A 72,089-nucleotide genomic window follows, 5' to 3' on the forward strand; every position below is an offset into this window, starting at 1 on the left:
CTTATGAGGCTTAAGTTGTCTTGAAGTGTAAGTAACTACCTTTACATCATGCATTAATACACATCCCAAACCATTTAGGGAAGCGTCACTATAAATGGTAAATTCCTTACAAGATTCTGGTTGCACTAGTAATGGAGCCTTCATAAGGATCTTTTCTAAATCTTTAAAATTATTTTGACATCTATCCGTCCACACGAAAAGCACATCTTTCTTTAACAGCTTGGTCAAAGGGGAGGAAATAATCTAAAAGTCCTTTACGAACCTTCGATAATATCTTGCCAATCCCAAGAAACTCCGCACTTCAAAAACATTTCCTGAAACTTCCAAATCTATTATAGCTTTTATTTTACAAGGGATCTACCCGAATCCTTTATGCCAAAACCACGTGTCCAAGGAAGGCCACTTCTGTTAGGCAAAACTCACACTTAGAAAGCTTAGCATAAAGCTTCTTTTCGCACAGTGTTTGAAGAATCACACGAAGATGAGCCTTATGGTCCTCTGTTGTCTTTGAATACACTAAAATGTCATCAATGAAAGAACCATGAACTGATCGAGATATAGTTGAAAAACTCTATTCATAAGATCCATAAACGATACAGGTGCGTTCGTTAACCTAAATGGCATTACAACAAATTCAAAATGGTCATACCGAGTTCTAAATGCCATTTTTGGAATATCTTTTTCTTGTATATTTAATTGATGATAACTCGAGCATAAATCGATTTTAGAAAATACTGCAGCTCCATTGAGTTGATCAAATAAATCATCGATTCTTGGGAGATAATACTTATTCTTTATGGTCACCTTGTTGAGCTATCGATAATAAATATATAGGCGCATCGAACCATCATTCTTCTTTACAAATAATACTGGAGCGCCCCACGGTGACACATTGGGTCTTATAAATCCTTTGTTCAAAAGCTCTTGTAACTGAACTTTTAACTCTTTTAGTTCCTCCGGAGCCACACTGTAAGGATTCATTGAAATAGGTTTTGTTCCCGTCATAACTTCAATTTGAAATTCAACCTCCCTATCTAAAGGTAATCCTGGTAATTCTTTTGGGAATTCTCGAATAGTGGGAATGCCCTCCAATCTTTTACCCTTAACTCAAGCATCGATTACGTTTTCAATAAAAGCTGGACATCCTTGCAGCAATATTTTCTTTGCTGACATAACATATATTAAAGTTGCTAATGGATTGAATCTTTCACTAATCACCCTCACTTCAGATCCCTAGGACTTATCAAAATTACTCGCTTCAATCGACATTGGCATGATAACGATATAACCAGTCCATTCCCAAAATAATCTCAAACTCGTCAAAGGGTAATTCCATCAGATTAGTAGGGAATTCAATTCCTTGAATCCTTATGGGACACCCTTGACACAACTGATTTACCCGAGTATTATGCCCTAATGGATTAGACACTACCACATCATTGCTTATAGCTACTAATGGAATTTTCAATTCTTTCACCAATTTACTACAGATATATGAACAGGTTAATCATGGGTCAATCAAAACCAAAATAGTTTTATTACATAACTGAAAAAGCACCTGCAATGACCTCCGGATCTTCGCGATCTTCACTAGTCTTGAGGTTGTATACCTGAGTAGTTGATCGTATTTTAGGTTGGCTGGTCGAATTAGATTGATACATTCCTCTGCCTCGTCCTCTGCCTCTCTGAGGTATAGTAGCAGATCTCTTAGATTATGCATCTTCTCCAATTATCAATGGGAAATCCCGAATAAAATGTCTAGTGTCTCCACACCTAAAACATGCTCTAGAGGCCATTCGACAAATGGCACTATGATGTTTGCCACAATACTGACATTGATTTGCTTTTCCTGCTCCTGATTCTATTGATTGAGTCTGCCTAGATCTTCTAAGATTGGATCCTCTACCTGAGGATGCAGCTGACTTAGATCTTGATTGAGTCAAAAACTCGAACCTCGATTTTTCTTTGATTGTAATGCACTTTACAAGGCACCAGCTCTCTTATTCCACTGAGTCTTTTGCTCCCCCAAATCTTTCATTTTGAGCTCGCTCTAAAGCTTTAGCTCTATTCACCACCTCTTGAAACGTGGAAAGATTCAACTCTATCAATAATATTTCAATCTAGGGTGTAAACCTTCCACAAACCAGTCACAAGAATCATTTTCTGTCGGAACCAACTCCGATGCAAGTTGAATTATCTTATTGAATTCACACTCATACTCGTACACAATATGATTCTCTTGTTTCAAGCTCATTAACTCTTGTTTCATCTGATGAATAAATTGATCCCCAATATACTTATTCTTGAACTCTACCAGGAAAATGACCATGTCAACTGGTCTCTCATAGCTCTCATCAATACATTAGTCTGCCATATCAAAGCTTGTCCTCATAGCAACGAGACAAATCCATCTAACTTCTCAACTTCAAAATAGTGGAGACCCTCCAACATGATCTTTACATCATTCAGCTAAATATCCGTAGCCACAGGATCTTCCTCAGCTTCACCTTTGAACTCCGATCCTCCTAACCCTTTCAACTCTTTGGCTACATTCATTTTAGGAGTAAAGGAAGCAGAAGATTGGAAACACGTCAGGATAGCATCCAGCGTTCTGAAAAACACTCCCTGATCATGCACAGGCACCCCTTGAGAAACCTGTTCTTCACCTTGCCTCACTGAGGTAGGCAAATTACTACTTCTTTCATGACTTTCTCCCGCTTCACTTCGAGATCCCTCAAAATCCGACATATATTAAGAAGGAATTATTATTCTATCAATAAGGACAACATACTAATTACCCTATCAGATAAAAAAAATTACCTTCTAGTTAGCATGTACACTGTTTAAAACAAAAATTAATGCATTTCGAACATAAAATCAATTAAACCATAGCTCTGATACCAATAAATATAACACCCCAACCCGTATCTGATCCAAATATGAATCCCAAGTGCCACACTGACTTTTTAAATCATTGACCTTTAACAAGTAGTTGAAATTTTAAATTTTCAATTAAATAGTAAAATATTTTAATGCAAGATATAAAGTACAAACTTTTAAATTATACTGGAAATACATAATTCATCATTTACATAAATATAATATATGTACATTTACAAAAACTTATCAGAGCATTTCCATTTAAACCCAATGATACATGCCAGCAAAATGTATAAAAACCTATTATTTCAAATAGTTCTGATATGATCTTCTCGGCTTATGATGTCCTCTACTAATCTTCATTATTCCTATCTCTTTGAGCCTACGTGTGAAACATTCACACGCTAAGTCGTTGACTTATTGAGGCAATAAGGAGTATATAATAAAACATTTTAAAAATGTTTTTCATTGATCCATATAAAGTTTTTCATACTTGAATTAAAATATGGTTTCTAATAACTTGCAACAAATCACTCATAATTCAACTTACACCGTTTTATTCTTTTAGCCTAATATATAACACTGAGAATTCAAGATATCTGAGTACACTAAGGTTGTGCACAAATGTTCTCACAACAACTCATATAAGTTACACAGAAGTGCCACGTAGAATTTGTCCCCAAGGACCATGTAGAAATTTGTCTCAAAGGATCACATAGAAATTTATCCCGAATGACCGCATAGAACCCTCGACTCTTGGCATGCTAACTATACCCCTAATTCTTACCTATACAATGTGGGTTTTAACTTATAATTATTTAAAGTTTCACCATTTAAAGTGTATCTTATTTTCATATAGAACATTCTCATAGATCACTTGCACATAAGACATTTCATTGTCACATGTCACATGTTCACATTCAAATACATTTACAATAGAACTTCCTTAAAAATATACTTGAATGAAATGTCATAAAATATTGCATAAAAGAAATGAAAATAATTTTCAATCGAAAACTTTGAAGTTGGCTTGTCGCAAGCTGTCCTCAAATCCAATAAAAACAATTTAATTGCACTCATATTTGCCTCAAGTAAGTTTAAAAAGAATACCCCTTTCTTTTCGATTCAATCTCGCCACGTCGATTCCTTTACTAAACACATCAATATTTACTAAACAAACTAACTCTCTTTAACATTTAGACATAGTAGTATCGGTACTCCTTCTACAGTACCAATACTTCCCTTCTATGGTATCGATACCCCCTTCGGTATCGATACCATTTTGACATACTGGAATTTCAACTTGAAAATAGTATTGATACCTTACTCTTGGTATCGATACTTCCCTTTCAGTATTAGTACCTGCTCAATCAGTACCAATACTGATCCTTGAATTCCAAATGATTTAGCCTTGAAGTATCGGTACTATTCTTCCAGTACTGATACCCATGCCCAAAATTTACCATTTTTATTTTGAAATTTAACCAAAACTTAACTAATCTCCTACTTTTACCTCCTTTATACCTTTAAAACTCAATTCCATTCATCAAAACCAACTTGTCTCCATTTACTACTCCTAAACATACAAAATCTCACTAAAACCCTTACATCTCAAAATCATACCATAATTTCAAACAAGTTTTTAATCATTTTTAATCCTCCTAACTCTTTAATTAGATCATTGACAAATCAATTTTATCAATAAGACTCCAAAAACTACACCATATCAATAATTCATTTCAAAACCCATATTATTAATTCCCTAATAATTCCTTAGTAATTTAGTTTTTCTTCCTTTTCAAGCTTCCTTAATCTTCTTTACCTCTTAAAGCTTTAATACAAACCCATAAACTAAGAAAAACATCAACTTGAAATAACTCACATTTAAACCATGAAGTCACGAGCCAAAAGAAGAGGAAGAAGAGAAATAGCTAAGTATCTAGAGACTTCTTTTCTCCCTTATCCATACTTGAAATATCTTAATATAAAATGAATTTAAAATCTATATATTGACAAAGACCATCTTGCCTTTCCTCTCTTCCTTCTTTGCTAAGATGTCATAACACAAAAAATTCCAAATTAGTCCTTGAACTTAACACTTATTCCACTTAAACTACTAAATTTTTAATTTTTTACATTGATCACTGACCTGATGTTTGGGGTATTACAGTTCTTCACTAAAATTATTTTCTAGTATCTTAAACATCCAATGATTTGTTTTTAGATACTAATATTTTCTTTTATTGGTTGTATAACATTTTACTCGTATATAAATTTATGATTATCTATTAATTTTATTTCTACAGAAGTTTTTTCTACATATAAAATTACCATATTATTATCTATAGAAAATGGTAAGTGCTAGTAATTAAAATTATTTCCTAATAGTATGTCTCTATACATTTCAAGAAAGCATAATATTTTAGGAATTACAAATCTTACCTTGTTTATGTAGATTGATATATTTCTAGCTTTATATTGAATAATGGTTTCATTACCATATATTTCTACAACTCTAATAGGATTTTTCATTGGTTTCCATTGTTCTACAGGAATCGTATTTTTTGGGCAATCACTAGTTGTAGCTCTTGTATCTAATAAGACGTGTAAAAAATATGTGTTATATTCTCTAAACTAAAATGTTATCTCAATTTATGTATAATATTTTTCTAGATTGAAATCTTTAAAAATTAATTATTTCTTTTCTGAGTTTCATTTGTTGTATTATAGTTGACGTATGCATTTCTTTCATTCCAGTGCTTCTAGAATTTTTACTTGGTTCAGTTAGGAAAATAGGAATATGAATTGTTTTCATTCCTAATGGTGTATTATTATTTTCTTCATCAACATCATCATTTATTTGACTAGAAGATGGTAAAACTATGTTTTGATTATTAGCTACTACTGTATTTTTAAAATATAATTTATCTCCTGAAGCAACATACTCTATTGTGTTTAGAAGTTTAGAAGTACTCAAGTTTTCTAATATTCAATCTCCTAGTAAAGATAAATCTCTTAAATGTAATAATTTAGGCTCGATTTCATAAATAAATTTATTTGGTTCAAAGAGTACAATAATTTTGTCATTGACCTCTTTTATTTCTACTTCAACAATATTAATATATTTATTTATAGAAGTCCAATTAATTGCTAGATATTCTACTAAATATTTAATATTAGAATTCTTAGTTTAAATTCTTAAACATAAACATTCTTCAATTAATGGATCAGTTATGAAAATAAAATAATTTGGTTTAACTTTAAATCCAATAGCTCCCGTATACAAATTAGATTGAATACTTCTAATAAGTGCTTTTACTGGATCTTCAAATCTTTAGTCTAAAAGGATTGCCAAAATTAGTACATCCTGTCCTCTCCTAAATAGAGTTCTTATTGTTATCATAATCACTCCTGAATGGATGTACTTAACTTGTGGGTACTTATGCCTAATCCTTTTAATTTTGTCTATAGTAAAAAGTGAATTTTTTGCTAATCCTCCTTTTGAGTCTTTAGCTACGATATTTCCACTGATTTTTTCAATGTATCTTTGAGTCCATATTTTTAATTTAGATATTTTATATACATTTTTCTTTAGTAATATGATTTTTATTTATTTTTCTATCATAGCATCAGAGAGATTTTTTTCTTCTTCAATAATACTACCTAATTTTATTATTTGTTGTTCATTATTAGGCATTTCTTCTAATTGGTTATTAGAACTACTACCTAAGATAAATATGAACTCATCTTTACCACTATAAGTTTCTGCTTCTGATATTAATTCATATAATATTTTATTAGGATTTATTTCCTCTTCTGAACAAATTTCTAATTCTTATTCTTCAAGGCTTTTAATCATCTTTTTAGCATTCTTGTCTTTGTTAGAATAAGTTATTGCTACATGACCTTCTTCATCATATATAAAACATTTACAATTTAATTTTTTATTCTTGGAGTTTTAGAAGTTTTTCTTCTAATAAATTTCCTTCTTCAATTATTATTTGGATACCAATATTGTTTCCAAGGTTTCCATCTAACCAACTTGTATTTTTATTTTTCTTTTTAGTTCTTTTATTTGAACATATTTGTTTACATCCAAATTCTCATTCATTTTATAGATTTTTTGTACAATGTATATTACTTAATTTATTTTTCACTTGTTTAGTGACTTTAGTTTATAGACAATATCCGGTAATTCTTTACCAAAATTAACTCTATTTCCTATAGAATTTATTCCTCTAATTTCAACACCTGATAATATACTATATGTTCAAGATAAGATTCGTATTTGTTTATACAAAGTTCATCACATGGTGATGGTAATTTATAAAAAAAAAATTATTTTATTTTTTTATTTTTTTAGTTTTTGATATTCATGAAGAATATTTTAGAAAATTTTTTAAAATATCTTATATCACATAATTTTATTTTTGATAAAATACAACTAGCTTGACCGTCTTGATCTTACTTGTTTGTATATCCACAAAATACAACTTTTAGAATTTTTTGTTAATTCTTTTAAAACATCTTTAGGCGTTTGAATTTGATTAATTAATCATGTTCCATACCTATTATTGATTCTTACCATCTACGAAGAAATTGTAAAACATTCACCTTAAAAGGTTCCTACAAAATAATTTAAAAAATTTGCTTTTGTCTAATTATTGTTGTTTACAACAATTGTCATAGATTGTGCCCAATAATCTATAGTTTCTCATAGTCTGATATAGGAATACTAGTTAAGTCTAAATATACTCATCCTTATGCAACATTTCTTTTATTAATATTTTCCATAGTATAAGGGACTGCTTGTGAAGTTTCTCATGTTTGTTCAATTTTAACTTCATTAGTGTAGATGTTTTCTACTTGTTCATCAATTATTCTAGTAGTATTATAGTCTTGTTCTTTATTTTGATTTAAAGACCTTAAATAATCATCTTCAAAAAGATCTGGATATATATATTTTTCCTTTTGGATCTTGATCTAGTTGATCAATTTTCATAAGATATTGTATATTAGTATTTTCTTCTGTTGAAGAGCATTTCTCTTCATCAGATGAATCTAAACCATTTTTAACTTCTATTTTTTCTGAATTGTTTTCAAAACTACTATTACTTTCTATGGTATCATAATTTAACATAAAATAATAAGCAAACAAAGTAAATAATTCTTTATATTCTTCATAAAGTTTTTCATTAATTTTAAATATTCAACATTTTCATTTTTATCTTTGGTTGTAAAAAATTTTAATTTTTAGTATTCCGTAAGTTCTTTATAAGATTGAAAATCATATTTTTGTTGAGGTATGAAACTCTTTGTTTTTTTTTTACTTTTATTCTTTTTAGATGAACTTTCAGATAAAGTTTATTCTTCATCTGATAAAACTAGTATGGTGTTTCCATTTCCATAATATAAAAGACCAAAGTCTATATCATCTTCTTGTTTAGAAGATATTATTACTTAATCTAACTTATTATTAATATTAGACAATAATTTTTAGATTTACTGTTTAGATTTATTTCAGTTACCTCACTTATATTACTAATTTTTTGTTATATTTTATTAACTTTATTACACATCTTATTAAAATATATAGACATCATATCTATTAAACTATTAAAACCTTTACTAATATATGTAATATTATTTTTATTCTTAGAGTCTATATGCATAGTATGATTGAAATTTTATCTTTAAACAAACAATTTATTTATTCCATGATTTTATTTTTGGTACCTAAAACCTCCGGTTATATGTGAAAATCAATCTCTTTACGACAACAAGGCCTAAACTTCACTCTCAAAACTAAGGCGGAAGTAAAACAAAATAATAGATATATGGGGTTTAAGATAAAATATTGCAATGGACAGAATGCAAGATAAAATATAGAACTTACAATAATACTTGTATATTATTATTCAAGAAGATCGAAAACTCTGGAACCTTTGATACCCGTTACAAGGGGAATACGAGTGCGGACATTAACATTTTGACTGAAATATGATAGTAATTTGATATTATGTGATCAGATTCTATCATATCTTAGTCAGCAGATTAACATACATTTCAGAATGCTGTCAATTTTTAACAAAAAATGATGAGTTTTGAACATAATGAATAATCAGGTGACCATTTTGTAACTTTAAATAGTCAATGGACTCAAAAAAGCAACTCTATATAGTCCAAAAAGCAACTCTATATAGTAAAAAAAGCATTTTGTAACTTTTAATAGTCGATGAACTTTTTATAAAACAATATCCTATAGTCAAGAGACCATTTATGTGATTTAACCAAGATTTAATTATAATTATAGTTTTGTTCATCAAAAGCAAATTATGATTATATTATTTACTTTTTAAATGAATGTGTATTTTATTATTATTTTCATTATGATCCATGATTTCATTATGTCTTTTATTTTTGTGTGCTCATATTAATTTGACTAAATATTTTATAACTTAATATGTCAATATAAAATAGAAATAGTTTTTTCAAGTTATGAATGTAACACTCACAGACCGATGCGGGTCACCCGATCCTATCCGAGGTGTAACATTAGGGCTACCAGAGTGACCCACAAAAAATCCCAGAAAAATTAAAATTTCTGATAAAACGCGTAAAATCATAAAATAATTTATAATTAAAATACAAGTTCAGAAAATCATTCATATATATATTAAAAGTAAAATTTAACAATATCCAATAATAAAATAGGTTTCAGAATCGGATATAAAAATAGAATACAACCCACAAGCCCCCTAATCACATACACTGTACTCCACAAGTTACGCAGGTAGAACTTCTTTACTGATGTCGATAGCTGTATTGGTTCGATTCTTTTAACCTGAAATGGTGAGTAAAAAAGTGAGCTCTGGGAAGCTCATACATACAGAACTACCAAGTGATTCTGAAGGACATACGTATAATAGGCAAGCATAAAAATTTCTTTATCAATTCAGACGTCTACAAGTTTTTGGGATGAGTTGTGGTTCCACTGATATTTCTTCGAGTAAAAGACATGAAGATTTCAGCTCTGAGGAAACATTCAGAGGACCAAGTTCAAAAGATCAGAATAGGATTTCCAACAAAACAGAGTAATGTGTATAGATCCTTTAAAAATGTTAGTAGTTTAAAACATATTGTAAAACCACAGTAATACCCTCCAACTGAACACCTTTATACAGTTTCCCCAAAACTGCATCCATAAGGACTTACCCTAAGCACGCAGTAAAGGAGCCAACCTAAGGGAGTACCTTGGGACCTATGGGCCTACCCAAGTGTCTCCTTAGGTCCGTAAGGAATTAGCAGCTCGATCGGTATGAACATATATAAGGAATTACTAGTTTGACCGAGCTGAACATGTATACTCAGCCTACCCATATAATCTACAGTAGAAATCATATCTAGCAGTACCCTATAATATCAAAATCATGATCCAGTATTATATTGTAAAAATAATCATATAGTTATCTAAATCACATGAATGCCCTCCACCCATACACCATATGCAATCCCATGATTTACCCAAGAGAATGCCTTGGGGCTTGAGAGCCTACCCAAGAATGTTTATCAGGGTCTCCGAGCCTACCCAAGGGTCACCTTAGGTCCGTAAGGAATTACCAGTTCGATTGGTATGAACCTATATAAGGAATTATCAGTTTGATCGAGTTGAACCTCTATATCTAGCCTACCCAGATAATGTCCCAATAAAAATAGTGCAAATAGTAACCAGTAGATCCCATGATTCATAAATCAAGAACAATTATATTTTCTAGTGAAAACAGGTAATCGGAGAACACATATCATGTATACATAGTTCATTTAAAAGTAAATCAAAACATCAGTAAATCCGTAACTTTAGAAAATCACGCTTTAAAATAGGTAAAACATTTACATGTCACATAAGGATCACACTAGAGGATCCATTTATTCTTCATAGGTACCTGGTAATCAGGAAGGTATTCATAATCTTTTACATCAGAGTTACTTAAGATTTCAAGTATGATAGGAGTGATTCCATTATTCAAACAAATAGGGGTATTTCAAACATTTTGATTCTTAAAGAATTCTTAGTAATTTAACTCAATAGGGGTAGAGCGATGATTTATGGTATTTAAGATTATATATTGAATTATCATTATTTTAAGTCCAATTGAATTACAGATCCCAACACTGCGATACTTGTCAATTATTTAGACTGTGATACTTCACTATTATTCACTTCTTAATACTAACTACACTAGCTGAACTGATCAATATCAAGATCATCATTGATCAGTTCTTGAGGAAACGAATAGGTATTCCCTTGGTATTTATTTCATTTCTATATTGTAATAGTCTCCAAAATGTTCGACGACTTGGGTTGTGCTCCATAAATGTTAGGGGTAGTACATCATTTAGGTTAATCAGTGTTCATATAATCTATCCAAAAATAGTCACTTAATCTAAATCATAAAGGTATTTAGGTCATCTCGGTATTCGAGGTTATTTCAATCATTTTAGGGTCTCGACACATTAGTTATTTCAAAACCTGAGGATAATCCATCATTTAAATAATCCAATGATGTGTCACACTTCTAGTAATCCACTCTTCAAATAATCATTCAAAAATAAGGAGGCAATCGTATTAAGAATTCCAAATCTAGAAGTTTATTTTTGGTGTTTTTCAAATAGATCAGGAATTTAATCAGTGATTCCAAGGTTCAAGTGGATCAAAATATGAGTTCTCATGTTGTCTTCATTATCATAGCCATCCATAGTACTTTTTACACTTTAAGGGTATTATCGTCATTCCATTCAATTCTGTCAGTGACAATACTTCCGATAAATTAGGCTTCAAGTGTTTATTCAAGAATCAAAATTTATAGGTCTTGTGCCTTTTCTGAGGTTTAAAATTGATTATAAGATATTTTCCAAATAAATTAGGAATTAACTGGCGTGTCATTAATTTTATCGGATCAAAATACAAATTCTCAGGTTAATTCCACTATCAGGGTCAATACATACCATTTTTACAACTTAAGGGTATTTTTGTAATTTTTATGCATGTATATTTGACATTTAACCTTTAACGAAAATAATCAAAGTATAAGGATCTTGAATTCAGTTGATTTACTGATGAATCATTGAACTTGGATATATTTATTATATATCTTCTAATTCCTCACTTGAGTCTTTCGAGTCTTATACTGTTTACTACCTTCTTATCGTAATCATACCGAGTTTACCTTAATCAACGGTATCCATAAGATCAATCGAACTCTTTCATACATTTACCAACTAACAATGTGTATCATACAACATACGAAAGGTAGTAGAGTATTACCTTAAATTTTGTGATCGACCGATCAAACATTAAAACTTTATATGATCGCTCTGGAACCTGAATCCAATGTCTAATAATATCTTGGATATATTTCAATAGAAATTACATCAGAAACAGAGCTTAATTGTGAAAAATAGATCGAATCGAGAGATTAATCAGTGAAAATAGCTTATCAAGTTTGAATTTGGCGAAACGGGCCTATAAAACAGACTCAAGACGTCAAAAAAATCAGGATAGGTGTTCCTAGAAAAAGTTAACGACCGATCAATGGCAGCGAATGGTCGGTCAACGACGGTTAACGTTCGGTCAACGACGGTTAACGTTCGGTCAACACCCAGTCCACAGTCAAGGCTCGGTCAACGGCTCGGCTTGGCTTGACAACTCAGCTCGGCTCAACGACTCGGCTCGACCAGGTCATACCGGTCCAACCGATTCAGCAGACCCCCTGGATACAGACTACGCCCACGCACAGGGAGCGGCACATACAGCGGCTCTGATCGTCGGACGACAATGAAAATTTCCAGATTGCTAGAACTTCGGCGTGGGAGTCTCGTGCAAGTGTTATTTTTTGACGAAATACAGCGGAGTGTGGAAATTTTAAAACGTCCAATGGAGCAGGCGATTAGGCGAACGACCGATCGGATCGACGGGAATCGATGAAAATTCGAGCGTCGGGGGTGGATTTTCGGTGATGCTTCGAACGTTAATTCGCGTCGATTAACAAAGAATCACACTTCGATAGTGCTTGGGTCTTGGTCACTGGTCGACGACGAGTCGAATGGGAGTGGCGGCAAGCTGAGCGGTGGTCGGACGGTGGAGAAATTAACGGTGAAATGGTTGGTGGTTAGGATTTTAGGGGTTAAGGATTGGGGATTTTGGATATATATAACCCGATCAAAACTATTAAAATATATATTTAATAAATTAAAACATAAACAGTGCCTAGTCTAATGACTAGAGCATGGCTCCCTATGCTTGTTGGTCTCTGGTTCAAATCGTGCCAACTACTCATTCTTTTCTTTCTTTTTCTCTGCAGGTAGAGAATGGGAAAATCTCAGGTTGGATCTCTGAACTTTCAGGGAAATTAGAAAATTGGTCTAAAATTTTGGAATATAAAAACAAATTTGAATTGAATGAAAATTGGGGTGTGACAATGAAAGTCCATTTTGGCCACTTGGTATAAATGTAATGTGATTTTCTTGACAATTTAAAACATATGGAAGTTGCCTAGAAGGCAGATGGTAGGCCTCCTACATGGGTTTCTTGCTTTGCAACTTGATAAAATAATTAAAGCAAACATAATATTATATTTTGAAAAGGGCGAATAAAATCATGATTAAATGCAAGCCAATTTAATACGTAATTTAATGTTACCATCACCTTTCAACACCCAATTATGGGGACAGTAATTCTCGGAATTGACCTTACACCGTCAAGACTGACCGGTGACCATCTAAAAGTTGGGCCTAAACTTTTTTGGAATTTTGAATTTATGGCATTAACCCAATAATTTTTGTATTATGTTAATAAATAATTTTAAAAATTTATATGACGTGTACTGTGTATAAGTTTATCTAAATAAAAAATAAAGTAACATCTAAGTTAACAACTAAATGGATGAAATACCTAATTTATACGATATTACTACTTGAGGATTTCCAGTAAGGGTTTTAAAGTGTAAAATAAAACTAAAATATGAAGAAATTATGATATCTCAAATTTTAAATCCATCAAATACACTTCGAAGATATTTGGTTTTGGCCCAACTTCTATTATTATTGTTGTTGTTATCATCATCTTACAAAAGCTCCTCTCTATTCATGTATTCCGTTGATCAATGGCCCAAAAAGGCTTAAAATTAATGGCGAGAAAAGGCCCACGACCAAAACCAATTAGAAAGAATATTAAATTGATATGTAAATTAGGTTGAATTAGGATAGAAGAGCTTGGCAAGAGAAGCTCATTCCAAGTATCTTGAAGTCCAAGCAAACACCAATGCGTGCAATCAGCATACGTTACAGGGTTGGCCAGCTACTCCGTCGTCAACGGATTCCATTGCTTCTTGTAGATCGATGTGTGTGCGTCTTTGCGGTAAATCGAGAGCAGAGTGATGTTGAGAAACGTGATGGGAACTCGGATTTACTAAACTCTTCCCCGATCACCTCCATTATGCTTTTCCTTCTATCGGTACCCCAATAGTTGGGATCTTGGATCAATGTTGTTTGATTATAACAGTTCCCACCCGGCTCACCTCCCCAGTCGCCCCTGTCAATATGTGCAATGGGAACTTGTATCAATTTCCACCCAAAATGTATAAATATTAAATAATGATTTTAATCCATATACTTACTTCGAGTGAGTAGGAGACATGCTGGTTAAAAAAACCCTGGTGTTGGTGCGGTTCATGTTTCTGGTCACCCATTTCAACATCCTCTTCATTTCCATACGATACGCATCCTTAGTCGACAGCTGCATTAGTTGTTTCTCGTCTTCCTCGAACGACTTTCCTGTCCAAATAAAAACACGTACCCTCATGGCACATGCATGTTTAAAATTGAAGACAGAAATGGATGGATGGATGGGATGCATACAAAATCTTCATGTCCTGGCCACTCACCCACCACAGATAAGTATTGAAAACCAAAATATCCACACCCTTCCAATGCTTTCCATGCTTATTTATCGAGCCTTTCCTCACTACCCTATCCAAAATTCTGTGAACCACAGCATTGTCCGAGTTGGATTCCAGAAGAAATGGAGCCCAGTAGAACTCGATGGTGGCATTGTAATCCTACACAGTTAACCATGCAATCAAATATGTATAAAAATCAATAAGCATTTAAATATAAGAAAATTTGAGGATGGTAAAATACCGTTGCTTGGAAGTCGGTGAGGGCATCATTATTGCAGGTTTGCATAAACTTTTTAAGAGGGGGGATGAGGCTATGAAAAAGGCAGATCATGGATACATATTGGCCACGGTTTAACGAGTCACCCACAAACATCATTCTCTTCCCTCTTTGACTCTCCAGCATCAATGTGGCATTGAATCTGTCCAATCTCAAAATTCAAATTATATTCTTGAGATATAAAATTTCTTTCCATTTGAATTAAACATCATGTTTACTTTATTTATATACGTTGTACTGTACATAAGAAGATGATGACAATAAAAACAATTACAAATTTCTTATCATGATTAAATATGTAGAAAAATTGTACATTTCTAATTGAGTTAAAACTAAGTTTAGAAATTTGGGAGCGAAAAGGCAACTAAAGCGGTATCAATATGAAACAATACATGAAAAGGATATGAGATTTAACGTGGTTCGGTTTTGTCTACTTTCATGGACGAGATAAGAAACAATTCACTATAAATGTATATAACACGAAGATTATAAATACATAATATCACATGTATTTCAAAATTTTGTATATCGCAAAACACTCTTCCAACATCCCTACAAAATTATTTCTGTAACATAATCTCCAAAAATTACAGTGATCCTAAAAATGATTACATATCTCCAAAATAATTCTCTCTCACTTAACACTAAATGTTAAAACATAATATTTATTTCTAGACTCAAATACTTGGTCACCAAAAATTCTTTTTCATAAGAATTTTTGCCTAAGATAAATATTTACTTTATTAAATAAACTTAACTACCAAATAATCTTTAACCACTATAATTATAATAAAATTCAATTTAATTATCAGTTATGATTTAAGTTAAAATATATAAGAAGTTTTAATCACAAAATTCTAATAATGTATATGTATATATAAATAAATCTATGATCAAATATATGGTTACATAAATTCAAGACATAATTAGAATGAAACTATGAAGAATTAAATTATTTAATTTTGAAATTGATTAGGACTTGAGAAGTAATTAAACCAAAATAAAACATTACAAATTTCTATGCTCAACGGTCTCATTAGGTGAGATATTAAGAGACATCATCATACCAAACAAAAGGGCTTCAATGATAACCAGGAAGAAGAAGACAAAAACCGGCGTAAGATTTCGACATTGTTCATCGGTCGGTAAAAGACTGACAATGAGGGAAGAAAGCACAACATGAAACAGAAATATCACCAAAATAAAAAATCTGGAAGTGATACCTAGGAAAATGGCAGCCATGAAGTTGCCACCGCCATCTCTGATAACCAGTGTCCGGTCTCCCATGTTCTTGACACGTCTGCGGCTGTATGTACGGACACTCCGATTCATGATAGTGAGGGAACTTGTAATGCTCTCTTTTCTTCACTAACCCCAAAACTGAGTTAAGAGACAAAGGGTAGAATAGAAAGAAAAGAGAGAGAGGTCGACTGTGTGGAGTAGAAAGTGAAACTCACCTGGTGTGGAGGAGGTAACTCGGGTGGGCTGAAGCGGACGAAGTACTCTCCATGGATGATAGCTACGAGAAGAATGAAAGCTAAGAGAGTGTAGAGATATGTAGAGAGACGAGATTTTCGAACACCACCTGAGGAATTAGAAGAAGAACGTGGTGCTGCCTTCATTTTTATTTCTTATAAAAAAAATTACATCAAAACACAAACTGTTTTCTGCCATTGTGGATTGGATTTGTTATTAGGTTTATAGGAAGATTGAGGCTTTTGGATTCCTCAGCAATCTATGTTATTGGATACTATGCAGAGCCAGAAATAGTTAATTTGATTAATGCTATACCATTCACAAAAGGGTAAAATGGTTGTATTGCTCCCTTTATTTCTCTGAAATTTAAGATTTAATCTCTATATTTTGATTTCGTATAATTTAATCGCAAACATAGTGTCATGTTATATCATTATTTTGATGTTTATGATTCAAAACTTAAAATGATATTTATTTATATTTTTTTTATTTTAACTAAACTAGATATAAAATTAAAATCAGAATGATCGTTAAACCGATAAAGTTACGATTTCTGATTAATCCAATTCAACCTTTCAGTTTGATGATTTACATACAATAATAAATAGTATTAAAACTAATAAAAATAAAAAGATTCATCGAAAAGAATTTCATAACATATTCAATCAGTCGAATCACCGATTTTTCACATGTTCAGGAGACTAACGATTTTCAGTTCAACTAATCGTCACATTCAATCGGCACTTTCCCTTTCATATTTAAATAATTAAAAAAAATCATCCAAAGAAAAAGTTGTACATACTTTGCATGATCATGTAACGCTATGCCACCCAAAATGCAAACAAGAAACATACAAAGGCATTAGTTGAGTGTGTGTTTTTTAAATTTTGGGTAAATTATATCTAAACTTTTAGTTTTAGCCCCTTTTAGTACTTAAACTTTCAATTTTTTTCAAAATCATACCTAATATTTAGTTTTTTTGTTTCATTTTAGTACTTCAACATTAAAACTTAACGACACTACATTTTTATGGGTAAATTACATCATTCATCACTCAACTATCTTCTCACTCCTATATTGGTATTAAAGTTTAAAAATTTTCAATTTAACCACTCTTCTTTCAAAGTACTCCTAATCACTCTAATTTATTTTATTAATAATTTTTATGACATGACATTTTTATTATTATTATTTTATTAATATATTTAAAAATAAAAAAATTAAATTCGAAAGTTAGAGTGACTAAATTAGGAGTAATTTGAAATTTAAGTAATTAAATTAAAAAAATTAAACTTTACTGATCAAAATAGGAGTGAGAAGATAGTTGAGTGATGAATGATGCAATTTACTTATAAAAAAGGTACCACGTTCAAATCATCACCCGTTAAAAACTTGAGATACTAAAATGAAACAAAAACAAACATTATGCATGATTTTGAAAACAATTAAAAGTTTAGATACTAAAATAAATTGATAGTTTAGATACTAAATACGTAATTTACCCTAAAATATTTGCAAAAGTCCTTCAGCGTTGATTGCATTCTATAAATATTTGGTCAAACGCTATCATTAGTCCTTATACTACATAAATGTTATGAATTAAATCTATCTACTCTAATTTAATCAATTTTTATCCTTGTATTCAAGGGCAAACCTTGGAAATTTTTTAGAAGAGGCCAGGAGTAAATTATAAATGTTTGAAATGCCAAAATATAGGTTTTTATTACTTTATCTTATAAATTCTAAGGGGAGTAAACTGAAACTCCGTCAATTTTGAGGGTCAAAATATAATTTCACCATTTAGGCCATGACCACCGCCAACTCCCTTAACCTATCCCTGCTTTGTAAATGTTGTAATTTCAGTCCTAACCTAAAAATAGCAGGCCAATATGGTTAAATTACATGAACTTAAAGAGTGATCAAATCGGAGAACGAAAATTAAATCTACAACTTACGCATAATAGTATAAGTCATTAGATTTCATTGCTACTGAAATTTCAAAATTCAAAAAGCACATGGACAAAAAATGATCAAATTAAAGTATAAGAATTAAGAACAAAATCCACAACTTAAGCATAGTAAATGGACTAATAGAAGAATTTGACCTACTGTTTAGGTAGCAACATGTTGAACATTTGTAATTCCATGAAATATTTGAAGTTTAACATCGTATAATCTAGCTATTTAGTTGTCTAACAAAGTCAATAAGAGAAAATGAAGTTTCTACTATTGGTTAGGTGTTCTTGGGTAACTACTCATTGTACACAAAAAATTTTCAACTTCGATGAAAAAAAATTAAGTGAAATCAGAAAGATGAAGTGGAAGAAAGACAATGTGTTATATGGGAGTTCAGATCACCGGAAATGGGAGAAAGGCAATGTGTTATATGGGAGATCAGATCACCGGAAAACCAATCCCAACACAATCTTTCGCAGCTCTGCACTTGGCGAAGGTTCATGACTGAGATATTGCAAAACCGGTTCGGACTAACATGGAACAAAATTGCAACTGCTCAAAAATTGACTTGAGAATAGGAGCCTCCTTGACTGGCCAAAGGTCCTCTAAACTGCCGCACCAGAGAAGATACATACATCTGCAAGAATGATAAAGTATATCATATGATTGTAAGACTAGTATGTTTTGGCTCATTTTATTACTAACTAACAAGAAGGTACCTGTGTTCTATGTGGTACGCTGATCCAAAAATCCAAGTTCGGAATTGCCTAAAGAAAGCAGAGCAAGGACATAACAAAAGTTAGGAGAATGGTCGGTCGACTGAGGAAAGCAAAACTTACTTGAATATTTAATTTGGAATTTACCTGGGGCAAGTTTATCCAAAAGTTTAAAAGAATTCAACCAGAAGACTTAAATATTTATATTTTGTGATAAACCTTTTTAATTTAGGATTTTTAGTTTGATTATTCTATTATTATTTTATTTAAGAATTAGTTATTTTATTAGAACTCTAATTAGGATTTTTAGTTTGATTATTTTAGGAATGGGTTATTTTATTTGCTTAAAAGCCTCGGGGTTATAAATACAACTTAGGTTCAATAGTTGAAACTCGGATTGGAATTTATTTTCCTTGGTTATTTATTGAAGTTCTATTTTTCTTTCATCTTCATATTTCTTTCTAAAAGATGTTGAATGGACCAACATTGTTATGCATCACATTCCCTCATGGAGAAACACCATTTAAGCTCACGATGTAACGTCCCGAAACCCAGGTTAGTAGTTCGGGTCAACCCGAGACCCATATTAGAGACCAAAAGTTTTATTAAAATGGCTTAGACCAATTTTAATGGGAATTGGACTGAGTTAGGCACAAAAGAATTAGGAAAATGATGATTTTCTTGTGGGCTTGAAAGTTGTAATCACCAATTTTATCCCAAAATCTGACCCGACCCGGTTCAAGCCCAATACCCAAATCCGACCCGAATCGGCCCACTACCAACACCATGTTGCTGCCATACCTTGTTGCTCTGCTCCAATCCACGTCCACCAACTGCTACACCAACCATACCCCATGCCATACTTCTTTGCCAACAACACCACTCCCTGCAACAGACATTATCTGGCACCACCAAATGCATCAAGGAAATCAACAATCAAGTTTATTTAGGTGAAACATTTGTTATGAAAAAGGGAGGAGAGGGGGAGCAAAGGAAGAACCACCGAAAAGAAAAGGAAAAAAATATTAGAGGGGGTTTTGGTTTGAAAAAACAGGGAGGTTTGATGGGAACATAAGAGAAATATTGGAGAGGAGGGAATTCACAACCATTGTACATCAACTACTTTCATCAATAAAAATATTTCTTTTTTAAGAATACTTCCCTTATATTTTTCTTCTTTTTCCTTCTTTTCTTTCGCATGATTAAAAGGAAATCTCTAGCAAGCTTTCAATGAGTAACCTGTAAAAAATATATATCAGTGAGGGAAAAAACAAAATACACAAAATGAAGGAGAGAAAGAGTGTTACCATTTGGTCGACAAGAGAAGACAGCAATTGGGGCCTCATTTCCAAGATCTGAACGGTAAAGTTGCTAAAGAGATGATGGAGAACAACATATATGAAAATCGGAACGATCCAATGACATACGACGACGATATGAGCCCGGGAAAGCCGAACGGTTTTGGCTTGATTCGTTGAGTTTAGGGTCGATTCTCGAGAAACTGACCCCATATCAGAGATGGGGAGGCTGAGACGGACATCCCAGTGTAATATTGTGGCCATGAGCCACCGACGAAGGTGACGACACGACGGCGCGATGACAACAGTCGTTTCGATGTCAAAATAATTTCCTTCTTCTCGGATAATAAATAAAGGAAAATTCGTAGCGTAGAGAAGTAGGGTCGAATCCACAAGGACTTGGAAAACTCTTAATTTATGTTTGATTGGTCTATGTCAGGCGTGAAAGATAGTAAAAGGGGCGTTTTGGTAGAATGAGATTTAAGTAGTAATAAAAATGATTAAATAAATAAAAGCAATTAAAGTAAAAAAATAAGAAAATAAAGGTTGTGAATAAATACGGTAAAAATAGCCTCAAGCCTTGCTTTGACTCAATTTCGTTTAGATCATCGAATAAGATTTTCTCTTCGGGATTCACGTCGGTTACTTTGTCTACGAGGGCTATCCTCGTGACTGTATCTTGTATACCGAATACCCAAGGCAATATTTGATTCCGGCTTCGGTAATTGATTCTAACGACATCAATTGTCGTATATCAATTACCGTTTAAGTTCGTAGTGTCTGACTCGGATTGTTGCTTCTATAACCGTCAATTCTGATCTCAAATCCCTCTTGGCGAAACTATCTCGCCAAGTGTGTTCCCAGGAAGTCAAATTGTTTCTATAAGCCGAATCTTCCTCCCACACATTTAATCGCAACAACCTCTTGACCAAAGTCAATCTTTGATTTTGAAAACTGTTTTGATTTTGAAAAAGAATAAGCACAGAGATTGAGAGAGATTTCTGAAGATATTAGGGACCTGTTTCAATTCTCCCGTTGGAATTGAGTCATCGCGACAGCTCTCGGCTTATGCAAAGTTTAGCTAAGCATGAAAAAAGTCATACTTAGCATATAAAAAACAAGTTTGAAAATAAAGAAAAATAAAACAACTTGAAAAGGAAAAAGAGAAAACTTTTATAAAAACTAGAGAGAAAAGAAGAATGTATTCCGAATGATGAGTTTAGGCTTACCCCAAGTGGGTATTTATAGCCTCTCAAAGCCTAAAGGATAAGCAAAGAAAATAAACAAATAATACAAAAGATAATTGTTTTTAAATTTAAATTCAAACTTAAACTAGTCTCCTAATGCAACTCTACTCGTCAATCTTCCAGAAGGCGTGTGGATGAAGTCTTCTAGAAACCGCCGCTGACTGGGCCTTTTAGAAACTGCCACGTCAGACCGCGTCGTGCCCAGAGTCGTGCCCATGTCTCCAGCCGTGACCAAATATTAAAAAAATACAGAATTCACCCATTTTATCACTAATTCTGGAAAGTAAGGACCTGCACGAAAATAGGCATAACACAACCAAATCAACAGTAATAACTCCACAAAATCGAAGAAATAACGAGCAAAGATTAACTATTCTGAACACTCATCAAATTACCCCTCACTTATCTCATGCTTGTCCTCAAGTATGATTAACCAAATCAGTCAAACACTTCATTAAACGTTCTTTGTCAAGTTTCACATTCAAGGAAGCAATGTAGAGACCACAATAACTATTCAAGTTAAGAAATCAATCAATTGAACATCATCAATTGGAACAAATCAAGTGCAATTGTAATATCCATTCATTCATTAATCTCAATGCTCATAACTCAACAATTTACCGAGATTCACTCAAATCACTCGATGTGTTTGGGGTAAAGAAACTCTCAATGTCAGAATTGACATGGTATTATCATAAGCCTGCAAGTAAATTAAATCTCCACTACTAATAAGAACAAAATGCATAAATCAAAGGTCTTTTATTTGTTGTAACGGGGCTTAGGTAAAGGTGGAGAAAAGGCTAAAAATATGGCTGAAAATTCAAGGCAAGGAATTAACAAATAATAATCTCAACTCCATTAAAACATTAAGCAAAACAAGATAAAACGACGACATATCAAACAACAAATTTCTTGTCGAAATGCATTTTTTTCTTTTTCACATTTTTTTTGTTTTGTTTTCCATTTTCTTCTTTCATGTCTTTTTTTTCTCTCTTTTTCTTTCGAACAACTTTTTTTTTCGAACTGCTGTTTTTTTTTCTTCTTTCTTTCATTCAACATTTTTTTCGATGGAGAATAATTATTCACTTGCCCTGAAAAAGGTATAAAAGAGGGATAAAATAAAAAGGCTTGGGTTTATGAATATGGTGAAAATAAAGAAACGAGAATATGCTCAAAAGTGGTTAGCTAAGGGGAAAATGCATAGGTAGGCTTTTTAGTGGGGAAACGGAATGGTTAATCCTAAGGTGCCCAAATCATCTTTAAGCATTATGTTCATGTGTAATTTCGACAGTATTTAACATGCAGGTTCTAGAATACCAATGCCAAATTCGACACACTCAATCAAACAAAATGAGAGCGAAAATGATATGCTCGTAAAGGCTCAAATCTCACCAAATTGTTTCATGCATTGAGGTAATCACATTGCAACCAACGAAGTCATGAAATATCACAAAAACACCAACTTATCACAATTCATGCTATCCGCTATCAAGAACATCCTAACTTAAATAAACATATGTTCTCGAACAAGTATAGCATTCCAAAAAATTTCAACAAGACAAATAAATTCAGTGAAGTTTCCGCAAATTCAACCAAAACATACTTGAATCGAAACATAAAGATAAGAAAAAGGAAATTCAATCCTACACTTTACTCTACTCCCCCTCACTTAAAGCGTTTTGCCTCAAAACGAAAAAATTAAAGTGCAAGAGAAGGAACAGAGTACTCCCCGGATTTAATGTCGACCACGGCCACGTCCTCGACCGCGATGAGAGGCGCTAGGACGTAGGTAGGAGAGGATCTCTGTGATGTTCGTCTCGATGGAATGGAGGCGGTCGTGGACTTCATCTATTTGGGTTTTGCTAACGTGCGCCACCTTCCCCCAAGGGATTTGCTAACGTGCGCCGTTTAATAAAACGGTACGCACGGGCTGGGTTTTTTTTCCTGCTTTGTGTGACTATTCACTGCTCTGTTGGTTCCGAAATTGGCATAGTTCGAATGAAATTTCTGCAATTCTTCGTCGTTTAAGTTTGAAAAAAAAAATATTTGGTTCCTGCAAAATAAAAATAGAAATTAAATTAAACATGTTTGATCGAATAAAAATGAAACAAAAAGTGAAGATAAAAATAAAAAAAATGTAACGAAATTGAAAACAATGGGTTGCCTCCCATGAAGCTCTTTTGTTTAACTTCGTTAGCTCAACGACCTGATTTAGACTACAGGTTCTGTGACAGACACTTCCACTTCATTCGTTTTTTCCAACTAAGAAGTTCTTTATGAGAAATTTGAAAATTCTCACAAAGATTTCTTTAGATATTTCCCAATTTTAAAATCTTGTCCAGAAGAATGGCCGTCAAAACATCTTTTTTACAAAAAAAATGATTTCTTCAAACGACTCCTTGATGATTTCGACTTAATTTTTGGTGCCTGCAAAAAGGAAGGTAAATCTTTAGTTTTTAAAAGAGTTAAGATCAAATTTGAATCAACAACTGAAATATTTTTCAACTCCCTTATGTCGTCTTTGTTATCATCCGACTCCTTGCATAAATCATCAACCAAGTTAGATTTACCATCAACAAGTTCAAAAATGCCAACAAAATTAATACTATGAACGTTATCCGGATATCTCATTGCTTTATAAACAACAAATTTTAAGATCTCACCGTCGAACTCTATAGTAAGAATACCGCTTCGAACATCAATTTTTGCATTTGTCGTGCTCAGAAAGGGATGACCGAGGAGGATTTTAGAACCAATGTTACTACGATCATTTTCCATATCAATTACATAAAAATCAGCAGGAAAATTAAGTCTTCTACCTCTACTAGAACATTTTCTATGAGCCCTTCAGGATAAATAATTGATTTGTCGGCTAGCTAAAGTGTAACTCTCGTCTCCTTCAAAGGCTTGGCGGAAATTAAATTATAGACCAAGAGGGGCATTACATTGATAGATGCACCTAGATCACACATAGCTCGCTTGATTTTAACCTCACCAATTTTACAAGGTATTGAAAACATACCTTGGTCTTTATACTTCGGTGGAAGCGGTCGTTGGAAAACTGCTGAGACATTCGCACCTAAATCCACCTTCTCGTTTCCGGTAAGTCGCCTTTTATTAATGCAGAGATCCTTCAAGAACCGGGCATATCTTGGAACTTTTCGGATAACCTCAAGGAGAGGTATGTTGACTTCTACCTTTCGAAGTACGTCTAATATTTTCTTTTCCTCAGTTTTTTTATCCTTTTCATCTAACCTCGACGGAAAAGGCAGTGACACGTCATAGGGAGATGGCGTTGGGTCGTCTATTTGTTCTTCGTTATTCTCCTCTTGGGATCTTGAATCATCAGTATTCTTCTCTTTTTGGACTGCTTCATCTGATGGAACAGGTGGCACCACTACTGTACCACTCCGAAGAGTGATGGCGCTAACGTTCTCCCTCAGGTTTACTTCAGTTTGAGATGGAAGCTTACCTTGTGATTCCAAGCGACCTACGGTTTGAGCCAGTTGACTTATCTACTTGTCTATCTCTTGTAAGCGGGTTTCAGTATGATTTTGGAATTTTTCCTGGGAAAGTGCTAACCTCTCAACAATTGATTCTAATGATGATTTCTGTGGTTGTTGCGGTGGTGGAGGTCTCAGTTGATAGCCTTGATTCGGTCTCAGGTTGTAACATCCCAAAATACGGGTAAGTGACCAAAATTGTAAAATTTCATAATATGGTGATTAAAGTATAATAGTTTAATAGTTTAATGATTTGTCAGAAATATTTCCTAAAAGTTTATTGTAATTATCTAAAGAGTTAAAGGGCAAATTGGTCATTAGACATGAAAATATAGAATTCGATTTATTAAATCGGTTTAAGTTATTAACATCAAGTTTAAAGTTTAGGCTTCTGATAGTTGTTTTGAAATGATATATTTATGTAGATATTGAGCCTAAACAAGTTCCGGAATAATCAAAGGATTATAATCGAATCAAAGCAAGGCTAAGGTGAGTGCAATTTAAATTGTACTTATGTGATTGATCAAACATTGGCTTGCGATGAGTCAATGATAGAGTTACTATGGTAAGAAGTAACTTATATAATGTTATGTGATTACTCTGTATGCATTAGTACATAGAAATGGATGTATGTTTATATGTTACATGATTTACATGCTTACATGAAAAGGCAACATATGATATTAGATATGTGTTTACACATACATTTGGTATGTGATAGAAGAGAAGGAACATGTGATTATGAGATCAAGGATTACACGTATATGTAATACGTGATTGAAAAGAAACGATATGTGTTTATAAGAGTAAGAATATGAATAAGTAATGTGATCGGTCATAAATGATAATGCCCATGTTATGTGATATGAGAGCTAGGGGTATAGTTGGCATGCCAAGGGTCGAGGGTTACCTATGTTCTTCGGGACATACGGACTGTTTACCTATGTTCTTCGGGACATACGGACTGTTTACCTATGTTCTTCGGGACATATGGACTGTTTACCTATGTTCTTCGGAACATATGGACTGTTTACCTAGGTTCTTCGGAATCTATGGACTGGTCCTTCGGGACATTGATCGAGCTGTTGTGACAGCATAGTGGTGCACAACCTCAATGTACTCACATACCTTGAGTTCTCAAAAGTATACATGGGCTAATACATGGTCTTTACAGAGAGTAAATGGACTAGGTATGTTTTGTTGTGAAGTAGTATATGTGTTCCATGGTATGTAGAGAAATGTTCGATATATGTAGTTATACGATAAAGAGGTACTAAAAGTATTTATATTATCTCAGGTTATCATGTATACTGAATTATATGCAACTCGATTGAATTCATAGATTGAATGTTTATATTTATGAGAAATGCATTATTGTTATTATGTTTTTGCTTCACTAAGTCTATGACTTAGCGTGTAAGTGATTTACACGTAGGTACTGAGAAGCAGAAGGATCAAAGCTAAGTTCAAAGTAACAACATATCTCTGCCCAAAGACCAGATCAGAAGTAAATTACACAGTATGTATTATTATGATAAATAGGTTGGCATGTAAATAAAGTAGGCAAATTAGGTAGTATGCTCTGATCGAGTTTTGTAATCTGTTAAACATATATATATAAGTACGAATGCAAAGAAATGAACTGTTAAATGTTTTACGAGTGTTATGTACAATTTACGAAAAATCACTGTAGCAGGTTACTGTATTACTGTTCATACCGTATTTCACCGTTCATAAATACGTTTTATCTCAAACTTTTATACAACACACAATTGAATAATATTTGACTGTATTTTCTTAATATAAATTCAAATGTTTCAGTACTTTTACAAGAGTAAAGGTTTTGAAAAATGTCAATGTGACATCTCGGACCCGTATTCAAGTCGGGTACGGGTTGGGGTGTTACACAGGTTCTGAGCATAACTGAAGTTCGGATGATCCCTCCATCCTGGGTTGTATGTATTATTGTAAGGATTATAAGCTCTTTGTGGAGGTCCTAGAAAATCCCCGATTGAATTGACTTGAGATGCTACGTCATCTTGAATAAGTGGAAAACCATCTGTCGGATGATCAGGTAATGCACATATTCCACATAATTGGGTTTTTTCTATCTTTCCTGCAACAAGAGAGTTTACGACTTCATTTAACTTGTCTATTTTATTTTCTAAGGAAGATGAATTTATATCATGAACCCTTTGAGAAGGTTCATTATTTGTGCGAAACTATTGGGAGTTTGCAGCCATCGTCGATATTAAGTGCCTTGCCTCGGTGGGAGTTATATTCACTAAGGCTCCGCCGCTGACAGCGTCGATAATCTTCATTTCCAAGGGAGATAGTCCTTCGTAAAAGTATTGAATGAGTGTTTGTTCGGTTAACCCATGTTGCAGGCAACTAGAACATAACTTCTTAAACCGCTCCCAGTAGTCGTAAAGTGACTCTCCAACAAGCTTTTTGATTCTAAGTATTCTTCTTCGTAGTTCACTTACTTTTGCAGCAGGGAAAAACCTGTCAAGAAAAAGACGAGTCATTTGAGCCCATGTAGTAATAGAATTAGTAGGAATATAAAATAACCATTCCTTAGCCTTCGGCTAAGGTAGCCTTCGGCTAAGGAAAAAGAAAAAGCTCTAAGTTTGATTTGGTCCTGGCGTCATACTGGAGCAGACCATGTGAAATTCCTTGAGATGTTTGTGTGGATCCTCGTTTGGCAATCCGCAGAATGTAGGGATGAGATGAATAAGGCCAGTTTTCAACTGGTATAGAGTTTCTCCTTGGAGAAAATCAATGCTCAAAGGCACTTGTTCAGTAGGTGTCGCGGCTAACTCCCGAATAGTAAGTTTGGCCATCGGATTTGTATTACCTGAATTTGATTCTTCATCTGGGTTTGTTTGTTGTCTCTTTCTTTCCCGAAGTGTATGTGCGTGGAGTCTCCTAGCTTTAGTATAAATCTCCGGGTTGTACTCCACTAATGTGCCCGGATTAGTCCTAGTCATAAATCAAAAGCAAATAAAAATTAGTAACTTTGGCGATGTCCCCGGCAACGGCGCCAATTTGAAAACTGTCGTTTCGATGTCAAAATAATTTCCTTCTTCTCGGATAATAAATAAAGGAAAATTCGTAGCGTATAGAAGTAGGGTCGAATCCATAGGGACTTGGAAAATTCTTAATTTATGTTTGATTGGTCTATGTCAGGCGTGAAAGATAGTAAAATGGAGGTTTTGGTAGAATGAGATTTAAATAGTAATAAAAGCGATTAAATAAATAAAAGCAATTAAAGTAAAAAAAAATAAGAGAATAAAGGTTGTGAATAAATACGGTAAAATAGCCTCAAGCCTTGCTTTGACTCAATTTCCTTTAGATCATCGAATAAGATTTTCTCTTCGGGATTCACGTCGGTTACTTTGTCTACGAGGGCTATCCCCGTGACTCTATCTTGTATACCGAATACCCAAGGCAATCTTTGATTCCGGCTTCGGTAATTGATTCTAACGACATCAATTGTCGTAGATCAATTACCGTTTAAGTTCGTAGCGTCCGACTCGGATTGTTGCTTCTATAACCGTCAATTCCGATCTCAATTCCCTCTTGGCGAAACTATTTTACCAAGTGTGTTCCGAGGAAGTTGAATTGCTTTCTATAAGCTGAATCTTCCTCCCACACATTTAATCGCAACAACCTCTTGACCAAAGTTAATCTTTAATTTTGAAAACTGTTTTGATTTTGAAAAAGAATAAGCACAAAGATTGAGAGAGATTTCCGAAGATATTAGGGACCTGTTTCAATTCTTCCATTGGAATTGTGTCGTCGCGACAGCTCTCGGCTTATGAAAAGTTTAGCTAAGCATGAAAAAAGTCATACTTAGCATATAAAAAACAAGTTTGAAAATAAAGAAAAATAAAAGAACTTGAAAAGGAAAAAGAGAAAATTTTTATAAAAAGTAGAGAGAAAAGAAGAATGTATTCCGAATGATGAGTTTAGGCTTACCCCAAATGGTTATTTAGAGCCTCTCAAAGCCTAAAGGATAATCAAAGAAAATAAATAAATAATACAAAAGATAATTGTTTTTAAATTTAAATTCAAACTTAAACTAATCTCCTAATGCAACTCTACTCGTCAATCTTCCAGAAGGCGTGCGGATGAAGTCTTCTAGAAACTGCCGCTGACTGGACCTTCTAGAAACTGCCACGTCAGACCGCATCGTGCCCATGTCTCCAGCCGTGACCAAATATTAAAAAAATATAGAATTCGCCCGTTTTATCACTAATTCTGGAAAGTAAGGACCTGCACGAAAATAGACATAACACAACCAAATCAACAGCAATAACTCCACAAAATCGAAGAAATAACGAGCAAAGATTAACTATTCTGAACACTCATCACGCGACGACAGCCGGCATGACGACCGACGAAGGTGAGTGGCCGGCCACCCATCGGTTTCCTAGAGAGAGGGCCTCCCCTCTCTCTCTAAAACCTATTTTAAATAAAAAAAATAAAAGAAAAATATAAAAAGAAAAGAAAATATTGTTATTTATAGAAAACTTTAGGGGGAAACTACTCCTAGGTTCCCTAAGTTATGCGTGTTTTGCAAAATGATCACCTGCAGGGACTAATTTTATAATTTACTCGTTTCTGATGCATGTTATATATTTTTTGTTTAATTTCCTTTTAGTCCCTATATGTTAAGAGTGTTTTACATTTTGGTCATGTATAATAACTGTTTAATTTTTTTAAATGTTTATAGACTGATTTAGTGATTTTCCCTTTTTTACTTCTCAACACTAACTTTTCAGTTTATTCTCTTACAGGTCCCTCTACTTCATGTCGTATTTTACATTGTAGTCCATGAGTCCCTACATTTTTATTTATTTTGTTTTTAGCACTTTAGTATTATTTTATTTTAATCTAGTCACTATTATTATTCTGATTTATTCAAATTCAGTCTTTGTTTTTTATTTTTTTTCATTTTATCCACTGGTTGGATTCTGCTTTTTATTTTATTATGATTTGGATGCGATATTTGCAATTTTTTCATTTTAATCACTTTTTATTTTCGATTGGGTTACTGTTTGTTGTTTCATTATATTTTAGTCACATGAGTATATATGCATGTTTCATATTTTTATCACATTGAATGCCTTATTTTTCTATATTGCATTTTGGTCCTTATGTTATGGTATGATTTGATCTTATTTAATCACTTATATTTTTGTGATAATTTTTTTTGGATCTTTTGCTTTTTATTGTGTTTATATTTTTACCATTCTAGATTAAACTTTCATCATCTAACAATATTAAATATGTAATTTGGATTATTTGGCTTCTTTTTTATTTGGTCGAATCAAATTATCTTAATATCAAATTCTTGATAGAAATTATTATATTCTTTTCATTTCAGTTGGAAAGAGAAATATTCGTCCTAAAGTATTTTGGAGATTATTTTCTCTTCGATTGGAAATATTAGAATATTTTCTATTTCTCTTTAGAATTTCCCGTTAAATAAAAATTGTATGGTTGAATCTGGAATAATAGGATCGTAACTTAAATTTATATTTAAATTCTTAGATTTTTCCTATTAGAGACAATTTATAATCGATGGGGTATCAATCTTAGGCGTTGTGGGGGTACTTATCCTTCCCCATACGTAATCGATCCCTGAACCCTTTTTTTATTTCAAAAAGAATGAATCTCTAGTTACACGTAGACTAGGTAAATCTTTTAAAATGATGTTTTCTTAAAAACTCTTTTAAAAGAACTTTTTTAGGTATTCGACCTACCTAATCCAAAAGGTCAATTGCGACTCCAAAACATTTCAAAACCTTTTTAAAGAAAACCCCCAAGTTGTACTAAGTTTTTCCCCATCCAGGCGAAAAACGATGTCGATAAAAGTATAGGGACCTAAAGAGTAGTTTACCCATTTTTAATTGAAGATGAAATCTTTCCCCCATTTTATAACAGATTCACGTGAACCAAACCCAAAATTATCTTACCAAATACTCTTCTCCTTCTCCCTTCTAGCATTTTCCATTTCCCTTCCTTTCAAGAGCTAAGCTTCAAGCAATCAAGGTAAGATTATGAATCATCATTCTTCAAGCTTTAATTTAAGCCCCATTTTGCAAGTTTTCCTCTATGGTTTCCAAAATGGGTTTTTGGGAGGTTTAATAAATCCAAGGATTTTAAGTTGTATTTGTTAGATTTAGGTTATTGGAAGTATTCTAATCTTTATTTTCATTACATAGTTAATTTAGAAACTTATTTTTCTTATCTTGATTAGTGAAAGAAGTGGGTTAAGCCTCCAAGAAAAAGGGGAAGGAAAAAACTTCCTTTGAGTGAGTTGGAGCTTTGCTTTTAGCCTAGAAATCAATGTATCCACACTTACAACTTTTCTATACTCTTAATGGGTCATGTTAATGTATTGAATAACATGAAGGTAAGAAATAAGCTTATTGAGCATATCAATGGTAGATTTATGTTTTGGAATTTTAAGCATGATATAAGCCTTATTTATGCCCTTTTTATGATATACAAGACTTTAAGCATGTTTGGGGACCTTACAAGGGTCTTTAGGAGTGAGATATAGCAATTTTGTGCTTGTTTTTAAGTTTTCTGCGGCCAAGTATCGATACTATTTGGCTAGTATCGATACTTGTTCTTCATTTCTGGGTAGAAACATATTTTCTGGGTAGAAGTATCGACACTCTTTCAAGAGTATCAAAACTTTGAGTCATAGTTTCGAAACTCCCAGAAAATATCGAAATTAGGCGAAATAGAATGTTTAAAAGCATCGATACTTATATAAAGTATCGAAACTTTTGCAGGAGTATCGATACTCTTGGACTAGTATCGATACTCTCAGTATGTTTTGGGCAAAATGATCGTTTTTAAGGGAATTAGACCCAGGGTACCCCAATACTTCAGTATATTATCGAATAAGACTACAAGTGAGAATATTTACGATGTTTAATTCAAACATAGAAACCAAATAATTAGGGTGATATAAAACTAACCTTGGTTGATACTCAGGAAATAATTCGAACATCTAAGTTCCTCTAGTTTAGGGTGTTGAAAGTATAAATGAAGCCTGAATATCCATAGGTAGGGTGCAAGGCCCTTAAAACTGACTAGCTAGGGTGCAAAGTCCAACAATCGTAAGGGGTAGGCTAGTTGGGGGTGTGGTGTCCAATGTAGTGATTATGGGGGCCACATCCTCGGTAGACTAGATTACGTGAGCTCCGAGATGCAGAAATACCTCAACTGCACCATGATGTCTACTATAGCATAGAGAGTGAGTATCGCAAGGATACTCACTAATGTTGTATTGATGATGCATTGTATTGTTTTCAGTTATTAAAGCATGTTGTAAATGTATTGTACCTCTGTTAGTATATTTTAGTTATTAGTATGGCATTAGGCTAGTTAGCTCAGCCTTTGGAATTTGTTTCCTTACGCAGATTAAATGAAGATCAGTAGATAAGCCTTTTGACTAGTAGAAATCCAGACCGAACAACAGAGCAGAGTACGTCTCAAATTTCTAAAGGGCGTGTATATTCAAAGTTCTATTTTGTATATTTGAGTAAATTGTTTTAAATACCTGATATGTATATTTTGATTTATTTTGTAATTGTGGGAGCTCCCGACTGTAAACTATTTTTACATGGATTTTTTTTATTTTATTGCAAGTATTTACACATGAAGCTTTAATTTCAAGTGAGTATGATAAAGGAAATTTGTTGGTTAGTCACTCTGGTGGTTCCGTGTGGCACTCTTATTGGTCGATTGTGTGTCATACTAGTGCATGGTGTTACATAAGATGGGGTTAATTCATATTTTTCCTACCTTCCACGGATTACCAAGTGAAAATTCGAATAAGCATCTCACCGAATTTCACATGATTTGCTCCAGCATGAAACCACAAGGAGTATCCGAGGATCATATTAAACTTCGTGCTTTCCCATTTTCCTTAGCAGATTTGGCTAAGGATTGGTTATTTTATTTATCACTAAATTCTGTTACTACATGGACTGATATGACTCGACTTTTTCTTGACAGGTTCTTTCATGTGACGAAAGCAAGCGAATAAAGGAGAAACATCTTAGGAGTTTGCCATAAAGATAACAAGTCGCTATATGATTATTGGGAACAGTTCAAGATGTTATATGTTACATGCCTGCAACATTGATTAACTGAACAAACTCCGGCCGTGACCAAAAATCTGATTTCTACTATGGCTGCAACTCTCATCAGTTTCACCCATCCAGTGAACCCTCATGACGGGTTCACGACATAAGTACTCATTATTTAGAGGATAAAATTGATAAGTTAACTAATATGGTTCAATCTCTCATTGTAGGTAAAGCGGGACCAGCAAGGTTATGTGGAATCTACACGATGTTGGATTATCCCACAAACTGTTGTTCAATGTTTCAAGAAGATACTACAGCTCGTGTGGATGCAGTGGGAAATTTTTCGAGAGCTCCCCAGAGATTTTATAATCCTCATGCCAACACCTATAATCCGAGGTATAAAGATCATCCGAATTACAATTATGGACAGAATCTGAAACCGAATCAAACATATCAACTGAGACCACCTCCACCTTAACAATATCAATCGCAAAAATCATCCTTAGAGTTGATTTTTGAATGTTTGGCGATATCCCAAGAGAAATTTCAAGTTAGGAATGAAGCTCATTTTCAAAAGCTCGACAAGTAGATGAGTCAACTAGCTCATTTTCTAATACGCCATCTTCTATGCCATATCCCTATGTCGTTCCACCTTATTTTCTGTCGAGACTAGTTAAGCGCGATAAAGAAGCCGAAGAAAAAGAAATACTTGATGTATTTCAGAAAGTTGAGATAAATATAACCCTCCTTGATGTTATCAAAAAGTTTTCACGGTATGCTAGATTTTTAAGGATCTTTACATAAATAAAAGAAAACTTACCAGGAATGAAAAGGTAAAATTAGGTGAAAATATTTTTGTTTTCTTTCAACGTAAAATTCCACCCAAGTACAAGGATCAAGGTATGTTTGTTATTCCTTGTAAAATTGGTAAAATATGTATAAAACGAGCTACGTGTGATTTGGGTGCTTCAATAAATATTATGCCTCTTTTTGATATATAACTTACTTAGTGCTAAGCCTTTGAAGGCAGGTGTAACAATCCAGCTCGTTGATAGATACGTGGTGTATCCTAAAGGAGTTCTTGAAAATGTGTTGGTAAAGGTAAATGATTTATTTTTTCAACAGGTTTGTACGTAATTGACATGGAAGATGATCGTTCTAATAACTCTTCAGAAATTCTACTTGGAAGACCCTTCCTAAGCACGACTAACACTAAAATTGACGTTATAAGAGAAACACTTACCATAGAATTTGATGGTGAAGTGGTAAAATTTGATGTTTACGAAGCGATGAAACATCCTGACTCTATAACTGATGTTAGTTTTGTCGATATAATTAAACCTTCTATGAATGAATATGTTGATCATGATTTTTTTGATGAGTTGTACAAGAATTCGAAGGTTGGAACTGATACAACTTCTAACGTTGACTCACAGTTATCTGAAGAAAAGTTGAGGAAGAATTTAAATTTGATGTCTTCTCAATCTAAGTTTTTTTTATCTATTTTCTAGGCATTAAAGTTGGAATTAAATTCGCTTCCAAAACATTTAAAGAACACATTTTTGGGTGAAGTAGATAATTTATCAATTTCGGATAAACTTCCAAAGATGAAAAAAATCTGAAGAAAAGTCTTTGAGAATGAAAAAATATACAAGGATAAAAGGAAAAAAATTATTTGATCATAGAATTTCTCATAAGAAATTTCTTCAATGGAAAAAAGTGTATGAAGTGGAGGAAGTATCTATTGCGGAACCTATAATCTGAATCAGATCGTCGAGCTAACGACGTTAAACAAAAGCACTTTAATGAGAGAGAACCCATTTTATTATTATTTTTATTTAATTTTTTATTTTTTATTTTTTATTTTTTTGTATTTATTTTTCTTTATATATTTTTAGGTACACCAAGTATTTTTTGATCGTTCAAAATTATGGACACAACATTGATTCGAATAAAGGTCAATATTCCTATACCACCGGAAAGCCCACCAACGCTAGACATGGGGAGTATTTCTATCCCTTCTCCTTTACTTTATTTATTTCGTATTGGGATAATACTCTTTAAATAAGGGGTAGAGTGAAAATTTCACCTCATTTATTCATGTTGGTTTGATGAGATATCTCGATTCTTATGATTATTGATTACCTTGGTGGACTTGTTCATGATCCTTTGTTTTCAAGCTTGAGTTGATCTTGTTATGCATGAATAATTGAGTTGAATTGATGAAATAATTTGATGAAAGCTTTTAACCTTATGGCATAATTGTTAGTGCTTCTTAAATATGAGTTTGTGTTTGTTTTGCTAGTGATTGATGTTATCTTCAAGTGTGTAACTTTGTGAGGCGAATGTGAGTGGTAGATCGTTTGAATGTGATTGGATTGGAGAATCGGGACGAGGTTCTTGGGTTGTCATCTCGTTTCTATTTAAAGATTCGATAACGAAGTCGAGACTATAGAGTTAAAAAAATAAAGAGAAGCGCAAAAAGGAAGAAATTAAAAAAAAAAGAAAAAGGAGAAAAAACAAAAAAAATGAAAGGGAAAATAAACGCTTGAAAAAAAAAGAGCGAGTGATCCAAAAGGGGAGGAAAATAAAACTCACTCTCCGCCAATCACTTATCATGAGGAAACTAAACTTGGTTTGAATTCGTCTCACAAGAAAATAACAAAAGCTCTACATATCTATCTCTTGTTCATTTGGTTAATTGTTGTTTATTAGATTATCTTGCACATTTGTTTGATTATCTTGTCTAACTTCTTCAATCCATGCATGTACTTGGGATTTTACATAAACCTTCGAGAGAATCTTTGGTGAATGATGGAAATTGGAATTGATGTATGCTTGAGAACAAGCATGAATAAGTGAGGGGAATTTGATGAGAGTTTAACATTACATATTTTTATTATTATTAACCAATCATTTATCGCTTTGATATTACTGATTTATCTTCTTCTTCTTTTGAGTTTATTTTGGACAGGAACTTCATTGGATTAATTAGCCTAAAAACTAGTAGATTTTGTTGGTCAATTCAGCATCTTATAGAAGACAAGCAGAACTTCCTTGAATATTTAATTTGGAATTTACCTGGGACAGTTATCCAGAAGATAAAGAAGAATTCAACCAAAAGACTTAAATATTTGTCTTTTGTGATAAATCTTTTTAATTTAGGATTTTTAGTTTGATTATTCTATTATTATTTTATTTAAGAATTAGTTATTTTATTATAACTCTTATTAGGATTTTTAGTTTGATTGTTTTAGGAATGAGTTATTTTATTTGCTTAAAACTCTCGAGTTATAAATACCCCTTAAGTTCAACAGTTGAAACTCATATTGGAATTTATTTTCCTTGGTTATTTATTGAAGTTCTATTTTTCTTTCATCTTCATCTTCATCTTTCATTCTTTATTTGCTTTCATTATTTTCTTTTCACAATACTAAGCATGATCCAATCCATGCTTGGCTAAACTTCTACTTAGCCAAAGGTTTTAGCGAAACTCAATTCCATTCGTGAGAATTGAATTTTGATCTTCATACCTTCAGATCGTATTCTTGATTCTCTGGAAACTGCAAGTGGCAATCAGTCATTCTCTTAAAAGTTATTACATGTTCAACTCAAAAGGTGCACGTTGATTTGAAGACTGTTTTGCTTGAAGTTTGGAAGTAGGATCGGTTGGTCATAATTCGACTTCCTATGAACAAACTTAGCGGCGGTCCGTTAAGGGCAATCAAGATCGAGTTCAATTCTCGTTGCGACACTATAACTCGAGTCGGTCTTTTCCAGAATTTAAAGTCATTTTGGATCTAATGGCGATAAACGTGGCTAGACCAACAAAGATCGAATTACAGAGATAGACTTGGAAATTTCGATTAAACAGATAAGAGTTAGTTGCAGGGGTTAGGACTTGTTGACTATAACCGACATACATCACGAAAGGAAAATTTTATTTCGATGATCGATCAAAATTGAGACTAAGCAAAACCTGAGGCTATATCATATTTATTGAATTCTTCTAATTTATTTATTTTCTCATTATTATTTTTTATTCAATATTTATTTATTTATTTTATTCATTTATTTTCATTAATTTTAAATTCCCTTTTTATTTTCTTACAGTTGATTCAATCTGATGAACAACATTATTAAACTTCCTTAGTCCATGTGAATCGACCATACTTCTTTATATTAATTTATCTATTTATTTATTTATTTTCGAGTTAGAAATTGTTTTTATTTGGCAAAATTGACGCTTATCAAATATTCTAGGGGTACTGAGTTTCAACGCAAATAACCTTGCTATAATTAGGACAAAAGGAACCAAGTGTCCCAAGCGGTGTGGCAATTACTCTAACCCTTTCATGATGTTTGGTTAAAAATATTTTAAAGTATATCAATGTCAGAAACTAAGTTTCATAGAAACTTACATATTCACAAGTCCCCAGTTTCTCCATTGAATTTGGCCCCTGTTCAGAAGATTGTATATTAGGTATATATCATAATATAGGTATTTTCCAACTGCACAGAATTTTTACTTGGTCATATTTAGCACAAACATTGTGGAAAATGCTCTTACTTGAGCTCCAGTTGAATCAAAAAGCAATGAGACAGAGACTGAACAATTGTGCTCTTTTCCACTGCTTGACATTCTAACAATGACACCTTTGAAAGGATTCAGCTTGTCTGTCATGTATAAGGTTGTAGAACAGTCACTACCACCAAACTGCATTTATACACAAAATAGCAAATCGACTTTGTCCTCATAGCATGGCACCATGGACAGAGTAAGCAACCAAACACACAAAGGGAAACTGCCACTAAAAGCTATGTTTGTTAAATATGCATCCAAGGCTTAGCCATAGAAAGAATGGCCACTTAGAGAGGCAAAGTTAGTCTTATTTACTAAGGTATGGGTCATATTAGAAAGACGCCTAGTAATAAGAGGTATGTTTCACTTGCCAAGGATGCTAACATCTGTGCTTGAAACATGTCCAATAGTAGTACACACGTGATAATTCTTTTTCTTTCAGAATAGTACTCAATTATAACTAGTAAACAAAGGAAGACTAACTAAGTTCAAGAAAATCAGCAAAAATATTTAACCTCCAGAACGTTCAGACACCAGTGCACTACATTCCGTTCCACAATGTGATGGGCCTCCACAGTCCTAGAAATATCATAAGATAATCAAATAAAAGAAGAGGAAAGCCCGTCAATGATGACCTGCATTGTATGTATTCTGGATCCTTCCATAGTCAGCATGTAAAAAATAAAACTCAGATAAATTAAAGAAGCAATTACCGAGCACTCAGCACATCTAGGTGGATCATGGTTAAAAATCATTCCACCACAAAGCTGCTCCATTGAGTCAATGAAAAGAAAGCCAATAAGAAATAAGCTAAATGTATAGGCAAAGACATCATATACTTTCTTGAATAGACTATAGCTTCTGCTCATTAGTTACAAGTTCTTGAGAGTAAACAACCAACAGGTATTTAAAAGCATACTTTAGTAGTGATTAACCACATCAGAATCCACATAAAAAGTTCATACTTCAAAGGAAAACCTAAAGAAAGCAATGCTTCTTAAAACAAAGTAATAAAATGTAACCTGATGGAGCCAACCTGAAACCAGAGCACAGTATCATTCACTGACACCTTGTAAAACCTAGAATAGTTAAACAAAACAAAAAATGATTCAATAAAAATGGAAGCCGATCTAATTGAGATATGTAGGCTTCCAATCAAACATAGATAATGTGCAATGCAAAACAATTTCCAAAACAACAAAATTTTCACACTCCAAACAGGTCTAAAGTAATTAAACTAATCAAACACGCATATAAGCGTAATAATAGTGCCGAACCAACTATGACTGGATGCAACTCAGGCAAACACATCAAATTCATAATTAACTTCAAATAGAATACCAAACTTTAATCAAATCGCAGATTAGGAATTCCACTCCTTGGTAAGCTAAATTATACCAAGTTGCACCGAACAAATAAAATGAAATACTCTAAATTAGTATAGTACATACATAAAAAAGGAATTACCAAAATTCTCAACAACACCTACACTAAAAACGAGCAATATGTATCTATGTATATATAACACAGCATTTTCTACCTAAATTCAATTTAAAAAGTAATTTAATATAAATGGGAGATACTTAGATCAGGGGAAAAGAGAGGGAATTTTGTGAGTTACCCGTCTTCGCATGAGGACGCCGTGAGGGAAACTAGGCAGAGGAGAAGCCAAGGTAAAGTTGTAGAGCTTGTAGCTGTCAATGAAGCTGTGCTCGCATATCCCGAAGACTGGGTTAACTCGAAGTTGAATCGTCAAGAGAAAAATTACGAGAAGAAGCAATCTCCGAGATTCATTTCCCATTATCATTTTATTAGCTCAAAAAATATTATTAATTCTCTAGTTTCTTTGACTCCTGAATTTCCTCCGATTTTGTGTAGTTTTTAAGCTATTTATCGTCGATGAAATTCAAGAAGAAGAAAAAAAGAACACTAGAGAGGGAAACGAAAACAAAGCAGGACCGAAGGAGACAAGCAGGAATGAAGCTTCTTCGCTGCAACTAAGAGGAAATTTAAACTTTGAGTTAATTGCTCAATCTCACCTAATAGTTTTTATTAATTATAATTTGACCCTTTATTTAAGTAATCTAGATGTGGCCACCAATCCAAAGCTTTATCACTATCAGCCCAGCTCTGAGCAGAGAAACGACGTAGTTTTGAGGTTCTATTTGAAAACACTAAACCATTACTTGAATGAATATTTGTGATGGAATCTTTGATAATTATTTGTGGGAAGTATTGTCATTTGATTCACCATTCATTTCAAGAACATATGTCTACTTTCTGCTATATATATAAAAACTTTTATGTACGTTGCGGGAGGAGTTCCGAAGCAGTCGGCAATGGTTACGGTAGATACAAAGTCAGGATTCGGAAGGGGAAGATATGGTGGTGGAGGATGGGGTGTACGTTTCGTGCTTTATCCGACATGTAGGCAGTTTTGATACTATTGCATTACTGCAGAAAGCAATTCTTCAGTTGTTACTTGCTTTATTTTCTTTATGATTAGGATATCGTTGGTTCCTCTGCTTAATAAACAGAGAAGCATAGCTAGAATCACAGACAGTTGGATGATACGGTCTGGCTTTTGCAGTTGGGGAGGTCTTGTCCCCATATCATGGGGACTCTCGTACAAAACTATCCAAACCCATTATCATTTGATTCAAATTTCCTTTACTTGTGTCCAAGTTACTGCAAAATAATCAATTTATCGTATGTGCATTCCTCGTCTGCATAAATATACTCCGTAAGCTTTTTTGGATAAATGTCTTGTATGTTATCGAAGAAGATAGCAGTCGGATGAACTTCTGCCCAAATCCATCGAACATTAATGGTACATAGATCAATAGCAGGCACAAAAAGAGGTCAAACCTCAGACCTAAGGCTCGACATCTTCATTACACTCATACTAGCATTGACCTTGCTTTCAGGCTGCATAAATCAACCCCTTTAAAGACATAAGTTCTGATCCAAGCCGCCCGTAATGAGCCAGCACCAGCCTAGAAGTTACGAATGAGCACTAGAATACAAGCCTTGTTCTACCCCTGAATTTTCAATTACTCCCAGATCCCCTCAGATTTAGGGAAGTAAACTACCTATTTAGGCCTTCAAATTTTGATTTATTTTGATTTTGCACCCCAGCTTTTATTGTTAACTATACTTTGTCCCCTTTGAACTAAAATCCTGACTCCGTCCCTACCTATATACATTGTAAGCTATCTTGACTTATTGCTTTACATTGTAAGATATCGTCGAGTCCGAAAATGTGACTGATAATGGTAGTGTCCGATAACCCTTTGGTTCAGGTAACTCTCAAGTGGGCCTTTCTTTCGAATTCTCTCGTAAAACAGAAGGGAAAAAGAAGTTTCTTGCTGCATCTCGGGGTAGAAACCGACTTTCAAGCGAATTTTGGGAAGTTATCGTGCCGCATCGACTTATAACACTCGACAATGCTAAGGATGGGTCATACAAGAGGTTAGCATGGATATACATTGACAGAAATCCATGACGTATGCTACAAGCAACAGCCTGAAACTACAAATGCACCACAATACTTTGCCTGCTCCTACTTCTTAAGATTTCAACTTGGGACAAGAATACCGAGTTCCCTCCATCTTAGACAATAATTGATACCTATATTTCGAGATAAATCAAATTTAAACAATTATATATGATGTCGATATAATATAAGTGTCCAATCCAATTTATATATACCTCTCAGAGACGTTCCTAAACTTGAGACTCTTAAACTTAATCTGAAAGCTTACTGCCATGTCATAATCATTTTCATTATTCAACTGATTAATGAAAATAAATTCCTTCATTATAATTTATAAATTCTAATACTTTTTCTTATAAAATAAATTCAAACGAAATATATAAAATTATTTATTCATGATTGGAGAAAATTTATTACAGAAGTAATGGGAAAATGTATGTGAACATGGAATTTATTAAAGCAGAAAAGCCCCCATAATCTTTTTTTAACATTCAAGTGATGATTGAGTCCCCCTCCCCATCACAATCACTTTGGCCTTTTGCATATTTAAGCAAAGTGCTTTTAAAAATATATTCTAATTCCATGACTTAGAACGAGATAAAAAGAGAGAATATTGTTTAAAAATCAAACAAATCTAACCTAAAACAAGGAAAAATAAACCAAAATCTTATCTTGGTCCTATTTTCCCTTTAATATTAGAATTTGATGATGGTTTAAATTCGGTTCTTAACTTTAAATTTTTAATCTTTTAATAGCATGATAATCACAATTTATGTGATGATATTAAAAACAAGGGTAAAGTACACAAATGATTCTCCGATTATAGAATATTGTTTTATTAAGTCTCTTGACTATTGAAAGTTACAAAATAGTCCTCTGACTAGAGAGTGTTGCTTTGTTGAGTCCCTCGACTATTAAAAGTTACAAAAATGGTCATGACTATTCATTATGTTTCAAACTCGACCTTTTCTGTTAAAAAATTTACGGTTTTCTGAATCTGATGACTGTGATATGATAAAATATGATCCTAGAATCTCATATGACTATCATATCCTAGTCATCATGTTAATGTCCAGCTTAGACATCCGTCAATTTTTAACGGAAAAGGATGAGTTTAAAACATAATGAATACTTGGGTGACCATTTTGTAACTTTTAATGGTCAAAGGACTTAACAAAGAAACATTCTATAGTTAGTGGATCATTTTATAACTTTTAATAACCGGGAGACTTAATAAAACAATACTCTATAGTCGGAGACCATTTGTGTACTTTACCCTATAAATAAATACATTAAAAAATTATAAAAGTTTGAATTCACATATCATAATAAATATGGAATCAATAAATATTTAAAAGAATCATGGATGTTCTTCCAACCGTATCTCATTATGTCCGGGATGGATCGAGGGGAGGGTGGGGCCGAGGGAAATTTTAAAATTATTAAAAGAATTTAGATTTTTCTATATATTTTATATTAAAAGGTTATTTTCACCTCTAAAATTTTATAAGCTCAAATCGTCCTTGATTATGTCTCATATAAATAAGCTGAAATCACATATTATCGTCTAATGTCCTTACCAATGAAGTTTCTTCTTCAACTTAGAATTTGACTGTCCCCATGCAGCTGTAAGATCTCATAGAATTGACGAGAGAAGCTTCATGTATTAAGACACATTCAATCAAATTTTATAGCTATGAGCATATTCATCTCATGTAGGTTAGGTTGTCATTTTCTATCTCTAGATTCTTCATATATCATCTCCACATGACCTTATTTTATTTTTATTATTTGTTTTGTATGAACATGTGACCCTATTTGTACATGAATATCAATTACCATTATGAGCATATCATATTTATAATTAACTAGAATTTTTACTTATGATTTTATTCATCATTTTCATGTTGTAAAACAAATATAGAGACCATAACATAAAACGTAATCAATTGTGGTAAGGTACGAGGATCTTGTTAATAATTATTTAGTGGAAGGAGTGAGTTTTACATGGTATGAACTCTTAATTTAGATGTATGAAGGGAATTTAAAAAAAAGTTTATGAAGTGTCATTCGTTGATCAATTAGTTGAACCCCTAGCGTCAACATTATCCTTGAATCAAGATTTTTGTCTTTTGTACTTCATCTAGAGCACCTCGGATTCGAGGGAGATACGACCATATTTACAAAATGATTACCTATATCTCTTTGGTCTTTCAATCAAAAAGTTAACATAAGCTGTATAATTGTATGTAGATGTGCAACATGGTTTGCACCATCTCGACTGGGATCACTGATGGGCTACAATCTTAAGTCTTCGATCCGAGATTTTTCACATCCATCACATATTTTAATTTTATTTCTTCAGCAAATAAATTGTACGGTAATTTTTTAAAACCGAATCAAACATATTTCGAATTACAAACTTAAACAAAAATATTTTCACCATGGAACTGCTCCTTTGACAAAGAGTTGTGCTAATACACACATCTTGAAAGAATGAATTGTCTGCTAAAATGGATGTATTAGCAGACTACCCTTGGACTTGTCAAACGTTTGTTAATTTCAGTAGCTGCTGCCATGAAGTGAAGACCGAAGAGGACTTTGGTTTGCCTTAATTCCTCTCTCATGTGCAGAAGCTTGCTAGATTATCAGTTTATAAACGATGGAACCCATCACGTTTTCATAGTATAATATACTTTTGATTTGTTCATAGACCGAACCAATATCAAAACTGTGTAATAGGTTCTCATTCAGTTATGAGTCAGTTTGCATGAGTTAGTTAGTGTTAGGTTGTTAAGCTTCGGTTATGAATCAGTTAGGCTTCTGTTATAGTTGGTTATCCATGTACATAGAGCTATAATTAAGCTCAGTTGTAACAGAAGAGATTAGATCAATTTTAAAGGTTTAGAGAGCCTATTCTCTCTTATTTTGTTTCTTTACTCTTGTGTTGTAGCTTTACTATTCTTGACATGGTATCATTCGCCAATCCTGGTGGTTGTTTCTTCCGCTGTTAAACCAATTTCTTGATTCATCTTGCTCATCATGGTTGATCTAACTGTAGATCCGGTTCGAGCCTCTGAAAATGTGTCATCGAATACCTCTCCCGTGAGCTCCATGTCAGTTCCGTTAGGAATTAATGGGATTCAACATATCCCTAAGCATGACACTGTCAAGCTTACCGAGAGCACCTATCTTCTTTGGAAACATCAAGTTGCGTTGATAGTTGATGGATATGGGTTAACAAATTTTCTTTCCAGAGATGCAGTTGTACCAGATGAATATGTTGTAAATGTGTCTGGACATACTGAGGTTAATCCGGCTTTTCTGATTCATAGGCAGCAAGACAAACTACTAGCCTTTTGGTTGCTTACCACGATTGGGACTGAGGTTCTTCCTCACCTCACTGGCCTCACAACAACCTTCACCATATGGTCTACCATTTCTCGGTTGTTTGATGCTCGGTCTACTGCCAAGATCTCAACCCTTAGGCATAGTCTGCATACTCAAAGAAAGTATGGGTTGACTATTAGTGAGTATCTTGCAAAGATTAAATCTATCTGTGATTTACTCAATGTATATGATAGTGTTGTTACTGAATATGAGCATGTAAGTGTTATTCTTGTCGGTCTTTCGATGGAGTTTGAGTCGATCATTGCCATTGCGTCTCATGAAAGTCTCTCTTTAGACATTCTGACTGATATGTTAATGGATTGTGAGGCTCAACAGAAAGTATTCTTGAATGAAAGTGCTATGGCTAATTTGACCTATTTACCTAAGGAGGTAAACAACGTTGAAGTGGATGCTAAAGAAAGTAATGCATCACAGCTGCGTTCAAGCCAAAATCGGGATCAGCAAGGTGGTGGTTATCGTGGTCGAGGCCGAGGACAGAGTTAAAACAGACCTCAATGTCATTTGTGTGAAAAGTTTGGTCATGTGGTGCAAAAATGCTACCACTGCTTTGATCGAGATTTGACTGGTGTAACTGGAGGTGAGGAGCAAACTGGTGATGTCCAGAAATAATTTGCCAGTTTGCTCGAATAAGTTCAGTCAAACAACAATCTGGAGGGCAAGTGTTTGCTCATACGTTTCAGCCTTTCTCGACCTTTCCACAATCATTTGTTCCTTATTCATACTCACCAATGTTTTACTCGGCTGGCCCAAGTATACCAGGAATAGTTGGTATGTCTCATACCCCATGATACTATCAATTTCCTGTACCTTTTGGACATCTACCATTTACTTCCATGACTCCTACAGTATTCAACTCCTCTGTTGCTACTAGTTCAACTCGTTCCTCAGTACCCTCAGAAACTAATTGGTATCCTGATACAGGTGCCACGCACCATGTCTCAAACAATTTATCAGTTTTTGACTCAGGTACTGTCTATACTGGCGTGAATACATTACTCATGGGAAATGATAAAGGAATTAAAATCGACCATATTTGTCGAGGTTTCTTTCCCACGAGATAGAAACCCTTAGTTTTACAAAACATGTTCATGTTCCTAATATTAAGAAGAAGATATTATTTGTATCACAGTTTACACGTGATAATAACATTTTTCTTGAGTTTCATGCTTCTGAGTGCATTGTGAATGATGCTCAGACCAAAATGCTTCTTCTTTGAGGGAAGCTCACGGATGAGGGGATATATCAGCTTCTGCCATATGATGGTCATCTTTCGTGTGCCAAGCAGGAGGTAGGATTTCAAGTCAACAATGTTTCTGGTTCGCAGGATGTGTTGGAGCTGTGGCATAGAAGGCTAGGTTATCCTTCGTTAGAAGTGGTTCTTTCTGTTATGAAATCTTGTAATGTTCCTTCAAATAAGTATAAATTCACTCATGTTTATACAGCTTGCATGCAAGGCAAAGCACACAAATTACCCTTTTGTAAGTCTTTGACTGAATACAATAAGCCTTTTTAATTGGTCATGTCTGATGTTTGGGGACCTGCACCGGTTATCTCTTTAGATGGCTTTGCTTACTATGTTTCATTCATCGATGTTTTTAGTCGATACACGTGGGTGTATTTACTCAAGCGTAAGTCTGAAGTCATGCAATGTTTCATTGATTTTGTTAAAATGATTGAAGTGCAATTGGGATATAAAATCAAGAAGTTGCAGTCTGATGGAGGGGGAGAATATCATGCTTTGAGGTCTTGGTTCAAAACGAATGGAGTCCTGCATCGTATATCCTGACCTGGTACATCTCAACAGAATGGTAAGGCTGAGAGGAAGCATAGGCATGTGATTGAAATGGGTCTTGCTATGTTGTCTCAAGCCTCGTTGCCATTAAAGTTTTGGAGCTATGCTTTTATGTCAGCAGTATACCTGATAAATAGGCTTCCTACGAGTATTCTGAGTGGTTGATCTCCATTTGAAGTTCTCTATAAAGAATCTCCATATTACTCCCTTATTCGTGTATTTGGCAGTGCTTGTTTTCCTTGTTTGCGCACCTTTAATCAGCATAAACTGCAAGGTTGCTCTAAATAATGTGTGTTTCTTGGTTATAGTTCCTCTTATAAAGGTTACAGGTGCTTGGATGATTCAGGCAAGGTCATTCTCTCTCGCTATGTTGTATTTGATGAGGAAGAATTTCCTTATGCGAAAGTGAGGTGTGTCGATTGCTTGGGTACATGAGGTACGTATGAAGTTGTTCCTAGTATTGCTAATGATTCTACTTGTGATGCTGGCCATAACAATGAAGTTTTTGTTACTTCAAACAATGAATAAATAGTTCATGGTAATATTGTTAATTCTCATGTAGTCTCTGTGGCTCCAGAATTTATAGAACCACTAATACGCTTCTACCTACAGCTTTTGAATTTTCAGACCGTGTTGAACAATCCTCTGATGTGGATGAACCTGCTCCCTCAGCTGTTGAGCCTATGTCAAGTCTAGTGCTTGCTCCAGAGGACAGTATACCTATCTTAGGTGTCATTCGCTTATTCTTCAAAATTTTCATCCCATGCTTACGAGAGGTAAAAATGAGATTCGCAACCAAAGGCACTTCAGGTTGTATGTCTTGATAAGGAACCCTATTCCATCAAAGAGGCTATTCGCAATCCTCACTGGGCTAAAGAGGTACAAGAAGAATATGAAGCCTTGGTGAATAATGGAACTTGGTCATTAGTCCTTCTTCCAAAGGGACGGCAAGTAGTTCATTGTAAGTGGATCTTCAAGGTGAAAAGAAATCTAGATGGGACTATGTCTCGTTACAAGGCGCATCTCGTAGCCAAAGGGTTCATTCAGCAGGCTGGAGTGGACTTTCATGAATTGTTTAGTCCAGTGGTTAAGCCAACCACTGTTCGTATAATTATCTCACTTGCCTTGTCCAAGGGATGGCAGCTTCGCCAAGTTGACATCAACAATGCTTTCTTGAATGGGGTGCTGACTGAAGAAGTTTACATGAAGTAACCCCTGGGTATGAACAAGGAAATGAAGGACCGGTGTGCAAGATTAATAAAGCCATCTATGGCTTGAAACAAACGCCTCGAGCCTGGTTTGACAGTCTTCGAGGATATCTGATTTCAGTAGGATTTGTTTTGGCACGATCGGATTCGTCGCTGTTTGTTCGAAAGACTGTCGATATCATAGTATAAATGCTAGTTTATGTTGATGAAATAATCTTAACAGGGAGTAATGCAAATAAGGTTCAAATAGTGATCAATGATTTGAACAAATAATTTGCATTGAAAGATCTTTGTTCCTTTAGTTTTTTTTTTTTTTTGGCATTGAGGTGTGCCATGATGTTGATGGTTTAGTTTTGAGTCAGAAGAAATATATTCATGAACTGTTAGAGAGTTTTGGCTTTGCTAATGCGAAAGAACTCCCCACTCCCATGGTTTCTACAAGAAGGCTTTCAGCAAATGGGGGTGAACTCATTACAAATGTTACTGAGTATCGTAGCATAGTGGGTGCTCTTCAATATGTGGTAGTAACTCGTCTGGACATTGCTTACTCGGTGAATAGGGTATGTCAATTTATGCAGGCACCATGTGTTATACACTTTCAAGCAGTCAAGAGGATCTTGTGTTATCTTCAAGGCACTGCTGACTATGGGTTATGATTCACTTCATCATCAAGACTGTCGTTAATTGGCTTTGCTGATGCAACGTGGGCTTCCGATATTGATGATAGGCGATCCACTTCGGGGTTCTGTATCTATTTTGGTGGGAATCTTATTGCATGGAGTTCGCGTAAGCAGCAAGTCATTGCACGTTCTACTGCTGAGGCTGAGTATAGGAGCGTTGCCTCTGCTGCTACGGATTTGGTATGGATTATGGCCTTGCTTAAGGAGCAGCATGTTGTCGTGCATGGATGAGAAATCCTGTGGTGTGACAATAGGAGTGTTGTGGTTGTTTGTGCTAATCATGTGATTCATTCAAAATTCAAGCATGTCGAGCTCGATTTATTCTTTGTCCGTGAAATGGTGGCTGCTGGAAAACTGCAAGTGCATGAAGTTCCAGCCTATGAACAGGTTGTTGATGTGTTAACAAAACCACTCTCAGCACCTATGATTTTAAAGCATCGCCAAAAACTCTTGGTCACTCAATTGTTTAGAAAGTTAGAAAGTATGGGGAATGTTGATTCTTAATCTGTTGCTTAGAAAGTTGGAAAGCATGAAGAATGTTGATCTTCAATCAATCTGTTGTTTTAGAAGTCCGAAAGCTTTGGGAATGTTGAGGCTTGATGGATAAGAAGAAGACGGGTGAATGTAATAGGTTCTCATTCAGTTATGAGTCAGTTTGCATGAGTTAGTTAGTGTTAGGTTGTTAAGCTTCGGTTATGAATAAGTTAGGCTTCTGTTATAGTTGGTTATCCATGTACATAGAGCTATAAATAAGCTTAGTTGTAAAAGCAGAGATTAGATCAATTTTAAAGGTTTAGAGAGCCTATTATCTCTTATTTTGTTCCTTTACTCTTGTGTTGTAGCTTTACTATTCTTGACAAACTGCAACTCCAGAATATGTTATTGAAAACAAAACTTTCAAAGATAAATAAACAAAAAAAAATCTATTAACACAATGACAGAGGAGACGAAAAGTAAAGAAAGAAAAGAAGATGTGAAATATAGTTGGAGATTCTCATAATAACTTGATGCTTTTGCAATTCAACTTGTCCCCTAAAAGAGGCTCACCTTCTCTACTAATTAATCCAAGTCCTGTATCAGTCGGAAATTTGACATTAGGTTATATGTCACATCAATAGTAGTTTAGACGACTGCATTTTGAGAATTCCAACTAATATTATTAAAAAGAACAATCATAAATCTCAAACATAACTTGTAAAATGATAAAACAAAGCATTGAGAGACCTCCCTTCCCCAACTTATTTTATTAAATGAATGAAAGGGATTAATTAATGTTTTGTAGTAAGAGAAAAACTCTAGTTTGCTTCTCACATGCAAGAGTTGACCTTATCAAATCATGTCAAATTAAAGTATAGAGACTAATCTCATATCTGCGTATAGTAAAGGGACCAAAATTATAATTTAACCTTAAATATAACAAAATAAGAGGGAAGCCAAATTAGGAAATGATGTCTCCGAAGATGTTGTCTCTGTTGAGAGAGTCACATATATTTACATTGGTAGAAAGAGAAGAAGAAGCAAAATTGAAGTGGTGATTATGGAGAAATGAGGATTTGTCATCAACCATTTGGTCTAATGAAATTTGAGGAGCAGGCTGCATTTGGATGCACACTATTTCAGCCTGAGCCATAGCTAGCTGCATTTGAAGCTGAGAAACCTGGTTCTGCAAATAAGATATGGCCCCTACACATCCATACACTGGGTCTCTCACCCTTGCGTTTGCCTCATACACCAAACTGCTCACTGCATCTGCCCTTTGCTGCACTGGAAGCTCCTGCATGGTTTCAATTAAAGATAAAGGACCAAGTTGTTTAACTCCAAAAATGCTAGAATATAGACAATTTGAACCTGCAACATCTTGCTGACATTGCTAGCACCGAAAACCTTATGAACCATGGCGAACTTGTGTGGATCATCGGAAGGGAAATAAGGAGCAAAGATGCAGTCCTTGGCGCAGCGGCGACGGAGCAACTTGCAGGAAGCGCAAGGCGAGTTCCCTCCCATTGTTATGGGGAATCAATCAAAGTTGGTAAACAGAAACTGATGAAGACAACTAGAAAGAAAAGTAAATTACAACTTATCTGCGAGTAAAGTGGAAGCTTAGTTAAATTGGAGTTGAAGAGGATGAGCTGTGAGGGTACGCATATTTATAATGCCCCATGAACGTGTGTGCCAAAACATCAAACCAAGGTAACTCTCCTCATCTTTTCTTTCTCCTTCCTTTTGGTTTTAAAGAAATAATAATGGGTGAACTACACCAATATATTTATTTCTTTATTAATAAAAGTTTTAGACAAAGGGTAGCTAAGGCCCTCCACCTAAATAATAATAATAATAATAATGATGTGGTATCCAACTTTTTTTCACTAAATGTGGCCTTCCAAATACGAAAAATATCTCAATGTGATTTTTTGACCTATGTTTTCTGTAGATCACCAATGACTATGTAACTTTGTGCTGATGTGGAACGTTAACCATGCCAAAATCCTATTTTTTTTCTCTCAATCTGACCTTCCAACTCAAAAAAATAACTTAATATGGCCTTCCTATTTTTTCTCTTCTATTTTTTACTAAACTTTAAAAGTTTTCAATTTAATCACTCAACTTTTGAATTACTCGTGTTTTAATCATAATGATTTATTTTATTAATATGTATGTATGATGTGACATTTATTATTCTTATTTTATTAATATATGATTAAAATAATATTAATTAAATTAAAATTTTAAAATTATATTGAAACAAAAAAAATTCCAAAATTATAATTAAATTAAAAAATATTCCATATGCTTTATATATTTCCAAATATCCACTCTCATCCTTTATCATGTCATTTCATTTTTCTTCATTTTCAACCAAATATTTCTTTTTTTTCTTCCATTACTCGGTCAAGTAGCTCATCCCCAAATTTTTCAATTTTTTTTACAAGTTCAATATGGGTTCATTGAATCTGGTAATGAAAGAAAAAATCTTTAGTTGAAAAGAAAAAATGTCACACCATACATAAATATTAATAAAATAAATCATGATGATTAAAACAGGAGCAATTCAAAAGTTGAGTGATTAAATTGAAAACTTTTAAAGTTTAATGACCAAAATTGAAGAGAAAAATAGGATGGCCAATTGAGTTATTTTCTTGAGTTGGAGGGTTAGATTGAGAGAAAAAATAGGATGCTGGCATGCTTAATGTGCCATGTCAGCACAAAGTAACAGAGCCATTGGTTAATGACGTAAAATGTTGGTTAAAGGACCACATTGAGTTTTTTTCTAACTTGAAGGGTTACATTGATTTTTCTTTTAAAAAAAGTACAAGGGTCTTAGGTTCTATTTTGCTAAAATTTTATTTATGTAATATCTATAATGTTCAAATCTATTTCTACCTATAAATAAAAGAATATTAAATTAAAGTGATTTCAAAGTAGTGTATATTTTAAATATTCTCGAAATTTTGACTTTGAACGTTTAATCATCCTTGTTGCAGTCGCTATTATTCGAATCCAAGAACTCTAGAAATAACAACCAATTCTTTAACCACTGAGGTAATTTAGTTATTGCAAAGAAGATTAAAAATTCAAATATGTTTGATTTCGTATTCTATTATATGAAATATATTTTAATTTTTATAAAATTTATAATTCGATTATGATCTAAAACTTTTATTAGCCAACAAAAGCAAGTGTGTAACACCCTAAACCCGATTGGGCCTAAAGTGCCAAATTGGGCTACTGAGGTAACCTTTGATCCTCACAACCTGTTCATTTTCTTTTCAAATATATTGAATGGTATCATAATAAAATATAAATAGTTGTTATAAAAGCATTTTACAAAATCTGAGCTCTGTGATGAATGATTTAAATCAAAATAATACATCTCGAAGTTTACAACTCAAATAAATAAGTAAGGTTCTATGAATACACATGCCCACTAAAGATACAATACTCTGTCGAAGATGCTGGAAGTCATGCGGCAACAGTGCTTCACTAACTGCTCAAGCTACGAACCTGCCAACGAAAAACATTCAAAGGCTGACTTACAAAGCTTAGTAATATAATCGCTAATCTAGAGCAGTATAAGAATTCCATAAACTAAGCATGCTAGAAACATAGTATTAAGCAGTAGGTACAAGCATGATTCCAATCAGTACTACCTACGTAAGGTCTTCTAGTTATATCTCTCGAATCTACGTCTCATGCTTCCCTTAGTCTTTGCTAAGGGCCCCGCAATGAGTATATAACTACTATGTCTTTAACCTCATTATCATCCTATAATGCATCACCATGCCAAACACAATGACGGTACCAGGTATCACAGAGACGTCGATACTATCACTCAACAACAAGTAAGCATCGTGGTGTGGCTCGGGGTCACATAGCATCACGGAACTCCCACCTCGGTCTACTTAATAGAGGTACCTTGGGTAGACCTGGGTCACACAACATCAACATCTCCCAAGTATCTCAGGCAAGGTCTGAGTCGCATAGCATCGACATCTTCCGATACCTCAGGCTAGGTCTGGGTCACATAGCATCAACACCTTGCCTGGATAGTCTACTCCTGCTAAGTACTCGAAACGTGTCTGGGTTACATAGCATCAGTATCACGATCAACTACAGACTAAAATGCATCTTGCACTAACTTGGATATATCCGGATATCCTATGGACACAAGACGACTGTCCTACTGCTAAAGTAACTCGGGTGTCCTCACCGTTTCCCGAGTGACACACAAATGCATAAGTCTTATGGAATCTTACCTCATAAGGCTTTTATGGCTATCGCATAATTAATGTTATTATCTCATTATTATTATAAGGCTCTCATATAGAGATACGCCTTAACACATGTCAACTGATGCCACACTGCAACAGGCGAAGTAGCCTGATCTCTCACTACTGAACTTATTGAAGTCAGGTGAGGTGATATTTGCTTCACCCAAGACTATCCCGCTCGTCCTCTTGCCTAGGACGTTATGGGAAGGGTATAATACTTATGGGGTATTTTACTCATTTCTACCTCTGAAGAGCTCTCTAAACGTTTCAAAATTTCAGGTGATTATGGTGCTTGCAATACACTGATTGATTCACTGGTTAGCCTGATACCTGACTCGAGCTTGATATTGGGTAACAAAACTCCTAATGTTATTATAATACTTCTCCCAATACCCCTTGAAGTAGTTGAACAACTTATCCATTTTTTGTTCACTGACATTCTCTAAGCACCACACTCTTCATCGATATTGAATCTGACATATTTATCGTATCACTCATCGGGTATCTCATGTAGTGATCCTCAATCCCAACTATCTGTAATGTCTTCGATTGAAGATACTTCAGTTTATTACGCTTAATATGGTTACACCCGATGTAACCTACTCCTACGAGTGTTTTTAGGTATGTTTGGTCATATATGTCCCTCACGGACTAAGTCTTACTATTACGGATCATCCTTAGATCTTACGGACCTTAAACGGGTCAAAATAACCTCAACAACACTTAGGACCTTTCATGGATGCAAATCCATCCTTTTTCATCGAGAAAAACAGAGAAAGGATTAATCCTTTCTGTCGAGGAATCGATCCTTTTCTCCAAGGGATCGATCCTTTCTCCTGAGGGATCAATCCTTTTGGGAAGGGATAGATCCTTTGTTAGACATAAACTTTGGGATCGATCCCTTTAGTCGAGGGATCGATCCTTTTTCTGGGAATGACTTGCTTAAGCTCGAGAATTACTCAAAAATCACCCAAAAATGACATAGGTTGGTTTCTAAACTTATTCAAAAGCTTTAGTAAGTTATTTAGGGTCTTAAGGCATCATTTAAACATATTATTAACGCCTAAAATGTGATTTGGTTAAGAGATCAAAGATAAACCCTAAAAATGTTCAAATCACCAAATCTTAGCTAAAACCATAGATTTATGAAACCTTAATACTCCAAAGGATTATAAATACACTACCTTGATTTTTTTTAATCACGATTTTGAGCTTCTTGCTTAGCTACACTATTTTTCTTGGTAATTTGGGTAAAAACCCCCCACTTTTCCTTAGCTAGAGAAACCCAAGGCTTTGCAACATTAATAAGGGTTTAATGAAGGAATTATGAACAAAAATGAAACTTGAAGGAAGTGAGAAATAGCTCAAATGACCTACCTTTGATTTTGGCTCTTGAAGAAGAAATGAGAAAAGTGGAAGAGAAGGAAAAGAGGAAAATGAAGAGAAAGTGACAAAATGTGATATAAAAACCCTCATCTTACAAAATGGAGAAATTACGCTTTTAGTCCTTCTCCATCTTTCCACTATTCAAAAACCTTCTTATTAAGGCTAATTGGGCCTAAGCCCAAGCCCAATCAAGTCCATCAACTTATGAATTTCACAAGGTCCACTTACTTATCGGGTAAACCCGAAACTACTGACCTAAAATTTGGAGTGTTACAAAGTGTATGCATACAATACAAATTTGTTTATTAGCATAATCCTTTGAAAATCTAACATCAGATATACTTCATGACGAATTATTCAACATGAAGATCATACTTCAACGATTCTCTATAGATTCATATGACAAGAAAATTGATATATCGCGATTTAAAAGAGACCCCGTGAGCAAAGTATTCATCTGTCGTTGTCACACAATAGTCTAGCCGGCTTTGCTCTATCTATTGTTCCATTATTTAAAAGAAATACAAGTTCAATTTGTTTAAGTCGTGCCTGTATTGACCAAGTCAATTAACTTGTGACAAAAAATTGTCTTTATGTTTGATGTTTAAGGTTTGTATTTGACTTTGTTAATATTGTTATCTTTAATATTTAAATTCGAGTTTAATTGCTAAGAATACAATAAATATTGAATGAATCCTCAAACTTTAAATTGTTCTAATTGAGTTCTCAGAGTATTATATTAATTAATGTTAGTATACTATAATATCAATCATGTTATTCAAAATATGTGTGTACATATTCTATATCAAAATTTTATGTTAGTCCTTATACTATGGGTAATTTGTGGGTTTAATTCGTATACTTTAATCTGATCAATTTATGTATTGTACTTTTACATTTTAAAATTTCAATCTTAATTGAATAATAATCCTTAAATTTATAAAGTCAAATTCAACTGTTAGGCCTAAAATTATATGTAACTTATAGATTTAATTAATATTCTCCAATTCGATCATTTTCATACATTATAATTTAGGTAGGTCATGCTTTTATTGTTTATGTCAAGACTAAAATTTTAAAAGTGTTGGATAAATGTTTGTATTATATATATCCAAAGAAACTAAAGAAAAAGTGTATAAATCTAAATCTAAATCAATCACTATTTACAAAACTCATTCTCAAATTCCTACGACAAGAACGACTAAGCATTCCAACTCTCACACAACTCCTTTAGACGACGCCACACAACAATTTCAAGCAAGTTTAAACGTAAAGGAAAGAAAAGACTTTCCCCTTGCATTGAGACAAGCCCATTCGAGCTCTCAATTCCAAGACAAGGCCGGTCGATGAACTCCATAAGCCTCTACCACACCGCGCCAAACCTGCCTAGAGTATGAGCACTCAAAGAATAAGTGATATCGTGTTTCAGGATCAGACAAACAAAAAACGCAAGAACTATTTATAGTCAAACTAAAAGAAATAAGACGACTTTTGGTAGGGAGCCTATCCAAATTGTCATCCAAGCAATAACAGAAAGCTTCGGGATATGTCTCAAGTGCGAAATCAACTTCTCCCACAAGGCCCTACCCCTAAATATGAGCAAAATTCTATATAGCAGAAACGGAACATATCAACCCATTCAGGAGACCCCAATCGCAGCTACAGTTGGCCTGAGCTGGAACATCCTGCTCCAAACCCGATTCCATAAGGACAAAATTGACCTAACTAAATTCACAAGTTATACATTGTACATGAACTAATGACAAAATTTAACCATGTGCTGCTTAAAAAATTTGAATTCAACTTGTTAAAAAAGGTTGTGTAACTATAAGTTATGAGGGTTTTTTTACATATCATATCCAATCTAATAATCTCATATGTATTTAAAATTTGATATATTTTTATGTTAAATTTGAGCAACTATTAAATTCTCATATTGACAAATGAATCTAATTGGTATGTTATTGATACTTTGAAGGCTAGAATGTTCTAAAATTTAGTATCAATTTAAAATACGAATCATAATTTGGGATATATATGGTGTAAATAATATTTCTTTTGGAATTTTCTTTAACAATAAAAAAATTTAGTACACAAGATGTAGAACTCACTTCACACGAGTTATTATTGGCTTAATTATAAAATAAATGTTCAAATTATATTGCTTTTTTTTAATAGGTGTTCAAACTTTCTTTTGAATCATCAAGGTGTTTTAACATTACAAACGTTATCATTTTAACGTAACGACTATTAAAAAATTATGTTAAGTGACACATGCCACTATTTGGTAATTTTGATTTTTTAAATGAAAAAATTATTATATTTATAAAAAAACCTATTTTTTTAAAATTATAAAAAAAAACCCCAAATTCTTAAAAATCTCAAATCCCTAACCCTAAACCTAACCTCCCTTACTAGCCATGACTATCGACATCAACGTCATCCTTGCCATCTCTCTGGTTGGTCATCGTCTCCCTTACCATTGTGTGCGTCGTTGGATCACCTGGGTTTGAGTTCGTTAAAGACACGGTTTTGGGTCACGATTTTATCGTTTCCTTCATCAAAGACGTGATGTTTATGGTCGGGTTTGGCTTATTGTAGGGTGGAGGTTTTGGTGGAGGTCTAATAGATGTCAAATGGTGATGGTCGGCGTGGGTTTAGAGATTAGAATTGGAGTTTTTAAAATTTTGAGGTTTTTTAAAAAAAATATTTTTTGAGTTTTTAAAAGTATATAATTTTATTTTAAATAAAAATTTTAAAATTACTAGAACATAATCTTTAATTGCTTTTACAGATGTGACACATGAGGAGATAATGTTTGTAACATTATATATTTGGATAATTCCAAAAAAAAGTTTGAATACCTATTTGAGGAAAGATTGACACTTATAAAGTCAGGCTTTATTATTTGTCAGTTCAATGATACTTTCATCAACGAACTGAGAATAAGAAACTATTAGATACTCTCTTTTTTCTGGTAAAATTAAACTATTCTGATCAGCCTGAAATTTAATACTGAAGATATTTGAACACTACCTCACCTTGAAATTAACGAGACTCTGACATGAAAAAATAGATATAGTTCAGGGATCTTTTTCAATTACACAGGAATTGGTATTGAAATTTGTAGCATTTAATGGCCCCGTCACATGATTCCATCCTTCCTTTTGTGTCTTTAAAAACATAAGGCTCACTTTTTATTCTGTTTTTTGAACTGCTTTTAGTTAATGAAATGATAAATCCATTCTTTGATCCTCCTAAAAAGTTATAATTCAATATCAACTCATCATTGCTTTAAATGTAAAATAATTAACGATATTAATTATTTGTACTAACTAATAATATTATCAAATAGAGGATCAAATAATGTCAAATTAATGTACCTGGACTAAATCCCAAACTTGAATCTCTAAAGGGGCCAATACTAAATTAGAGCCTATTACTCTTCTTCTACATTGTGAATCATATTTCCGCTTATTATGACAACCTTTGCAAAGAAGAGTGATAACTGATAAATATATTATTACCATTGTGTTTGTGAATAATAACCTGATTAGGTCTGGGGAGGAGAGGCCATACAAACAAGGGGAAAGAAAGGTTGTTGATATTAGGGTTGTCATTGAAGGAAGAACATAATTAATGAAGAAAAAACAGACATCTTCAGCTGATGACCACTTTGGGAGGAGGAAAAAGAAGGAACGTGAGAGGTTCCATGCATGTGCATTAAATGAGGTTCGTGGGCATTGGCAATGAATTACATTGGTTCAGTTTCGAGATGCTTAGTTTTCTTGTTTTTTATACTGTCATGATTCGGTGGTAATTAATGTTTTTTGTCTTTGTAACATTGATCATCTCGCTGTTTGGAGTTGGGGTCTTGTGCAATGTTTATCTCTTCCCTCCCTTGCATAATATTTATGTATACTGGTGAGGGAATGGGTTATTCGCCGGTCCAAGCTCAATTTTGATTCGGTAATAACCAAATTTTGGATCGCGGTTTCTGATTTTCTTTAATAATATGAGTAATTATAAGGTAATATATGTTTATAATCTTACTTAGTCATAAATAATGTATACATCCTGCAGATGCAGTTGCTCGAATCTAAAACTCCAAGAAAGAACAACATTCACATTAATCACAGAAACACTCAATGTTTAATCAAATTGGAATAGTTGAACAAATAAAAAATTGATATCAAATTTTAATTGAGCTCAATTATATCTCGAATCAAACTTAAAGTTATATTTTGATGTTCACTTGAGCTCAAATCGAATATCAACCTCTAAATATTGAATCAAACTTACATTTAAACTTAACACTTTAAGATTGACTCCAGTTAAGCTGAAAATGATCTAATATAATCAACTCAGAATTTGTTTTTATTTTATAAATTAAATGTCTTTTCCTGCTCACCTTCAAAACTATAAAATACATTATAGTTGGCATGGTTCCAAAGTTATTGTATTAGCAATGTTTATTCAAATATTTCAAATTTTAATTGTGTAAAAAAATTAATTTGGAAAAATATATTTCATTCACATTACAATTATAAAGATTACAAATGTTTATATACAAGTTGACTAACAGTACTTTGTTACAAATTTAACTATCATGTAACTAATCAACAAATTAATTACTAATTATAATTAATTACATTAATCTCAACACTCCCTTTCAAGTTAGAGGATGGAAAATATCTTTCATCCCCAACTTGCCAACTAAGTACTCATGCTGCAGAACCTAAGACTTTTAGTGAAGATATCACTCAACCGCTTATCATAAGAAATATGTTCAGTTTATATCAACCTCGCTTGAATCTTTTCTCTTACAAAATGGTAGTCCATCTCGATATGCTTAGTACGTTCATGATAGGCTGGGTTAGCAACAATTTGAAGTGCTACTTTGCTGTCACAAATTAACCTTGTAGGTTGTTTTACTTGTACTCCCAAATCTTTTAACAAGCCATTCAACCAGATAATTTCTGTAGCAGCAATGGTCATGCTTCTATAGTTTGCCTCTGCAGATGATCTAGCCACGATATTTTGTTTTTTTGTCTTCCAAGATATTAGAAATTTTCTAATTTAACACAAAACTCTGTAACCGATATTCTAGACATAGGACATGTTGTACAGTCAGAATCACAATATGTCACTAGCTAACATGTACTCGAGGAACTCAACAGTAAACTTCGCCTCGGATTCTTCTTGATATACCTGATTATTCGAAGAGAAACTTCAAGATGTGTGTCTTTTGGTTGTTGCATAAATTGACTTAGGTGAACTGCATAAGCTATATCAAGTATGATGTGAGTTAAATCAATCAATCTGTCAATCAATCTTTGGAAGACTAACTTATCTTGTGATGACTCATGCTCAACGTTCTATTCCAAAGTTTGATCATACTCAGCAGAAGTAAGCTTTTGATTTTGTTTTAGAGGAGTTGATGCAGGTTTAGCTCCTCCTATCCCACTATCTTCAATCAATTTAGCAGTATTTTATCCTTGGGTCTCAGAATTTCAAATCCTAGGAAATATTTCAAGTCCCCTAAATCTTTTATCTCAAAGTTATGATTTATGATATATTTCAATTCCTCAATCAAGACTTCAACATTTTCAATGATTACTAAATCAGCAACATATATGAGCAAGATGACTAACTTGACTTCTTGTTTCTTGGTAAAAAGGGAATAATCATGTTTGTTCTACTGAAAATCAGCAGTAATTAAGGCTCTATCAATTTCAAATTCTATTGTCTAGAAGCTTGTTTTAATCCATAGAGGGACTTTTGCAGCCTACACACCTGGGTCTCCCCCTTCTTTTAAATACCTTTAGGTAAAGTCCATATATACTTCCTCAACCAAGTCTCCTTGCAAAACAAGAATTGTAAACGTCCAATCGATAAAGAGGCCATTGAAAAATAGAAGCCAAAGCCAAAACGTCCTAATAGTGACCAACTTTTCCATAGGAGAGAGTTTCTACATAATCAACATATTTCTTTTGACTGTATCCTTTTGCTGCAAGACAAGCTTTGTATCTCTCAACTTCACCAGATGCTTTATACTTAATCCTAAAAACCCATTTGTAGCCAATGTGCAATTTGCCAGGAGGCAAAGGGACGAAAGACTATGTTGTTTGACTACAGAGCCTAAATTTCCTCTTCCATTGCCTTGATCCAGACCGGATTTTTTATGGCTTCAGAATATGTTTTAGGCTCAACAAGACAAGAAGTGGAAGAAAGAAACAGTTTTGTAGAATAAGGTATATGAGAGTAAGAAATCTAATCAGAAATAGGATATTGACCTGAAGGTGATGAGGATTAGCAGGAACGCACAGTCATTTAACCAATTTGGTAGTTTAGGCATTCTGAAAGATTTTCAAATGACAGAACTAGGATTTGGCACACTGGTGCAAGAGGAACTTAGTGCACTTAATGAAGCAACATGTGCATGAACTGGAATAGTGGATGGTAAAGAACCAACAATAGTAAGCAAAGAATCATAATTCTGAACAGGTGAAAAAACATTAATATTGGAGGCTGAAAAATCAAAATTCTAGGCAGATGTAAGCAACAACGGAGAATTAAATTTTTTTAAATAGGAATAAAAAAACAGAATTTTTAAAAACAGGAAAGTGAAAAGAAATACATGTTCGACATCCCTATTCACACAAAAAAGTTTAAAATCGATATAAAAAAGGACAACCCTTTTGGTTGGAGGAATAACCCATGAACACTAACGGTATAGCTTTAGGGGTAAATTTTCTTTAAAATTGGTGTTAGTGGCATAACACAAACAATCAATAATTTTGAGGTGTGAAAGATCAAGAGGGTGTCCATAGACAACTTCAAAAGGACTTTTATCAAACAAAATAGAAGATAGAAGCCTATTGATGAGATAACAAGTTGTTTTAATGCATCCCCAAACTTAATATGAACTTTGGAATGGAATCTAAGTGCTCTAGCTACTTCAAGTATATGTCTATATTATCTTTCGGCTACTCCATTCTGTTGTGGAGTACGAACTCATGAGCTTTGATGGAGTTCCAATGAGGTAAACTAGACAAAACGCTCTGAATTAAAAAAATTCAAAGCCATTGTAACTCCATACACATTTAATGATAGTAGAGAATTGAGTTTAAACAAGGGTTAGAAATTGTTTGAAGTAAATGACGACTTTACTTTTATGCTTCAACAAGTACACCCATGTCATGCGAGAAAAATCATCCACGATAGTGAGAAAGGACCAATGTCCACTATGGGTTGATATCCTATAGGGTCCCCAAAGATCAAGATGAACTAACGTAAAAGGCTTACTGAATTTAGAAGTGCTAATAGAAAAGGGTAACCTATACTATTTAGCTAATGGGAAAACAACACAATCATGCACAAGTTTATTAGAAAAAGAGAGTTTTTAGAAAAGTATCTTATGTAACTTTGGAGAAGAAACATATCCCAATCAAGCATGGCAAAGACTAGTATTATTGTCTTGAATACTTGACATACATTGTACATGAAAATGATCAAGACAAAAAAAAACGTGTGTAACAAATGAATTACAAGAAATAGGAAATGACAAACCATAAGTAAAACATGAAGAATCAAACAGGTGCAACTCTTGTGATTCTCTACCAATCCCCTTCATCCTTCCATTAGAGAGATCCTGCAAAATGCATAAATCAGGAGAAAAAAATAATTGAACAATGTAAATTTTGAGTTAATTTTGACATTGAGAGAAGATTATGATTAAAGTTAGGTACAGAAAGAACATTTGTAATTGAATGATAAGAGCTAAGTGCAAAAGAACCTACTAAATTAACAGGAACATTATTACCATTCGGTAAGTGGACAAATCTAGAATTAGAAACACATGAAAGAAAAGATTCGAAGCTCTGTAAGTAAGACACCATGCGGTCTGTTGTACCCGTATCCAAAATTCAGTGAGGATCATTTTTCAGAAGCAACAAAGCAGTGATAAACAGAACCTGCCATATGAACAGAGAAATCAATAGTCGAGTTCTTTTTCAGAAGAGTCATGATCTGATTATACTGCTCTTGTGTTGATAATCAAAGCCACTGACTGCTTTGAATAAATGGGGGCTGCTTTGATTTCAAAGTTAGGCAACCCATTTTGTTGAATTTGAGCAAGGGTTAATCACCAAATTGAGTCATTGAATTTTAGGATATTTACAAGATTAGTCCTCAAGCTTCAACTATAAATACCTTATCCCATTTAGCTTAAAAATCATCCCAAAAATCGTTTTTTTCTCCCAATACTAAAGAGTTTAGAGAGTTCTCTTGTGAGTAGTGAGTGTTTTGTAAACACCTGTAAATTTTCTCTCTTTAGTAAAAGATCTGCAGCAGTCTGGAGACGTAAGCAAAATTGGTTGAACTCCGTTATCAATTTCGGGTATTATTTTTCCGCTTTTATTTCGCATTATCACTAATATGGTTATAGGGAAATTACTCATTTATTTCCCAACAACTGGTAATCAGAGCATTTGGTTATGAATTTTGTCAATTTTTTGCGATATTACTATTCATTACTATTCACATGAATAGTGAATTTCGTGAATAGTAAAAATTTTGTCGGCGATACGAGTTTATCGACGGAGATGTTATAATACACGGCGGTTCGCAGAAATTGTCAGAAACGATCTAAAGAAGCCAGATTCGAGTGGGAGCGATGGCTGCAGACAAAGGGAAGTTGAAAATTGAAAAGTTTGATGGTGCGGACTTTGACTTTTGGAAGATGCAGATTGAATATTTTATATACCAGAAAAATCTATATCAACCTTTCTCAGGAAAGCAACCAAAGGGCACGAAGATTGAAGACTGGGTTTTTCTCGACAGACAAGCCCTCGGAGTTATCCGACTGAATATGTCCCGAAATGTTGCATTCAACATAGCAAAGGAAAAGACCACGGCGGGTCTTATGGCGGCTCTCTCCAGTATGTATGAGAAGCTATCGGCCTCAAACAAAGTTTACTTAATGAGGCGATTATTCAATTTGCGAATGGCGGAAAGGGCATCACTGGTTCAACACCTAAATGAACGGCTCTCTCCAATATATATGAGAAGCCATCGGCCTCAAACAAAGTTCACTTGATGAGGCGATTACTTAATTTGCGGATAGCGGAAAGGGCATCAGTGGTTCAACACCTAAATGAACTCAACACAATCACAACCCATTTGTGTTCCGTGGAAATTGAATTCGATGATGAAGTTCGAGCTTTAATTCTCTTATCATCTCTACCAGACAGTTGGAATGCTACTGTTACAGCACTCAGCAGCTCGTCAGGAAACAACAAATTAAAATTTGACTATGTTCGGGATCTGGTATTGGGTGAAGAAATTCGATGGAGAGAATCGGGTGAAGCATCAAGCTCTTCAGCCTTGCACACGGAGTCTAGAGGGAGAACTTCATAAAGAAATTCAAATCGTGGCAGATCGAAATTCAGAAGGGGAAAATCAAGAACGGGAAAGAAAGATTTTACCTGTTATAATTGCGGCAAAAAAGGGCCATTTTAAAAGAGATTGTCGATCACCGAAAAAAAATACAGGCGCACAGGAATCTGCCAACGTGACAGAGGAGATAGGTGATGCCATGATTCTAAGCGTCAACAGTATGATTAGATCATGGATCTTGGATTCAGGGGCATCTTTCCACTCTACCCCATGCCAAGAAATCATGGAGAACTATGTCAGTGGTGATTTTGGGAAGGTTCATTTAGTTGATGATGAAACCTTGAAGATCGTCAAAAAATGAGACATCCGATTAAAGTTGCCAAACCAGACCACCTAGAAGCTGACAGGAGTGAGACATATTCCTGGCCTCAAAAGAAATTTGATTTCTATAGGATAGCTTGATGGAGAATGATATAGTACAACCTTTTCAGGCTGTGAATAGAAGATTACTAAAGGAGCACTCATCATTACTCGTGGTAAGAAGACTGGTACTCTCTATGTAACCTCAAATTTAGAGAATATCATTACAACCGCAGATGTTGATGGAAAATCAAACCTATGGCACCAAAGGCATGGCCATATGAGCGAGAAAGGGATGAAGATGCTTTTGTCAAAAGGGAAGCTACCGTATCTAAAGAATGTAGATGTCGAACTATGTGAAGATTGCATCTTTGGCAAACAAAAGAAAGTCAGTTTTGCAAAGATTGATAAGACACCAAAGGCAGAAAAGTTAAAGTTGGTTCATACTGATGTATGGGGATCATCTCCACTTTCATCTCTTGCAGGCTCATTATATTATGTCGCCTTCATCGATGATTCAACAAGGAAGGTGTGGATTTATTTTCTGAAGAAGAAATCAGAAGTCTTTGATACCTTCAAAAAATGGAAGGCCATGGTGGAAAATGATATTGGTTTGAAAGTCAAGCGATTGAGGTCTAATAATGGAGGACAGTATAGAAACAGTAGATTCAGAGATTTCTACGCAAATAATGGGATCAAGATGGAGACAACAGTTCCCATGACACCGCAGCAGAATGGTGTAGCAGAGCGCATGAACATAACTCTGAATGAACGTGCCAGAAGCATGAGGATACATGTCGGATTGCCCAAATTTCTATGGGCTGAAGCTATCAACATTGTAACTTACCTGATCAACCATGGGCCCTCAGTTCCTTTGGATGGAAGAATACCAGAGGAAGTTTGGAGCAAGAAAGAAATAAACCTTTCACACTTAAGAGTGTTTGGTTGTATTTCTTATGTACACATAGACTCTGCTAAAAGAAGTAAACTTAATGTTAATTACAACAAATGTGCCTTTGTTGGTTATGGCGGTGATGAGTTCGGTTACCGGTTTTGGGACTATGAAAATCGGAAGATCATCAGAAGCAGAGATGTCATTTTCAATGAGAATGTGATGTACAAAGACAGGGCAATCATTGAATCAAGTAGATCCAATACCAAAGCTGAAACAAAGGAATTTGCTGAGTTTGAGGAGATTTCTGGAAATGATGTTCAGATCAATCCTGAAGCAGTTCAAGAAGAACCACACACACCATAACTGAGACGCTCCTCCAGAATTCTTAAACCAACCCAGCGGTATTCTCCTTTTTTGCATTACTTGTTGCCGACTGACAATGGTGAACCAGAGTGCTATGATGAAGCAATACAAGTGGAGGATTCAATCAAGTGGGAGTCTTCCATGAAAGATAAGATGGACTCGCTTATGTCAAATCAGAGGTGGGAATTAGCTGAATTACCACCAGGCAAGAAAGCGCTCCACAACAAGTGGATTTACAAGATCAAAGAAGAGCACGATGGGAGCAAACGCTACAAAGAGAGATTGGTTGTCAAAGGTTTTTAGCAAAAAAATGTATTGATTACAATGAAATTTTTTCTCCAGTAGTGAAATTGTCTACAATCAGATTGGTATTGAAAATTGTAGCAACGGAAAATCTACATCTTAAGCAGTTAGATGTAAAGACAGCTTTCCTTCATGGTGATTTGGAGGAAGAAATCTATATAAGGCAGCCAGAAGGCTTCATAGTGGCATCCAAGAAAAACCTGGTATGCAGGTTAAAGAAGAGCTTGTATGGTTTAAAACAAGCTCCTAGACAGTGGTACAAGAAGTTCCATAGTTTCATGAGTAGCAGTGGTTTTACCAAATGCCAAGCAGATCATTATTGTTACATCAAGAGGTTCGACAACATATTAATTATTTTATTGTTGTACGTTGATGACATGCTCGTTGCAGGATCAGACATGCAAGAGATTATAAACTTGAAGCAAAAATTGTCGAAGCATTTTACAATGAAAGATCTGGGCACTGCAAAGCAGATTCTTGGGATGAGGATCAAGAGAGACACAAAGTCGGGGACTTTGATATTATCACGGGCTGAGTACATTAACAAAGTACTCTCCAGGTTCAACATGCAAGATGCTAAACCAATAAGTACACCTTTAGGTGTTCATTTTAGACTCTCCAAAGAACAGTCACCAAAGACGGAGGAAGAACGTGCACAAATGGTGAAGGTGTCGTATGCCTCAGCAATTGGAAGTCTGATGTATGCCATGGTTTATACCAGACCAGATATTGCTCATGCAGTAGGAGCTGTTAGCAGGTACATGAATAATCTAGGCAAGGTACACTGGGAAGTAGTCAAATGGATCCTCATATATCTGCGGGGTACTACAAATAAAGCACTTTGTTTCAAAGATGGAGATACGATATTGACAGGCTATGTAGATGTTGACTTAGCCGGAAATGTTGACATCAGAAGGAGCACTATAGGGTATGTCTATACTCTAGGAGGAACTGCAGTGAGTTGGGTTTCTCAACTACAGAAGATAGTTGCTCTCTCCACAACTGAAGCAGAATATGTCGCTGTTACGAAAGCCAGCAAGGAGATGTTCTGGCTCCAAAGTTTCTTGGAAGAGTTAGGCAAGAAACAATAAAACAATGTCTTGTATTGCGACAATCAAAGTGTTATTCATCTAGCGAAGAATCCGTCTTTTCATTTCAGAACGAAGAACATATAATTGAGATATCATTTTATCTGGTCTCTTCTGGAAGATTGGATTTTGAAACTTGAAAAGATTAGTGGAGCTCAAAATTCGGCAGACATGTTGACAAAGACAGTGACTACGGAAAAACTGAAGTTGTGTTCAGCTTCAGTTGGCTTGCTAGAATAACAAGACCAGAAATGTTGTTGCATTGATCGAGGTGTGATGACATATTAAAATCAGTCTTCAAGTGAGAGATTGTTGAAAATCAAAGCCACTGGCCACTTTGAATAAATAGGGGTTGCTTTTAATAAATGGGGGCTACTTTGATTTCAAAGTTAGGCAGCCCATTTTGTTGAATTTGGGCAAGGGTTAATCACCAAATTGAGTCATTAAATTTTAGGGTATTTATAAGATTAGTCCTCAAGCTTCAACTATAAATACTCTATTCCAGTTAGCTTAAAAATCATCCCAAAAATCATTTATTTCTCCCAATACTAAAGAGTTTAGAGAGTTCTCTTATGAGTAGTGAGTGTTTTGTAAACACCTGTAAATTTTCTCTCTTTAGTAAAAGATCTACAGTAGTCCGGAGACGTAAGCAAAATTGGTTGAACTCCGTTATCAATTTCGAGTATTATTTTTCCGCTTTTATTTCGCATTCTCACTAATCTGGTTATAGGAAAATTACTCTTTTATTTCCCAACAACTTGGGTGAGAAGTGGTGCAATTGAGGAACCAATCGAACCAAAGCCCAAGCCAACCTCATGTGCCTCAACAACAAGATTCTCAACAGCTTTGGTATTGGCAGCTATAAGCACTCAGCCTTTCTTTTTTGTAAACTTGAAATCAGTAAGGTACCCAATGAGTCTGTAACAACTTTCTCATTGATGATCTTTAACCTTGCAGTAACTAAAAACACCATTAAAACACTTGCGATCAGAATTCCCTAGAACAGAGGAGAACATTGTACCACTATCTCAAAATGACACCATTCCAGACAACTAAACTCGTTGTGACTCATCCTACACAATCATCGAGTATGTCTGATTAATTATCGGCAATGATTGTATGAGAATGATCTGACTACGGATCACTGAATAGGCTTCGTCGAGGCCCATCAAGAACTGGAACAAATTTTATTGAATCAAATGTTTCGGATTTTATTGAGAAATGTCACACTCACAAAAAGGAAAAGTAACCAAAGAATGATCTTCATCCCACAACAATATGAGACGCGTAAAGTAGGCAGAAGTCGTCATCTCACCTCGATGTAATGTCGCAATCTCCCGATGAAGAAAAAATATTCTTAATCCATCCACTTTATCAACTCTATCTCGAAGATCATTCCTAACAAGTGCAGCATTCGTAGCAAAAACTATCCCAGTCGAGAGCTTCTTACTAACTGAGTTGAGAATCCACGACAAAACAATGGAGTTACACCTCCCCCATTGTGAGTGCAACGATTCCTCATAATTTTCCTTCTTCAAAGCTCCATCAATGAAATCCAACTTATACTTGGCTAAGAGCATAATCTTTATTGATCTACTCCATATGTTGCAGTTTTCGATTCTAGAAAACTGATGAGAAACTAGAATCACCCCAGACGTATCGAAAGGATGGAGGAACAAGTGATTGAAATCGATAAAGATAGCCATCACGGATAGAACGCAGAGGAATCCTAGAACAAAACAAATCGGGAAATAACATATTTTAGGATTTTGCTAATAAGTGTTATGGAAAACGTTAAGCAATAAAATGTTATTATTCTAATAACTACACTTAATTAATATTCTTAATCATTCTTAGGAAGCATATTTAAGATTTTTAATAATATACTTCTGTTTCCAAAATATTTTCAAATGTTATTTTCTTATATATAATTGATAAATCAAATAATTTCATCTCAATAAAAATTTTATTTTAATAAAATGACATCATTTAATTCATTAATAATTTATAAAAAAATCTCATAGTTAATTATCAATACATAAAACATAAACTCCAAAAACAATTAATCATTTATTATTGGGCCTAAAATTGAATGTGGAAGTGATGTCAGAGCATACAAAAGGCCTTAATAAAATAGTCCAAAAGAATAGCCCATGCCGTACTTTTGACAATCATGTGGCGTGGTAAGAGAGATGGGAATGGAATGGATTGAAATTTTAGTTGATCTGATGGTGGTGGTATTTCTGTCATCTTTTTAAAGGTTGATTAATTCATTGTAGGTAAGTTTGTAAAGAATCCAACGAACATGAATGAGGGTATATTTATTTTGTTTGTTTTGCTTTAATCAAACAAACGAACGAATACGAACAACTAAACAAACAAAATTTTTGTTCGTGTTTGTTCATTAAGGAATGTAATTTTTTCGTGTTCGTTCATGTTTATTCGTTAAAATGATAAACGAGCACAAACAATCTAACATAAATGAACAAAAATAAAATTAATTGGATTTATATTTGAGAAGAATTTTTTTATTTTTAAATAATTCTACGGTTTATATATTTTTAATTGATTTCAGTATTTTTTTTATTTGGGTTTAAAGTTAACTAGATTTTAAAATATTAATGGATTTAACATTAAAACTTATTAGGTCTTAATGTTTTAAACGAATTTGAAGGTTTGACTGAATATAAATGAGAGAACATAAATAAACGAACATAAGCGAACTTAAATAAATTAACATAAATGAACAGATTACTAAACGTCCATGAACGTAAATGAACGAATGGACCATTCATTTCTGATCGTTTGTTTAATTAAATGAATGTAAAATCTTCATATTTATTCAATTAATAGATAAATGAACATAAAAAATTTCCGTCAAATGATTTACGAATATTTTGTTAAACGTTCGGATTAGTTTGATGTAGATACATCTAAAGCACCAAATTGAATAATCCGATGTGATATCTTTTACGATAAGAGTATGTATTTATAGTGTTTATGTTCGTTTAGACATTGTATTTAATACATGACCACAAATAAAAGAACAATTTTTAATTAAAATTTTAATTGAAAAAGAAAAAATTACAAAAAGAAAGAAAAAAAGAAAATTCTATTATTAACAATTTTCTTTCTTTCTTATCTACTTCGTCCCCTTTATGGGGCATAAAGACAAAAAAACATCGAGAATCAATGATAAATAATTACAAGTAGCAAATAAAGAAACTTATTTTAGGATTACAGAAGGGATACATCCACGAGTCTGCCACACTCCCAACTTCCACCTACTCATCTTCATCTTCCACGTGTCTTCCATCCAATGGTCACACCCATCCCTACCCATCCTTTTTATTCCTCTGCTGATCCGCCTTCCCCCACACCACATCTTCGTCTCCTTCAATTGTTTGTTAAAAGCTTCTGTTTTTCATCAAAAGGCTTATCTTTTTTTTCCCTTGTAGCCATGTTGTTGACAGCTTCCCCTGCTTTTTGTTTGTTGAAGAATCATCAATTGGAACATCGGATTCCCATGTTTTCCTCTCTTTCTTGTCCAAAAAATATGTCTAGGTCTCGGTCTGGTTCTGTCGTTGTTTCTGCTACCAAAGGAGTCAACAGCCAACCACTTACCGGTGTCATTTTCGAGCCCCTTGAGGAAGTCAAGAAGGAAATTGATCTTGTCCCGTGTCTACCTCAGGTGTATTTGGCTCGTCAGAAGCATAAGGATGAATGTGAAGCTGCCATCAATGGACAAATCAAGTGGGGTTCTTGTTCGTTCAGATTTTAAATCAATCTTTATGTTTAGAAAAGGTTTCTTTTTTACATTTCCATATGGTGTCTGCTTTAGGATCCTTGAAAATGGATGGTTCTTTTTTATGGTTTGATCTGCATTTTTGTTTCTTTTACCATGGATTCTTTTATGTGTGTTTATGTTTGGTCTTAAATCTTACATGATTTGTATATGTTCTAATGTTTGGTCTCAAATCTTACATGATTTGTATATGTTCTAATGTTTTGGAGGGCATTTCTTTTGGAATATGACAGTGTGGAATACAACGTTTATATGAATAAATGAGTAATTTTCATATAACCAGATTAGTGAGAATACGAAATAAAAGCGGAAAATAATACCTGAAATTGATAACGGAGTTTAGCCAATTTTGTCTACGTCTTCGGACTGCTGTAGATCTTTTACTGAAGAGAGAAAATTTACAGGTGTTTACAAAACACTCACAACTCACAAGAAAGCTCTCTAGTATTGGGAGAAATAAATGATTTGGGATGATTTTAAAACTAAATGGGTTAGGGTATTTATAGTTGAAGCTTAAAGACTAATCTTGTAAATACCCTAAAGTGCAATGACTAATTGTATGATTTAACCATTACCATTTTCAACACAATTTTAACACCTCGATCAATGCAGCAGCATTTCTGGTCTTGTTACTATAGTATGCCAACTAAAGCTAAACACAACTTCAGTTTGTCTGTAATCACCGTCTTTGTCAACATGTCTGCCGGATTTTGAGCTCCACTAATCTTTTTAAGTGTCAAAATCCCATCTTCCAGAAGAGACCGGATATAATGATATCACAATTGTATGTACTTAGTCCTAGAATGAAAAGACGGATTATTTGCTAGATAGATAGAACTTTGATTGTCGCAATACAAGACATTGTTTTCTTGTTTCTTGCCTAACTCTTTCAAGAAACTTTGGAGCCAAACTATCTCCTTGCTGGCTTCCGTAACAGCAACATATTCTACTTCAGTTGTGGAGAGAGCAACTATCTTCTGTAGTTGAGAAACCCAACTCACTGCGGTTCCTCCTAGAGTATAGACATACCCTGTAGTGCTTCTTCTGATGTCAACATTTCCGGCTAAGTCAGCATCTACATAGCCTGTCAATATCGTATCTCTACCTTTGAAATAAAGTTATTTG

The 72,089-nt window shown here is 34.0% G+C and overlaps 2 protein-coding genes, 1 long non-coding RNA gene and 1 pseudogene across 3 annotated transcripts in view; 1 reads left to right on the forward strand and 3 right to left on the reverse strand.

The window, feature by feature from the left end:
• Positions 1–14,126: 14,126 nt before the first annotated feature.
• LOC120115477 lies at positions 14,127–35,314 on the reverse strand (annotated as a pseudogene).
• A 3,199-nt stretch (positions 35,315–38,513) lies between these two features.
• LOC120115463 lies at positions 38,514–39,961 on the reverse strand. Its single transcript, XR_005515482.1, has 4 exons — positions 39,631–39,961; positions 39,046–39,088; positions 38,723–38,776; positions 38,514–38,588 (listed from the first exon to the last, which is right to left on the reverse strand). It is a non-coding gene; the product is annotated as an uncharacterized LOC120115463 (long non-coding RNA).
• Positions 39,962–50,034: 10,073 nt separating this feature from the next.
• On the reverse strand, positions 50,035–50,694 carry LOC120115465 (LOB domain-containing protein 12-like). The gene is made up of 2 exons (XM_039136184.1): positions 50,445–50,694; positions 50,035–50,370 (listed from the first exon to the last, which is right to left on the reverse strand). The coding sequence occupies exons 1-2, from the start codon at positions 50,598–50,600 to the stop codon at positions 50,035–50,037; spliced, it is 492 nt and encodes a 163-aa protein (XP_038992115.1). The 5' UTR covers positions 50,601–50,694.
• A 19,925-nt stretch (positions 50,695–70,619) lies between these two features.
• The window catches only part of LOC120115478 (ferritin-3, chloroplastic-like), a 6,565-nt gene continuing 5,095 nt past the window's right edge, over positions 70,620–72,089 (forward strand). Inside the window, exon 1 of the mRNA XM_039136192.1 lies at positions 70,620–70,912. Within this exon, the coding sequence (XP_038992123.1) occupies positions 70,620–70,912 (293 nt within the window). The remainder of the gene's footprint in view (positions 70,913–72,089) is intronic.

The sequence above is a fragment of the Hibiscus syriacus genome, unplaced genomic scaffold, assembly GCF_006381635.1.
Source record: "Hibiscus syriacus cultivar Baekdansim isolate YM2019G1 unplaced genomic scaffold, ASM638163v2 tig00110264_pilon, whole genome shotgun sequence".
NCBI classification, from domain to species: Eukaryota; Viridiplantae; Streptophyta; class Magnoliopsida; order Malvales; family Malvaceae; genus Hibiscus; species Hibiscus syriacus.

Coding starts and splice junctions, on each gene's coding strand:
- LOC120115465 (XM_039136184.1), bottom strand. CDS start 50,600: ATGGGAGGGAACTCGCCTTGCGCTTCCTGCAAGTTGCTCCGTCGCCGC. Junction 50,371..50,444: donor ATGTCAGCAAGATGTTGCAG/GTTCAAATTGTC, acceptor GAAACCATGCAG/GAGCTTCCAGTGCAGCAAAG.